Source organism: Neophocaena asiaeorientalis, unplaced genomic scaffold (assembly GCF_003031525.2).
Source record: "Neophocaena asiaeorientalis asiaeorientalis breed wild unplaced genomic scaffold, Neophocaena_asiaeorientalis_V1.1 scaffold116, whole genome shotgun sequence".
In the NCBI taxonomy this organism is placed as follows: Eukaryota; Metazoa; Chordata; class Mammalia; order Artiodactyla; family Phocoenidae; genus Neophocaena; species Neophocaena asiaeorientalis.
This window is the reverse complement of record NW_020174561.1, coordinates 1,864,846-1,936,934: the sequence shown is the minus strand read 5'-3', so window position 1 is coordinate 1,936,934 and position 72,089 is coordinate 1,864,846.

The window sequence follows — 72,089 nt, the reverse complement described above, 5'->3', positions numbered from 1 at the left end:
AAGCCTAATAGAAGTTAGAAAAAGGAAGTAAAACATTTTCTGGAATGAGTAACTTTATTGCTTTAATACATAATAATTTTTAGAAGAATTTATATGTTCTACTCTGGATGGAGAGTGCAAAGCTGTGACTCGTATTTTCTCTAACAAATCTCTGTCTCTAACAAATGGCTTTGTTTGTTTGTTTGATGACCTTTGCTGAGAGCCTTTGATAATAAGGTTGCAAATTAAGAAGTCACCAGACAGTGGTACACAGATGGGCTTCAGCTGATACTTTAGAAAAATAATATCTTCATCCCCCAGCTATTTCCCCATAAATCCAGCCACCTTACCATTTCAGGAAAAAAAACCTGCTTTTTAAAACTACTGCTACATTTTGCCATGATTAAAAATTGACCTACCATTTCTTTCCTCTGAGTAATTGTATAAATAAAAAGCATAAAGTAAAAGTAACCAAAATCTCATAAAAGGGCAGTACTTTTTCCACATCAAACATGCTCACTTTTTTGAGGGTCACTTCAAGTTTCTGCAGAGCTTCTTTACGCTGCACCATCACAGGTCAGAAAATGAATTAGTGGCTGCATTGAGTCACCTCAGGAAATTAAGTTTCTGTGATTGTGCAATCTCTGGGATTTGAGCAGTAGGTTTCATTTTAGTTAGAAGGAAACTGTAATACCAGAAATAAGGTTCTCCCTCTCATTTTTTTCCCAGAGCTATTTCAGGTGATAAAACATGACTAATAAACCAGGAAAGAATATACAACTACCACAATTGCTCAAGGCTGTAAAGAAATTAGGGGAATCTCAGAAAACTGGTTAGTGGGACTGAAAACAAATGTTTGAACCCTGTCCACTCTCAATTTTGTACATGTATGGATGTGTGTGTTTATGTGTGTGTGCGCACGCTATAAGGGAAGCAGTATGAATAGCCTTTATCATATATATAAATATGGTTTCCCCAAATGGCAGAATAAACAATGATCTTTATGATTTGAGTTTAGAAGTCCTAAGTAGGACCCTCCTGCCCTTTTCCAAATTTCCTCTACCTGCTTACATCCTGAGTTCTGACGCCTTTTTAACATGTGGCAAGGCTTTTAATTCTGCCCTTAAACTTCAAGATTAAAATGTAAAACCATATTGACTTAGGCTCAGGTAAGGGTATAAAATAGTCAATATTAAAAGGGAATCAAAGGGTAATGGAGTTTACATATGTTTAGTGACAACTATATGATGGACATGTTTTACATTCATTATCTCCCTTGAGATATAAAATACCTCTGTAAATTAGATAGTATTATCTTCATTTGCTCTGATGTTACTAAGATGAGAAGTTATATAACTTTTCTAAGATCATAGAGAGTCAGAATTGGTAGAACAGGAACTCAAAGCTGGCTCTATCTGACTACAGTGCCCTGGACTCTGGGCCTATTGCACTGTTGAGCATGGTTAGGAGATGTGGAGTAGCTATTGGAGGGGAAAGAGAAAAGATTGCCGAGTTAAAGGTAAGCTTGGTATGCTTCACAATTTTATTTATTTATTTATTTATTTTAATATCTTTATTAGAGTATAATTGCTTTACAATGGTGTGTCAGTTTCTGCTTTATAACAAAGTGAATCAGTTATACATGTACATATATCCCCATATCTCCTCCCTCTTGCGTCTTCTCCCACCCTCCCTATCCCACCCCTCCAGGTGGTCACAAAGCACCGAGCTGATCTCCCTGTGCTATGCGGCTGCTTCCCACTAGCTATCTATTTTACATTTGGTAGTGTATATATGTCCATGCCACTCTCTCACTTTGTCCCAGCTTCCCCTTCCCCTTCCCCATCTCCTCAGTGCTTCACAATTTTAAATAAATATTTAAAATCCCTGAAGTTATATTTATATACTCTAGGAAATGCGGGGGTATTTTAGAATTTCAAAAACTGTGGGTATGTATCTCATGGAGAGACAAAGTTTATAAATTGTTATTCAACCCTCAGATTTATTGTAACTTGTTACACAAGAGTTGTTTTCAAACATATTTGACTTTTTATTTCCAGAAGGGTTTAGTTCATGGTTTTGAATATTTTAAGTGCTCAGTAGTTCACTTAATTTTGGGGGGTACCATCTACCACCTTCACACACATACATTTGCATATATTATTTTCATAGTTTATTTAATAGTGTGTTTATATACATATATGTATATTTCTACTCTTTAAGCAATCAAAATAGAATTCTGTGACATATTTCTGTCATGTGTATCTCTGCTCTCACAGACTGAGTTATGCCCCTTTGTCCTTTGCTTCCATGCTCACTTGTATGTTCCCTATGTGACCATTATCACACTTGTCATTACGGGTTTTACATCTGCCCTCTCTGCAAAAATGTCATTTCCATGAAAGCAAGGCCATGACTATCTTGTTCACTGTCATATCATCAGCCCCTAACAAAATGAGTAGTATATAGGAAGAGCTTAAGAAGTATTCAATGAATTGAATTGAAATTGAAATTCAGTATTCTCTTTGTAAAAGGCACCTGTCCCTGAGACAAACAACACATTAAGCCACGTTAAACTAGAACTGTGTATTTCCAGGCAGGCAATATGTTAAAAGCCACTGTTGAACAAGAAAGTTATATATAAATGGGATAAAGATGCTTTAAAAAGTAATTTGCTGAAATCTCAGTTTTACTTAGGACTATCTCATATTTGTAATATTATTCATTCTCTTGGAAAATACTCTCTTAGAATGCTTGGTAGGCATTCTATTAGATGCTAAGGAGTAAAAGAGCAATAAGGTAGACTAGTTAAGGGAATTGACTCTTTAGAAGATCAGAAGGCCTTTATGAAAATGCGCATACTTAGACCAGTGGTCTTCAAATTTTTGCTTACATACTACCAAGGAGTATTTTGAAAATAAGTGTGGGCCCCTTTATACATTTGAAAATAAAAAATTTCATTATATATATATATTTTTATTGAGGTATAGTTAATTTACAATGTTGCGTTAGTTTCAGGTGTACACAAAGTGATTCAGTTATACATATATATTTTTTTTAAATATTCTTTTTCTTTAAAAAGTAGTATAATTTTTATTCATAAAATTATATAGATCTTATATTAAATTTCAATAGAATCTAAATATCATAGCACTTTAATATCTATAACCAGCTATTTAATAATTACATTAGCAAGCTTTTCTTTAATCATTAGAAGTTTTATATCATATCTTTTAATCTTTAACCTTATTTACATTTCATTTGCTCTGGAGAATTTTATACTAAAGTAATATATTTATAGACTCCTGTCTCTTACTAGTTAAGTGCTAAAGTACTCATACTTCTCTGTGAGCCAACTGTATTTATAAATTAAACATTTTTATTTTCCATGACTCAAAGATTCCAAATGTTAAAATTTTTCTCCTGGACCAGGTTATATGTATAATTAGAACACAATTGATCAAAGCAACAGAAATATATAAGACATTTGACAAGTAATTACTAAACATAAAGAAAAGTTTTTATTGTAAGTGCTCCTCTTAATGGAAAAAGGGACAATATTTTTCACATAGTTCGTATGTCCAAGAATGATTCTCTTATTGTTATAATAACACAGGGTTTAAAATCAATTCTACTTCTATTTTTTATTGACATTAATAGTGAGAAATATTTTCTACATACTGGGAATTTTATTATAGACATGTCACACATTTTCTTAAACTTCTAAATTTAAAACTAAAGATCATTGTGCTTTATCATTATTTTTGATGCTCTATCAGCTGTTGGTTCATTTATATCTTATATATTTGATGAAAGCAAAGACTAGAAGACCATCTGACTTTCAAATGACACCCTATTAGGTAGAATTATCCATTTCCTCTATTTCTGGAAAGTATATCAAAATACTTCACTAAAAATCATCAGCACTTTAATTAAATTATTAAAAAAATTTAATTAAAGTATAGTTGATTTACAACATTGTGTTAGTTTCTGGTATACAGCAAAGTGATTCAGTGATACATCTATACATATTCTTTTCCATTATGGTTTATTACAGGATATTGAATATAGTGCTATACAGTAGGAATTTGTTGTTTATCTGTTTTATATGTAGTAGTTTTAATTTGATGACCCCAAATTCCTAATTTATCCCTCCCCTACCCCCTTTTTTCCTTTGGTAACCATAAGTTTGTTTTTTGTGTCTGTAAGTCTCTGTTTTGCCAATAAGTTCATTTGTGTCATATTTTAGATTCCACATATAAGTGATATCATATGGTATTTGTCTTTCATTTTCTGACTTACTTCACTTAGTATGATGATCTCTAGGTACGTCCATGTTGCTGCAAATGGCATTATTTCATTATTTTTTATGGCTGAGTAATATTCCATTTTGTATATGTACCACATCTTCTTTATCCATTCATCTGTAAATGGACATCTAGGTTGCTTCCAAGTCTTGGATGTTGTAAATAGCGCTGCTGTAAACCCTGGGGATCAGCATGTTAATTTAAATTTGACTCCTGAACCTAGAGGCACCTTGTTTAAACCAGATGTACTCAAAAAAGTTGGAACTGCTGATTTAACTGATTCAATTTATGGGAAATATCCATCATAAATCCTAATGGGAAAACCAATCCTCATTGTCAAACTAATCAAACAAATTAGAATTATTTCTTAAAAGAAAATGTCTGACTTCATTATTCAGTAACTTCTGAATTCTAATTCTAATATGAATGGATAGATAAGACCCAAACTTTGTCTTGAGTAGGTTGTGCCCCAGAAGATATAAGCCTCCATTGCTCTTAATATTTCTTACCAATGCTCCATCATTTGTTTTTCATACACAGGGTTCTCTCTCAGGAGAAATGCATGTGAAAGGTTAGAAAGAAGTAATTGAATGACATCCTGATTTTAGTGTCTTCTCAGGCAGATCAGTTTTAGAACAAGATTTCATGAACTTGGCAATCTGAAGATTAATTATCCTAAAACTATTATAATATTTACTCCTTGGATATCTTTCATGTGATGTTGTTTGCACATTTCTAGGTTGTGTGACTTACATAAAGTCACGCAGTTTATAAGTGAATGAGTGAGATTAGAACCCAGGTCTAACCCAAAAGTTCAAGTACTTAACCGTTCTTTTATGTGTTATGTTTTGTGATATCATGGAAGGAAATGAATGGGTATCTGTAGAAAAATTTTGGATATAAGATTAGAAGATACTTCTCTCTCTCTCCTTTCTCTCTTTCTCCCTCCCTCTCTCTCTCTCTCTCTCTCTCCCTTCCTCCCTCCCTCCCTCCCTCCTTCCCTCTCTCTCCCCGTCGCCCTCCTTTCTCTCTCACCCTGTCCTCTTTCTACATTTTTTTTCTTTTTGTACAGTGTAGAAAGGACCATTATAAAAGAGGAGTTAAAAAGTAGAAATGGCATGAAACCTTACTTCAGGGTCTTCTTTAGACATATTAGGTTTAGGAAATATCAGAATTTGAATTACTTAAAATTTTCCATGGTGTGTACAAGTCTTCATGCATTTCCAGGGCTTTGAACGGCCTAGATTGAACATCATTGACCTAAGAGGAGAAATAATGCCTGAGACAAAGTAAGATGTTTGCTAAAGTCTTTCCTCTTTAGTCTATTAAGACAGAATTGGTTCTCAGATTAGCCTGTCATCACTTTGGAGAGACTAGTTCTGGGGCATGGTAAGTAAATTTTGATAGAAGGAGCAGAAGTAGTGGTTGAGAGGAAGGTAACTCATAATCAGGCTTTGATGATTGAAAATATCAGGAGCACAGTCTGAAAAAGAAGGGATTAAATGGAATCCATAGTGGGACCTTGGAAACCAATACAGCTGTACTGAACTAGGAAATTTTATGCGATAACCTACTATACAGTATTTGTGTAACACCAGGCTCCAAATTTTCCAGCCCATACAATGCCCAGTAAAGTCTCTCTTAGTTACATTTTAATTGTAACCTAAAGGTATTCTTGAAAATAAAAAAAGATGAAAGAAAATGCCGCTAAGGAAAAATAGAAATGCAAAACTTCATCTTTATTAATTTAAAATGTTTATTTTGATCAATTTTCTGCTCTTAAAAATGGACTGATTTCGCCTCCCTGCCTCATGCTCATAGCTTTATTTCCAGGGCTGATCAGTCTGCTGTAGTTATAAAGTATGTACACTGTGTTACGTGCAGGCTACTATGCTTAATACTGTTTTTCCTCTAACTTAAAGCATTGAAAAAAGAAAGAACACCTTCATAGTTCTCATTATGTAAGTGGACCAAGATGATCATCCTGCCTTCTAATTACATAAAACCTTAACTTCATCAGAAGCAACAAATGGAGATGCTATTCATATGCCACATCTTAGTCATAGCACATAACCTTTCCTCTCAGATAATTTCCCAAAGTGGACCCTTTTCTGGATCGCCTGTGAATGGAAAACAACTGGTAACAGAAATTTTGTTACTTTCATTTATATGCTTTAACATTGGTAGAGTTTTGATAACTGTCTAAATGAAAAGGTAGAAGAGGTTATCTTCACTCTGCTCAATATTCTTTAACAATCTAAATGGGAAAAGATTTGAAAAAGTATAGATACATGTATATGTCTTAACTGAATCACTTTGCCGTACACCTGAAACTAACACAGCATTGTTAATCAACTATATGCCAATATAAAATAAAAATTAAAAAAAATAAGGAAAAGCTCATACTTATGTCCATGGAACATGTGACTTGGCCTGGCGCTCTTATTTTGCTTACAGATGTCTGAGCAGAGTGGTACAAGAATATCTTCTATTTCAGGTCTTGCTATTTGGGCAGCTGGAAAAGTAGCTAACAAAACAATCTGTCAGAACATGACTCTCAGTCTCACTTATTCAGAATTAAAGGTAAGTTGGGCAGTGGATTAGGAAAACAGCCTACAATCAGATCAGTGACCCCAGTGAGACCCTATCATTAAAACTTTAGTGCTGAGTCTGCAAGCCTCTGTTCCTCTGGTTAGGCAATTTACTCTATTTCCACTCTTGTGTCTGCGAAAACATTCAGTTGCAAGATGCTTTCTAACTCTCTAGGCTCATAAAATGTTGTTCTGAGGAAAAGAAAAGGAGAATCGATTATCTTATTTAGTGATCCATCATGATACAATCAGAAAACATGAGGGGTTCATGGATAATATTAAAAAGAGACAAAAGCATCCAGATGGGCAGAAGGGCACAGACCCCTGCTGAGTCCTAAAAGCCCAAGGTAAATGCCTTTTTTCCTCAGTGTGTGTGGATCCCAGTAATTACTTATGTCAGGTAGCAACATGGTGGAGCGGACAAACTGGGGCTGCATTTTCACTAAGCTGATTACTTTGAAGGTCACAGAGTGACTCTGCAGTGCCTCAGTTTCCACATCTGTGTGGTATGGATACTAATTCTTTCCATTACCTTGCAAGTTTGTTTTGATGCAGTAATCGATTGGGAAGTGTTTTGAAAGTATTATATAAATCAAAGGATGTTATCTAACTCATAAATACTGACTTGATTTTTAATTCAGATCTAGCTGTGTTGGTGGGTTATTACTAAATATGGTAATCATGTTTTTATTGTACTTCTTGTTTAAGGCTGATACTGACTAACGAATTGCAGGGCAATACTTAAAGGGACCATTGAAGTATTTCTATTTATATGTTTTATGAAAATTCATAGAGACTTCATTCTGTTCCCATTAGAGATGATTGGAAACATCTAATCATCTTATTTTCTGAACCAATATGGGAAATCACAAAGAGAAACACCAAAATAGTATGTGCTATAGAATCTCAGGTGTGTTTTCTTCTCATCTGATCTAGATGAACTATAGCTAGGGTACTGACCAAAAACTTGCTCATAGTTTGAGCCCTAAGTGTAATAGATTTCCCAGTCATTTGTTTTAATAATGTAAGTAAAACCCACTAACATCATACTTGTTAACCTGATTAGGTGACAAACCTCAGCTCCTCAGAGATGTCCCACTGCCTGTAAAGAGTGAGTAATAGTAAATGAGATGGAGGTCAGCTTGTAGAACATACAAAACATAAATAATGAACAGGGGAGAAACACAGTTGAGAGAGATGAGAAAGGTATCACTGTGTGAAACATGTTTTCCTTTCCTCACACTAAGGGCATTCTGAACTGTTTCAAATAAGCCTTAACCTTTCCTGCAAGGGTGTCTGTAAAAATAAGTGTTTTTGTAACCCTCATTCATGATGATTCTATAAATCAAGAAAATATCTTCCACAATGGAAATGTCACATCTGCTTATGAACCATGTTTAATGGAGTTTGTTTCCCATGCTTTTTAAATCAAAGAATTTGCTTCTCTGTCACCTGGCTTTGGAGACTATGAACGTAACATTGCATTGTGAAATGTTAGGGAGATTATTAGTGGCTACTGTGTTATTTTTAGTAGTATAATGAAATATTTATGCAGCTAAGGAAATGCTTTGTGACTGTCTCCTTCAGGTGAAATTTTAACACAAAATAAAATGTGAGCATATACTGTATTTTAAAATGTATACTGTATTATAATGGACATTTTAAAACTGCAGTTTGTTTTAACAAAATCATAAATTGTCCTGCCTGCCAGTTGATTCACAAAAGCAATAAGGGACAGTGGGGATCAGAAGACACAGGTGTATCCTTAATAGTTTAACTGATGTGCTCTTAGATGTTGAGTAAAAATAGCATTTCTCTGCAGTGCCATATTTTCTGTCTTTAAGGGGGGAATACATTTGTATACTTTTTCTTCTGATGCATGATATATACTGTGGAATAAATGGTTAAGATGTGCATATAGATATCAAAGTGATGACTTACCTTTTTATTCCTGTTTACCTTTCTTCAATACTAATAACATTAACATAAACTCAGGTGTTGATGAGAAGAAAATTATGAAGGATGTTAAAAAAGAGTAAAAAATGAGATGGGCATGTTGACATGACAGCATTAAAATATATACAGATATACAGACAAAAGAGAAAACAGCATTTTGAATAAGTTATATCAACACTGGTATATATTTGACACCCACGCCCTCAAATTAAAAAAAAACAACAACACAGGACTAGGCTAACAAAAATTTAAAAACACATATTCAATAGCCACAAAAATTACGCTACAATCCCAAGAATCCAAAATATAAATATGTCAGCCAACACCAAGAGCAGTAAGTCACATTGGGTATTAATAGCTGTATGGGAGGAAGCAGAGGAAATGAAAGTGACTGCTGATGACCTTCATAGCAGGAAAACCTATGCACCTAATCAACAACTGAAAAGCAGGCCAGAATCCCAGTTAGCATGGGAAGTTCAGTGGGCCAAATTCAGGTATATAGCCTAAACAAATTTTCCATTCAGGAACAAATACATACAATAGAAAGACTACTGAAAGGTTAGTTATTATGGGTCATACTGGACAAATGAACTTTCAAACTAACCAACTGATGCTCTTTCCCAGTACCAAGGCCTATAATGTGAAAATACTGCTGAGACTGTAATCTGACCTGAGGATAGGAACAAAGGAAAGAAAAAGATGCGGCCATAGAGCAAAGGAGGCAGATCCCCAGAATACTCAAGATCATATTTTCTAATCTCTTACTGTGCCAATAGGAGAGTCCTAAATCATAGATATTGGAAAGCTATTCTCTCCCCGCTTCCTCTATTATTAGTGTAGGGAACCTATCTTGCTAAATATAAGCAGTATAAAAGGATTACAGTAAAATCACACCTAAAATTTTGCAGGATAACAATGATCAGAATAAAGATTTGTACAAATAATGACACAAGTAGTCTTTTAATATGAGTGAAAATAATTTAAGGCAATGAAATCTGTAAAAGAATAAATAAATCAGTCAGATTTAGATAAACAGATGAGATAAATGTTTGGAGAAAAGGAAGCTTTCTAAAGTAATTTGAAATAACTCATGAAAGAATTAAAAATAATATATAAAATCATTTGGAAATGAGGTCAAACTATAATTCAAAAAAGGATACATAAATACCTTAGACAATGCCTTAGGATAGATACAAAATGGAATATGAAAACATTTTAAAATAATTGGGAAAAAGGTATTAATGAGTATAAGTGTTGGATAAAGAAGATCAGAAGAGCAAAAGCATATGTATAAAATGATTCCTACTATATGAACCCAAGCAATAGGACAAAACTAATCCTAAAACTTAAAATTCAATTAAAAATATTGAATCACCTTCAGTTTCTTTGAAGTGTTTTATAGTTTTCAGAGTGTAGGTCTTTCACCTCCTTGGTTAAATTTATTCCCAGGTATTTTATTCTTTTCTGATGTGATTTTAAACAAGATTGGTTTTTTGCTTTCTTTTTCTAATAGTTCATTATTAGTGTATAGAAAAGCAACAGATTTTCATATATTAATCTTGTATCCTGCAACTTTATTGAATTCATTTATTAGTTCTAATAGTTTTTTTGGTGGAGCCTTTATGGTTTTCTACATGCAGTATCATGTCATTTGCAAATAGTGACAGTTTTACTTCTTTCCTTCCAGCTTGGATGCCTTTTATTTCTTTTTCTTGTCTGATTGCTTTCACTAGGACTTCCAATACTATGTTAAATAAAAGTGGTAAAAGTGGGCATCCTTGCCTTTTCCTGGTTTTAGAGGAAAAGCTTTCAGCTTTTCACCATTGAGTATGATGTTAGCTTTGGGTTTGCCATAAATGAACTTTATTATGCTGAGATACGTTCCCTGTATACCAGCTTTGCTAAGAGTTTTCCTTATCATGAATGGATGTTGAATTTTGTCAAATGCTTTTTCTATATCTATTGAGATGATCATGTGATTGTTAGCCTTCATTTTGTTAATGTGGTGTATCACATTGATTATCATTAGTAATTTCAAGCACTTCTTTTGGATATGCTTGAAGTGTCCAACAGTAAAATTATAAAAAAAGGAAAACACAGTGTCACTCTTTCCCCAAATCAGGCATGAATTTTAGTCTGTGAATCACTGAGAACCATCAAAGCAACATGGTGGCTGGTAATAGATTACATTATTGTATATTGCTATATAAGTGAACTGTCCAACAGATACTTGACTTTATTCACTGCATTACCTTGACTTCTAAGCACTAGCATATTTTTCATTTCATAGTTCTTTTGTTTATCATCCATAGAGATCTGATCTCAATTTTTAAAATATTTGTCTTTACTCATGCTGCTGTTTCAAAGATCACAAAGGTTTTCACAGATGCCAAACTTTATTACTTATTTGCAGTAATCAATCTAGTCGATTCTGAACATCCCTTTGTTTTTGAAAGAATCTCTTCTTCACTTTAGTAAGAAACTCTGTTCTGACTTAATAGCTTTGCCTTCTTGAACCTTGAGTTATAAGCATTATCTAAGCATTTACTCAGTCAATCTCATTGACTAGCCATTGCAAGACAATGGAAGCCAAATGAAGAAATGGTTTCCCTATGATTCAAAATGGATAGTTGTAAAAATTCAAGATGATAGAAATGCTATAATTGGTTATTTGTTTTTTTGGATAAGAAAGTGGATGGTTTGGGGAGTGCAGTGGGTTCTCATTACTGAGACCCAACAATTTTCAGACATTCAATAAATAATTATAGAATGAAAGAAAAATGCAGGCTAATTAATAGTACCATATGTTGAAGAGAGAGAATATATATAAATAGAGATATCCATTGGACTTTTATTTAGATGATCCTCAAGAGTCTCAATAAATGTATGTTGAAATGAACTGAACTAGTGAGATCACTGTGAGTAGATTGGTGGGAGTGGAGAGCTAATCACATTAGATTGAGGAATGATCAGGAGTTAAAAAGAGATATTCAGAATAAACTAAAATCATCTAATGGGTCAACTCATCCAAGAAGATATACTACAAAGATGTTTATTAAATTTATGTATAAATACCCAGCTCCAAGTCCATTTTCATTGTGAAACTTCTTTTTAACTCCCTCGGACAGAACATCCATTTTCTTTGATCCATCAAAGATAATTGCTTATTGCTATTTAGTCTTCTTCCATTCTGCCCTATAATATGCTATTTACTATCTTACCAAGTGGAGAATTAATTATTTTGTATGTGTAATATATTCAATTAACACTGTGCTAAATGTCTGAAGAAATTAATTAAATAAATTTCATATCTACTAACAGTTTTCCTAATTTTAAGGCCTCCAGAAAGAAAATCCTACACATTCCCTTAAAGTAAATGAAATATCTAATGCTTCTGATTATCCACTTATTTTGTTCACAAGGAAGCTCTATAACAATTGGTGACTGTTTAGTAAGAGGCTGTGAAAGAGGCTGCTAGTTGCCTGCTAACCATCCATTCTCTCCTTCCTCAGTAATAGAACCTCTAGTTTTGGGGATGGCAGTGTACCCAGTAAATAACAAATACACCTCTCAATTTCTCTTTCATAAGTAGGGTCTGCATGAGATATAAGTAAAAGACCGATGATTTACAGTTATAAGATAAATAAGTTTTAGTGATATAATGTACAGCTTGGTAACTGTAGTTAATATCATACTGTATATTTCAAAGTTACTAAAGAGAGTAAGTCTTAAAAGGTCTTCACAGGGCTTCCCTGGTGGCGCAGTGGTTGAGAATCTGCCTGCCAATGCAGGGGACACGGGTTCGTGCCCCGGTCAGGGAAGATCCCACATGCCGCGGAGCAACTAGCTCCGTGAGCCACAACTACTGAGCCTGCGCGTCTGGAGCCTGTGCTCTGCAACAAGAGAGGCCGCGATAGTGAGAGGCCCGCATACCGCGATGAGGAGTGGCCCCCACTTGCCGCAACTAGAGAAAGCCCGCGCACAGAAACGAAGACCCAACACAGCCAAAATAAATTTTTTAAAAAAAGGCAAAATTCCTTAAAAAAAAAAAGGTCTTAACACAAGAACGATAAAATTGTAACTATGTGAGGTGATGGATAATGCTTGCTAAACATTGTGCTAATCATTTCACAATGTATATATATGTCAAATCATTATGTTGTACACCTGAAATTAGTGCATTGTTGTATGATGGTTATATCTGAAGAAAGGTGGGAAAAAAGTCTCATGGGTCATCTAAGAAAGCTCGCTTTGTTCTTCCTCCTGCTTGGGCTGTGGATGTGATGGTTGAAGCTCCAAAAACCATCTTGTAACTACAAGGTAAATGAGGATAGAAGCCAACTACAAAGGATGGAGAAGTATTTTTTGCAAAAGAAAACTAAGCACCATCGTGTTTACCCCACTATATTGAGAGGTCTCTTTTACTATCAGTTGTATGTAATTTTTGGCTAATATACCCACCATATATTTAAAGATATTCTAAATCAATTGTATATTTCTTAGAATGAATGGTTCTAAGAATGATTCTTAGAATCTTAGAATGATTACTTTTAGTTCTTTAAATCTTAACTTTATCATAAATTTAGTGGCAACCAGCATTTCTAGGACTGTTCTCAGAACCTATCCAAATTTCTCATTTTGAGGACTGTTATATAGAAACATAAAAATATCAGGAGTCTCTAATATAGGGAAAAAATGAGTAAAACTATGTGATGAGAGTTTCTTTAATTATAATGGTATGAATAGGGATGTTATTTGCCGTCCAGAAATATAAGAAACATTGTGTAACCCCTAAAGACTGAAAGAAAAGCTAATACATTTTTTAAGGTGATGGCATCAAAAGTAACTATGCAATTTCACTAAACATATATTGTATCTCGGGGACTGGATGGAAGCAACATGAGTTTGGCTCATGGTTACAAATCTCTTGTTATTTCCTTTTAGTCAAAAGAGACCAGAATTGCAGCCAGATGTTCGTAAATACTTCTCCTCATAGAGCATTCAGAAAGACTTTTGCATGTGTAGATTTTGTTATTGTTGTAGTTTGAAGTTAAATAGGTTTTTATACTGAAAAATAATAAAACTGCACTCTGAAAATACGTAATTTTGTTTCAGTAAATCAAACTGGCCAGCTTATGGATTTGTTGGCATTTAAGAAATTTTATAAAATAGTCTATTAGACTTTACACAGAATGTGAGAGAGAAAATAAAACATAGAGGAGGGAGGTAGCAAAAGAAAAAAATTTCTGTGCACTTGAAATAATAAGTATACATTCAGAAAAGAGTCAATTTTATCAGTGGTAATGCCTGTTCAAAATTAGATTTGGGGCTTCCCTGGTGGCGCAGTGGTTGAGAGTCCGCCTGCCGATGCTGGGGACACGGATTCGTGCCCTGGTCCGGGAAGATCCCACATGCCGCGGAGCAGCTGGGCCCGTGAGCCTTGGCCGCCTGGCCTGCGCGTCCGGAGCCTGTGCTCCGCAGCAGGAGAGGCCGCGGCAGTGAGAGGCCCGCGTACCGCAGGAAAAAAAAAAAAATTAGATTTGGTTCATTAGGTTCAAACTGTTTTTATAAGATCATTGAGGAGTCAATGAAATCTGCTAATGATTTTCATGTTTTTAACAAGGATGACATGGTTCTATTAGTGGTCATGCATTTGGATTTGTATGTTAAACATATTTTAATATCCCATTTGATGTAGGTCGCTGAGGCTTCATTCTTTCAATTTGCAAGGCAGTTCTCAGGATAATCCTTCTGAACCTGCCTCAGCAAGCAATCTTCTGAGAACTTTTTTTGTTCTCTGGTGGGCAACATTGGTGATTTAAGCATTCCCATGGAAATGTCTTTTATTTTCCTGGAATTACAGGTTTAAAATCTTTGAAAGGAAGTAGAGTATACAAAATGAGAGCTGAGGTGGACAGCTGGGAAAGTCAGCAGGGTTCAAGGCTACCTGCAAGCTACAGGGAGGGGGTCCTCCTAAAGAACTAATATAGATAGACTTACGTTTTCTTTCAGCTTGCTTTTTGTTCCCAGTTTGCAAAGTGGGAAAAGTTTTGTGTTTTTCAGTTGCAAACAACTGGCCTATAAAGCTAAAGAATTATAGGTTAAAGTGCATGTTGTAGTGTTTAGTTTTATTCTGAGTGGTTTGCATTTTGTAACACAGTTTGTTTACTCCAAACTTGTTTAAGTTTCCTAAAGTATTGTGTCATGACTTGAACATTTACTACAAGGAAGGGCATGGAGCTGAAGCTGCCTTTCCGCAGCTTTCATGCAGTAATTTTTCAACAGCTGTTATCAGCAATGCAGCTTGTCAAATGCACATCTGAGTTTACAATTTGGGGACAAATCAGAAAGAATTCTGAGGTGTTTATCCTTAACATGATGGGTTAGTTATGTTTATATAGAGTCAAATTAACACTGAAAATAATCACTAAGCAAAAAATAGTCCTTTGAATTGACACAGTCCATCAAATAAACCCAAGTCATTTTTATCCATCTCTATATCAAATAGTGGGAGAGCAGTGAGAAACTCTAGATGGAGCTCTGGGTCCTGGATTCAAGTTCCAACTCTGCAACTTACCACCTCCGTAACCTTTGGAAAGCCATTTAAATCCTTTGTTGTTCATTTCTTCATCAGTAATCATTGTGAACGTACATCATTGAGCCGCAGGGAGAATAATTTGAATAATTTACTACATTGATTGAATTTTTAATGTGCCAGGCATTGTTATAACTACTTTACATGGAGTATCTCAATTTCTCAACAGTCCTTTGAAGTGGATACTGCAATAATTTCCACTGCAAGGGGAAAAAACTGTGACTAACAGAGTTCAGGTAACATTCCCAAGATCACAAAGGTCACAAGTCCTGGAGTTGGAGTTTGTCCTTGGGAATTTGTCCAGTCTGTCTCTAGAACTCAGGCTTTTAACTTATATGTTGCAAAGTAATTTGTAAAACTTTAAAGTCTACAGCAGTTTAAAGTGGTAGCGTTTTTATTATAAAAATTTGAACTGTGTAACTGTAAATAGGTTAGTGATTGAAACTGCTTGATAGAGGTGGGAAGACCTACAGTTGGGAGGCCTTTTTGCTGTTCAACCCAGTTTCTGTTTCTCACTTAGGAGGTCTGAGGCAAAAAGATTGGACTAGTGCCTGTTTGACCTATTGATGATTCCATCCTGAAACATGTTCTTATTCTTGAGAGTATCCAGTGGAATGTAAAAGATATTTTTAGTAAAGATGTTTGATCAAAGTATGTTAGGTACTGCTTTTCTCAGCATAATTCCATCTGAAAGGGAAAGATAGAATAATTAGGTCAATAGCACACTTTCTATATTCTCATTGTTGCAGTGATCACGAGTATTTTGTTTGTATATTGATATTAAGGGTATTAAGTTTTGTGTAATACTAACCTTAAAATTTCACATTGCTTTCTGAGTTACACCTTAAGCCTCGGCTGCAGACGCATTACCGTGATCTAGTATCTTTGTGCTGATTTTCTCTTTAATTAGTATGCTCTCGGCATCTGGCACCATATGCTGCAATGTTCCAAAAAAAATTACAATAGCATAACTTTATTATTGCAGATCATAACATTGGTGATGCATGATTTGCTAAGCACAGTCATATTTGACAGAAGCTTCAAACAATTATTACAGCATACTTAGGATGCATTTCATCTAGGCCTTATGAATAGTCTCAGAGATCGTAACCAATACAGTTTTACAAAAAGCACATTAAAGCCACAATAAATGTGATCAATAATTTCGGTGAACAGGTACTCTCCATGCGATTTTTTAAATGTTTGTATCAATGTTTTCATATAGTCTTGTCAAAATGATGCTCTCTGAAATACAAGATCACTCTCAGTCACACAAATAAATGACTTATACGTTTCTAAAAACATCTAGTTCCAATTTTGTACGTATCCTTCAGTTACTTAATATGTATTTAAACACATTTCTTAAAAACACATTTGGATATTAATTTCTTTTCCTCAAATACTTGTTAGACTTCTTCTAAACATATGTGTTTCCATATGCCTCAAGGAGACTGCCACCTTTTATCCTTGTTTTTCAGATGTGGATGTCTTCAGTTGAGATTGATTGGATGTGGTTTCTAGCTAGCAAGTTAAAAAGTTATGAAGAGGCAAGAGTGAATGATGGTACTATATCTCTAATCACCATCCACTGATACACTGTTTTGGTGTTTTGTTGTTTCCCTGACTTGAGCCTGTTCCCCATCCGGAAGCGCTTACCTCCTGAATGCCTGTATGTTGTAGCTTATCCACCTTTTGTTTTTATTGGAATGGGAGCATTCTTCCTTTGCGTGTTTCTGTATCCTAAGGAGAAGTGGAACTACCTATTCAGCAACTTCTAAACACAAAATCTTTAAAACAAAAAGTCCTTTTAAAAGAATATAATTTTTTTACAGAAGTAAATGGTCTTAGGAAATACAGAATTGACCTTGTTAATAGTATTGTTGAGAGAAATGAAATCCAGTGAGAGTCAATGAATTGCTGAGTTATACAACTCAGAATGACAAATTTGGGGATCTGGTGCATCTTATGGTGCTCTTTGGACTACGTCAAAGTTTCATTGTTCACTAAGGAAGGATGGGGAACAGATCAAGGTGATGGATATGAATATTTATTTTTTTACCAGAGAGTAAGGGAACCAGAGGGTCTGAGGTGATATCCCTTTTTAACACTTACTACCTGTCATTGGAACTTGTCCTTTGAATAAGGTATTGGAATAGCAATATATACTCCTTTAAACTTTCTGGCTCTTTTTTCAGTAAATTCAGATGTCATCATCTGGTTTGGTGGAAAAACATACAGGTTTAGTGTGATACCAACCAAAATTCTACTAGGTGTCCTTATGAAAATTTACACATTGACTAAATTTATATTAAAATTTTAAAAGAATAGCTAGAATCATCCTAAAATAGAACAGATTTGGATTTCAGTGTTTATTTTCAAGCTAAATGCTAAATTGGCACAATGAGAAAAAAATAGTTTAATAGAATAGAGTTGAGGGGTGGATAGACACAGGTACAATGACTCTTGCTTTATGATAAAGATGTAACTGTACAACAGTGAGGAAAGGGTGGTTTATCTCTGAATAGTGCTGGGCCAACCATATATACAAAAAAAGGGGGGAAATTCTCAATCACTATTTGACACAATAGACAAAATTCAGTTCCAGTTGGATTATATGTCTAAATATGAATGGTAAAATTATCCTATTATCCTTGAAGATAATAATAGAGATTTTTAATATTATAAAATATGATATAAACATCACTAAAAAACTATTTGTAATGTTTCATTAAAATTAAAAAATTCTGTTTATCAAAAGACACTATTTAGAGAGTGAAAAGTCAAGCCATTGAACAGGTGAATATATTTTCAACATAAATAATGGTCAAAAGTTTTTTTATCCAATGTATACGAAAATCTTCTACAAATAAATAAAAATGAGGGAGATAATCCAAAAGAAAAATTCATGAGAGGATTGAGTATGCTCCTCACAAAAGGAGATATCCAGATGTCCAATAAAAATACTAGAAGATGCTCAACCTCATTATTCATCAGGGAAATGCAACCTCAATATAATATCCTACACATTGTAATAATGGCTAAATATTAAAATAATGCTAATACCAAGATCTTACAATGATGTGGAGCAATCCCGTTTCTGATGGGACTATAAATTATCATTTTGGAAAAATACTTATCAGTGTCTTCTAAAGTTAACTTTGTATACACTATAACCTAAGAATTCCATTCCTGAGTGTGTTCTCAATAGAAATGTATATATATGTGCACCATAGGGCATGTGCAAAGCTATTCAGAGCAGTATTGTTTTTAATAGCCCCAAAGTGAAAATATCCCAAATGCCCATTAATAGTAAAATGGATAAAGTGTGGTATATTCACATCTTAAGATACTATATATAAATAAATATGAAATAATTACTGTTAAAGTAATAAGCATAGGTGAATTCCACAAACCTATGTTGAGTGAAAGAAACTAGCCAAAAAATACATATTTTATGCTTCAATTTATCTGAAGTTCAGAAACAAAAAAATTAATCAAGACTTTTAGAATTCAGAGTCGTGGTTATCTTTGGGGAGGAAGGAAGTGTAGCAATTGTAAAATGGTGTGAGGAGAACTTCTGGTGTGGTATCGATGGTATTTTTCTTGACTTTGGTGGTAATCATATTTGTATATTTTGTGATAACTCTTTGAAGTCAGCACATATGATCTGAATATAATTCTGTGTATATGCTACTTTTAGTTTTTAAAATTACTAAAAAATAAGGCTTATCAAGAAAAAAGGACTTGGGTACTATTTTCCTAGACTGCTCATAAACTTAGGTATAATACCTTCTCTTATGTTATACAACTTTCAACTCAAACCTTGATTTCTCTGTACCATTTTTATAAACACATCTTATATAAAATTAACCCTGTTGCTAATATTTATTACTGGCATCCAATTCTTGGCATCTATTTGTAGCACACAGAAGAAAGTAGATTTTCAAGAGTCCTTAGGAAAATTTTTGTTTAAATGCATTTTATGTTGTTTGGAGAAGAATTTCACCATTTCTATACTAAATCATCTGCATGAGATAATTGAGATCATAGAATGCAGTTAAACCAGCTTGCTAGTGTTTTTAGTCACAGGAATCCATTATACTTGGAGATGTGAAAGGGAGTTGAGAGCCTTATTTGTAGCCTTATTTCTAAAAGCTTTATTAATTATGAGGCTCATTCTTTGCAGAGATGGCTGACTAAGTTGGTATTGGGAAAGTAACTGAAGGAAATGGCTTTTATTTACTTCTGATCCATCTATCTCTGAAATGGAATTAAGATAATATTCTTTAGTGTATTTTATATTCTCCAGGCATCTGGAAATGATTTCTGTGAAGCAGCACCCAGGCAAAAATTAAATAACTGGTCTTTCTTTAATTTTCCATCTCAAATAAACGATCCAAATGCACAAAGTTTATTGAGGGAGCCTAAAGACAATATTTGTCATCAATTAATATACAGATAAATTTGAATACCTAAAGCAACTATTTCTAGGCAAAGTAAGATATATTGGTATACATTCCCCATGATATGGATAGAGATTTCTGATTTTACTTTGATGAATCCAGGGTAAGTGATACTTTTAAATTTCTTTCAACACTTCTCATTGACTTCTAAGCCTGAGGACAATTTTATATTTGCTATTTTGTGGCAAGTATCAGAAGTAATTATTAACTCAGTATTGTTTGTGTAGTCCCACTTGTTGCTGCTTTAAATTTCACCCTTTAGCTCACTCTACCTGCTAATGCGTACTTTATATTTTCCTTCACTTTCTGTGTTCTTTGCCACAAAAAGTGATATTTTTGAACAGGCAAATGCAGTGACACACAATGAAGCTAGTATATAGCAATCACATCTTTTGTAGAAGTGGGGAGCAATGTCCTGTTCTTAATTTAAAAAGTGAAAACTAGATATGTATACTTGTAAATAAATGTCTGTGTCTATCTGAGGATAAGGATTTGACAAATTCTTGAATATTCCATGTGGAGGTTTTATTAACTAACAAGTAAATGAGTATTGGTATGTGATACACATTGAAATAAAATATACATAAATTATTGTGGAAATGGTTTTTGATGAGGTCTTAGGAATGTAAATGCATTGAATGATGTTACATTTTACCACTTTCCTGAAATAATAGTTTGTTTTTTCTTTAGTCATTGATCTGACATACTGTCAAACTGTAAACTACGTGAAGGACAATGACTGAGGAAGAGTAAGATGTACATTACAGACAAATTCAATCAGGCTCTTCCTGTTGTAATATTATTAATAAAGTCTTAGCCCAGTGCTTGAATTTCTTAGCAAGAATCTGGATGGGTTCTGGGTCTTTAGCTTATTACTCTTATTACTTGGGGGGATTTTGATCATTGCGTAGATTAAAACATAACTTTAAAAAAGTGAAATCATGACTCTCAGGCAAATATAAAATAAACATATGTCAAAGATTTTATTTAACTCCGTTTCTGAAGGGGCCAGTAAGGTGTTATGACTGGTTCAAAGAGCACTTAAGAAGTTAAGATATTTGTAGGAAATTTATCAAAAAGACAGGACCTACTGTATAGCACAGGGAACTCTGCTCAATATTATATAACAATGTAAATGGGAAAAGAATTTGAAAAAGAATAGATGCATGTATATGTGTAACTGAATCATTTTGCTGTACACCTGAAACTAACATAACATTTTTTTAACATCTTTATTGGAGTATAATTGCTTTACAATGTTGTGTTAGTTTCTGCTTTATAACAAAGTGCATCAACTATACATATACATATATCCCCATATCTCTTCCCTCTTGCGTCGCCCTCCCACCCTCCCTATCTCACCCATCTAGGTGGTCACAAAGCACCTACCTGATCTCCCTGTGCTATGTGGCTGCTTCTCACTAGCTACCTATTTTACGCTTAGTAGTGTATATATGTCCATGCCACTCTCTCACTTTGTCCCATCTTACCCTTCCCCCTCCCCATGTCCTCTAGTCCATTCTCTACATCTGTATCTTTATTCCTGTCCTGCTCCTAGGTTCTTCAGAACCTTTTTTTTTTTTCTCTTAGATTCCATATATATGTGTAACATGACATTGTTAATCACCTATACTCCAATATAAAATAAGAAGTTCAAAACAAAACAAAAGAATGAATAATCATGTCAAAAAAAAGGACTCTAGGATAAGATTGCTGAGTTGGATATAATACTTTTTAATGTCCAATAGATCACAAATCTTTGGAGTTGTCTGTTCTAGCAGACAGAAATAACTGTCCTTTATCAAACAAAACCTACAAATTAGCAAGTAACTTCATTAAATCTGGGGCCTTTAATTCGTAATAAGTAATGAAATGAAGTAAGCACATTCTCTTAGACAATCCTTTGGTAGCTTTTGCCAAAGTATGATATTGAAAGGATGAATATCCCAAATTATTCACGTTATTTCCAAGTTTGAGGCAATCTTTCTGATACAAAATAGATATGCAACTTATCTTCAAATAATATAGAATTTGAAATTGGGAAATAAGATTTTCCCTACTTAAAACCATATTTCCAGAAGGGGTAAAATTATCCCTTAATTCAAGTTCCAGGCTATAGGTTATTAAATACCAAGAAGGACGAAATGTGCTTTCAAGAGGTGCAAAGAACTGTGAGTGTTTGTATTTCTAGTAATGGGATGAGATTGACTATAACTAATAGAGTGTGAAATAGTCTCCCGAGGAACATAATGAAGTCCTAAAGAAAATAGATTAAAACAGGAGTAGAAAGAGGTCTTGAAAATACAAACCAGGAAAATCACTGCTACATTGGAAGGTGATTTTTAAGTTGTTACAAAGTGTTACTGCCTCTAATTTTGTTCTTTTCATTCATGGCTGGCCACGCGTCAGTTTATGATTTATCTAATTTATATATACTCCAGAGAACAAAATGGAACCAGAGAATCCAATGCTTATTACTGTAAATATCAGTAAGGTACAGCAAATATTTGCTATGTAGATAGTGCTGTCTGGAGACATGGATCATGGGGAAAGTTGCTAAGCTGGTCTCAACACTGATTTTGTGCATCACTGATATTCTAACCGTGTGTCTTGTTAAACGTACTGAATGGAATAATGGTTTTGTGATGTGGGCAAGACCCTCCTGAGGGTCTTCCCTAAGAACCTAAACTACTTCAGGAACCAACAGTTAGAAATAAAGGAGTTTCTGTTGTAAACCAAATATGTTACATTGATGAAAATAAACAGTGCATTTTAGTAAATGCAGTGATAATAAATAGGAAGACATTCCCAGTGATTTAAATAGAAATGACAAATTTTATGTTTAGAGGTACACCTTTTGATACTTATTATCGGCACTTCACTAATATTTTCCTGAAATAGTGATTTTTCATACATAGTGTCTTTTAAAAAATAAGTGTTATCATCAGACCATTTCTTCATCCTAAAATCTAAGGACTCTTTTTCATGATACTGGTTTATCTCCCAAACATGGGTTTGAAGGATACTAGCTATAATTTTTCTTATACAGAACTATTTTAAACCTGAAAAGTTGAATGCAAACAAACATCATTAGTATCAATGTTTTTATGGTCAATAAATTTCCTCACATTGTCTACATTTGATTCTCTTTCACCACTGACATTGCAATTTCATAGTAATTGTAATTAAATTGTTTTTTATTGTTTAATCGTTTGATTTTCCAGGTTTGATTTAGTATGTATTAGGATTTAGTATGTATTTAGTATGTATTAGGATGATATTAATATAAATGTATAGTCATAATTTAAATGATATTTAAACCCACTCGTTTTTAAAGAGACTTTTTATCATATAAGGGAAACACTTTTGCTAGCACCCTTATCCTACATATTCCATTAATATTAACTAATCAAGGCATATGGAAGCGTTGTTTAGAATTTTTTTGCTATACAAGAAGAAGGATCCACCATAAAAATAATATTTGGCTCCTAAAAGTGATTGTCATTTAAACATAAAAACTAGAAAAATTACGTTTCTTGTAATTTTATTTTTATTTATTTATATTTTCTTTCTTGTAATTTTAAAATTTTGTGTTCAACAGTGATAAGCAGATACAGATTCTTGTATTTTATTTGTCTACACAAATAGACATTTTTAATTTTGTTTTATTTGTTAAGGTGTGAAATCCAATATTGTAAGAATGTGAGAAAAGTATTTTATTCATATTTACTAGTTTTTCCTATGTTCAACATATTTATAGCTTACTGTAGTTAATCACAAAAATATAGCTAAGCAATTTCCAAAGTTTGTAATTATCACTAGATGAAATACGACTAATTTGAGATGACTCACCAAAAAGATGAATAAATGGAGCCTGTCATGTTACATATCTATTAAAAGTGTTTCGAAAAATTGGCTGCATACACATTTTAACCAATCTTCAGTTATTAATAATAACCATAAAACTTTAAGAAAATCCCTAAATGCTTAAAGAATTTCATGTACATTATAAACTAATTGTGTGTCAAAGGTTAGCTTAAAAAAATGAAAGGAATGAAAGAAGTTTCTGAATTATAATACTTTAAGCCATTGGAATAACCAATTATTTTCATATCCATTTGCAAATTAAAAGTGATAGCACAATTAAAAACAAATCTATGGAATACTTATCAAACAGATTTTAAAAGTTGTGGAGAATCTTAAAACCAGGAAAAGATATAAAGCAAACATTCTTTCCTAGCAGCAATAACAGATCTGTAGTACACGATTGACTAAGTGAATTATGTGCTGTTTGAACATGTGTTTTACATAGGTTGGGAATGGTATTTTCATGTTTAATTTTTCTGAAACACATTCTGTATGTTTCATCATGAGTGAAATAGTCCAGGTTGATTAAGGATCTATTATCTATGAATAATTTTTAACGTAGGGTTTGGGGTTGGAACTTAGGCAACACAATCATTCCATAAGCGTTTACGCAGCACCTAGTGTGCACACTGTATAGCACTATGTACCATAAGAACTTTAAAAGATTACAAGTTCCTGTCAGTATATAAAATATATTTTGCATATATGTAAATGAAACAGCTGGAAGTTCTATAACAAATGCTAGAATAAGTAGATTCATGAATACCTTATCAGAATATAAAATGTGTGTAGTTTGAGAATAAGCAAAGCTAAATTTAAACATATTTACTTATCCATATTTTTAAAAGATTTAATCTTTAAAATATCTTGCTATTATTTCTAGAGCAGAACAGTCTATAGTATGCAAATACATATTTATATTAAAAAGTGGTGAAGCTGATATAATTTTTATTAGCCTAGAAGCCATATTGTTGCATTAAACCTCAGGATCCTAAAAAATTAATTCTGAGGATTAGTACCACCAGTGGATGTGCCTGAAAGCATTTATTTTTCCTTGACTTGAGAGAAATGCAGCATCTTTCAACTACCAAAAATTGTATATGCATCAACAGTAGGATTTATGATATAAGAAGAGAGGCAAAGATCTGTAATGAAGGGAGAGCAACTTAAAATTGCCTAAGACCTTTTTACTTCCTTTATCAGGTTGTATTGATTACCTTTCAGGTACATAATACCAAGCTAGATTATTTAGTTTTGCATCAAGTAATGTAGCAAGAAATCTCTGACCTTTAGAAGCTTTTGAATTACTTGCAGAACTAAGAAATAGGTGCAGAGTCTAATTTATTTGTAACCCACTTATGTGATTTACTCACAGGAAGCACTGTTTAACTTCAGGAAGTTGGAAAACTGTACCAAGATGAGATATAGAAACTGTGCCAATTACTCGGTGAACTAGTTTCTGATCATTGATCCTGGAAAAACTCTCTCTTGGATCCTGGTGTTTTTCTCTTGGGGATAATACGATTTCAGTGGCTTCCTCTGGACTATGGTTCGGCTGCACAGGTACCTTCTTTTCCTATCCCATAAGGTGGGGTTAGGGCAGAGGAGCAAGACTGGGCCTCAGGATAGAGTCCTAACAGGGAGAGATGTAATACCAGCTGCAGTCCCAAAGCTTATACCTGTCATACGGCCCTAATTTAGTGATGTGCCAGAACTGGCTCACACCAGCTCACATTGGCTCATGGAATGTTTGTTATATTTTCAGGAATTTTGTGATCTGGCTGTTAAATAAAGCCATTATTAAAATATAAATTAAATAAAGTTACAATTATATTAAAAGTAAAGGTATATATACTCAGATTTCACCACATCCTAATTATTTTTTTGCCATATTGTAGTATTATCTATGTGCTTGAGGTTATGTTTACTGTATCTGTGTAGTGGAAATACTACGTAATTGTGTGTTCCATATTCAGTGGTGTAATATTAATAACTGGAAATTGTCCGTAATGGGAGTATTTATACCACATAAATTAGCAAACATTAAGAATCAGTAGTAGTTTTATCATTTTGTTGATTGTCTGGACTTAAAGTGATGGAGAAAATGTTAATAATGGAGATTAAATTGAAATTGTGTTATGGTTGTAGCTCTTTGGGAATAGCACAAAAAATTGAGGAAATATTCTTCCATTACTTGAAAACTAATAAGCCGATTCATCAAGGAAGTGGCTCACATCATTGATGAATGGGTGAAGTTCTGACAGACGTTTGTGTTGTTTCACTTTCATTTTAATTGGGCACATAAATGAAAATATCAATCACCATTCATGTCAGAGCTATGCTTGTTCAACAACTGCAATCATGGACTGGTTACAGGTATAAGATTTCCTTAAAAAAATCAGTGTAAGAATTCTATTAGACTCAGTTGGCTCTCTAGAATTTATAATAAACAGTATTATATATTTTATTATTTGTAAATTGTTTGCCACACATCCTTTATGTCAGTGAAATTTATAGTGAATGTTTATGTGTCTGTGTGTGTATACTGTTGTTCTTTTTTTCCAGAGAGCTGCTTGTTAAACATTTATCATTATTACCATACCATTTTAGCCCTTACTCTTGCCAGCAAAGGCAAAGCAGAGTCTTAGTGTTCCTTCTCTGTACAGCTCTTACTTTGGTTAGGAGGGCTCATCTCTGCCTTTTTTTCCTATTAAGACTACCATTGTTCTCTGGTTACTTCCTCATTCATCTTCCTTCTTACTTTAGTTTCCATTCTCCACACAGCAGCCAGAGTGATCTTTCTAAGACATAAAGCATGTCATGTAACTTCTCTAGCTGAAATCTTTTAAGGGCTTCTCATTATATCAAGAATAAGACCAGAAGTATTTGCCATGGCCTTCCAAAGTCTGCATGATCTCTTCATACTCAGCTTTCTGTACCGTTTTCCCTCTTGTTCACTATGGTCCAGACACACTGGTGCTATTGTTTGTGGAATACAAACGACATTTCCATTCTCAGTGTCTTTCCTGCTCATTCTGCATCTACTGCTTTGTTTCCAGCTTTCTAGAATGGCTCCTTCTTATTCTTCCAACATCTTAAATATTATTTGTTCAAATAGGCCGTCCGCTATCACCCTAACCAAGGTTGAGCTTTACCACTTATTCTTTATCACCTCATTTCACTTATTTCTTTCACAGAATTTTTCATAACCCGTAATTCTATCACATATCTGTATTTCTTTACTTGCTATTGTCTATGTACCACAAGAGGATGTAAGTTTCATGAGTGCAGACATGCTGTCCTCTTTTTGTCTTGTTTTTTCTTGTGTGTTTGTTTGTTTTCCTATAATCCCATTCTACTAACTATGTAAGAGCGGGTGCTGTTTTTTTGTAAGAAAGGCAAGACAAGGAAAGGCAGGCCGGTAGGCAGGTAGGAAGGAAGGAAAGAAGGTAGGTGCAGGCAGAAGAAAATAACTGGTATTACTATTAGCTCTACTCTTCTCCTTACGGATCAAGTTCAGTAAATCAGATCATTCCTTTTATTGAATCAGGCCGAGCACTGTAACATATTTTTTATTTAGTGGTACATTTGGAGCCAAAATATCCCTCCATCCTAAATGTTAATATTAATATTCTGAACATTAATAAGTAATCTGCCTTTATTTATTTAGGGGCAAAAAATGATCTATAGGGAAAAAAAAATCTCAGAACAGAGAATGAACCTGCTTCACTTTTTAATGTGAAGCCACAAATTTAAATAATCACAAATAAAGCTTTGAGAAATACCTTTTAGAGACACATGCAATATATGACTATGAAAGTAAATATTAGAGGGTTAATAGAAGTGGAGGTTAACATTCCCAGAAAGAGTTAGGTATGCTTTGACGATGAAGCGGGGTACCAAGACACTTGGGAACTAGATAAGTAATGAATCCCAGAAAGTCAGTAACCATCATGCTCCGTAAAGAGACTGAACTAGATAAATTTGTTTTTTATTCTCTACTCTGCTAATCTGGCATAGTTATTTTTTAAATATGTAATATTGACAGCACCTTTTGGCAAGGAGAAATGTATGTTAGCTTGTTCCCCAATAGTACTTTTCCAACTAGTCTCTTTTCCTCTAAATATGGATATATGTCCATAGTTGAAGGCAGATGTATGCACCATCATCCATTTGTTTGCTATCTAAGGGCCTTTGCCTGGGCAGCAAAGTCCTTTCAGTTTCATTGTCACTAATAATTTAGAGAAGCTGGTATCCCAGGTCACATCCTTCTTCTATATAGAGTGACTTTTATGTGTGAGGGAGATCATAGCAGTGGCTATCCTTCCTGTGACATCTAAGGATCATTTTTATTTAAACCTCTTTGGAGAATTGCATACCTATGCATAGAAAATCAAACACACCTAATATGACTTGAATGAGAAGTAATTTTTGAAGAAAATTTTATCTAAATATCATGTGAATATTGGATTTTGGGAAACTAGTTTAGTGGGTCAAAATTATAAAGTTGTCATCTCTTCCTAGGCTTCTATATACATCTCTATATTACCCTGGTTGAATAGTGACTCAGTGAAAATCAGAAGTACTTCTCACCTTTATTGTATTAAGTATTGAAATGCTCAATACATCTTCTCCCCACATAGCAAACTTCTTAGGAAGATATTCAACATGTAGAAAAGATAGAAAACACAGAAGAGCAGTGGGTCTCTGCTTTTAAGAACTTTTCTCCTTTTTAAGAAATTTTGGTGCTATTTGAAGAAGTTTACCAGTAATACACACCTTCTGAGCTTCTAAAGCAAAGCCATCCATGGGAAGAATAATAGAAGTAATGTGATTTCATGATTGGAGTGCTTTTAATGTATCTAAGTACTAGCGTCATGTTCTTACTGCAGGAAACAGTGAATTATTTGGTGTGATTTGGCTGGCTAGTTGCCTAATAGTTTATCATTAAGAATGTAGCTCCATGTCACAATATTTTAATCAGTACTATGTTTCAACTTGTTGATAGCCAAAGAGTTAATTAATATTATTTTCAACCTGTTACATTGTCATAATTAGGTGAAGTTATCAGAGCACTGATTCAGGAATCAAAAGATCTCATGGTGACACAAATGGTGTTACTTTAAGCAAACCAAATCACCTTTCTGTGCCTCAGTTTTTTGATAGGCAGAATAAAGGAGTTGGGTATAATGACCTGTGAAGAGATTCGTTTTCATCTTAAATATGTAATATGTAATATTTCATTCAGCTCTTGCTACTCTCATGGAATAGTCTTTAACTCATGAGATAAATACTTTAGTATTTAGGGTAGGGTATCATGATGTTAACATTTAACTCTGAAATGATTTGGGAAAAATGTGTGTATGTGTGTGTGTGTCCATCCATCCAACCATCCATCCATGCATCTATCTATCTATAAACAAAAATAGAGACAAAAAGTGACAGAGAAAAGAGCAAAAACAAATGAGGCAAAATATTAACAATTGGTGAATGTAAGTGGAAAGTATGTGAATGTATTATATTCTTACAACTTTTTAAAAAAAGTTTACAACTTTTCAAGAGAGAAGGTATGAGAGAGAATAAACATTCCTGTTACAAACCCAAGAAGCAATAGCAGAAAGGTACAAAATGAAAGTATTTTGTTTGGGGATTAGTGCCAAATACGCCTCAATACATTATTCTGCTAAAACTTGGAAGGATGTGCATCTTTCTGCCTATGAGATTAAATCCACGTGATGAGTCTTACTACCCTCTGGCTAGTTATATGTGTGATAAGGTGGAAAGAGGACTAAGTATGATGACAGGGCCTAGTGGTGGCATGTCCTGCCTTGTCCTCTTGCCGCATGTTGACAGGAGGAGTAAATTGGCCCAGAACATATGCCCTTTACTTTTAAATAAAGAATGGCTTCAGTTGTAAGCACAGCCCAGTTAATGTACTATAATCGATTAGCATTATCACCTCTTGCGGAAGAGTGAGGAAGGAGATAGGAATAAGGAAGCAGAGACCACTTCCTCTCTACATGGAGTCAGCATGGGTGAATAATCTATTTATTATGTTAGTTCCATAGGAAGTATAATAGTCTCATGGATATGCAGTATATGTGAATATAATTAGAACAGTTGCTTAACTTAAAAACTTCTGGAACTTTCTGCTTTCTACTCCAGCCTGTTAGTTTATACTTTTCATATAAAGTCAACTTTAAGTTTATATTTTCACCTTGAGCTACTCTAACAAGTTCAATTCTCATAGTAGGTGTCCGTTTGTCTTTTATAATCACTTCTAGCTTCTTAATATATATATATATATATTTATTTATTTATTTTTGGCTGTGTTGGGTCTTCGTTTCTGCGCGAGGGCTTTCTCTAGTTGCAGCGAGTGGGGGCCACTCTTCATCGCGGTGCGCAGGCCTCTCACTATCGCGGCCTCTCTTGTTGCGGAGCACAGGCTCCAGACGTGCGCAGGCTCAGTAGTTGTGGCTCATGGGCCCAGTTGCTCCGCGGGCATGTGGGATCTTCCCAGACCAGGGCTCGAACCCGTGTCCCCTGCATTGGCAGGCAGATTCTCAACCACTGCGCCACCAGGGAAGCCCCTTAATATTTTTAATTAGAATTTGTTTCTGAAATACATTTCTCAGAGTTTTTGAAGGTTTCTGTTTTTCTGCCTTTGCAAACTTTTGGGGAAAGACTGTTTTACTCTGTGGCTTCTGTGTGAAAAAAAGTCATTGGAGACCACTTGAACTGCACATTTTTTTATGAAGCCTCTGAAATTATGTTGTTACTGTGATTGATAGACCAGTTTGGGATTAAAAATGCTTGATTGCGAAAGTTCTGTATTTCTAAAACTAAAGAATTTACAGATCAAATGTACAATATAACTACCTAAAACAAATTTTCAGAAGCAGTTTCTGATACTGTATTACAGTGAAATCATTAGCTTTTTGACTTCTAAGAGGAATCCTTCAAGAAGTATTTAGGTTGGCCCTATGGAGAGCTATCCATCCTAGGGTACAGGAAAGTGTGATATGGTCTGGGTATGGTTAACTGAGAGGTACTTAACATGTTGAGGTGTTTTGTTTTGTTTTTTAAAAATCTAAATAGGTGCCCTTAATTTAATATTGCAAAGACTGAGAGGAAATAAATTATATCATAACCAATACCAGGTCAGATATTCGTTCAAAAATCTGAATTTTCTGTACTTAGTGTGTTAAGAGGATTATTGTCAGCCAAATTCTAAAAAGGGCACTGGAGTAAAAAATGATGCCATGGTTCTTTTAAAGAGCTGGAGCAAAATTCTAACATTGGAAGATTCTACTTTAGGGAAAGAAGAATAAGTAGGGATAACCATTGAAATGTGTAGCTAAAAATAATCTATGTTGAGAGGCATGATTACAGAATCAAAAGACTAAGTTGCTTTGAATGTAACTTGGAATGACCAACCTCGATGCAGAATTTTACTAAGGTTGCCTATAGGCTCTGCAGAGGTGGCAGGGATGGGGAAGGACTGGAGCTGGCTTCCTTGGTTAGTCTTAGACTAAGGACCAATCTAGGATGTCTTTGAAATTTCGAAACATGGGAGGTCATAATAATGAAGGTAAACAGTGGTCCGGGTAGACAGTATCTTCTAGCACATCTTCTTGTTTGACCCTATACTCAACCAGTAACATTTGGGAACAAGTTTTATTAGTTCAACTTTACATACAAAGACTCAAAGATGTTAAGAGACTTGCAAATTTATACAGTAAGAGGGTGTCAGGCCTAAATTCAGACGTACAGCTTCTAAGTCCAAGTTCAGAGTTCTTTCTACTACATCAGGAGAGAGAATTACTACCCCCGGGGGTTTCCCGCATATGTGTTTCTGTTTTCAGTGAGCCAGAATAGGAAATTATTCAGAATGTTTCACTCTGTAATAATGTTGTTTAGTAATGATGTTTTTTCCTTTGTAACTGTTCAACTTTTGTTTGAAGGACATCTTATTAAGATATTATCTTTGAATATACTGAATGTTTAATAGTGTTATGTAAGTATCCTTCCAGGCCAGCCCTCTGAGGCACTGCTTACCATGTGTGAAGGAAAAAAGTCAAGAGTTGGTGGCAAAGTAATTCAGTTGTATTTAGGAAACAGTCCTGTAACCTCTCTTTCCCCCTTTCCCTCTCATTCCTATTCCCAGTACTTTAATTCTGGTCTGGTGTTTAATTTAAACCAATGTCTGAGAACCTCTTGTGCATCACTCTGCATCCTCTTGGATACGCCTCTTACTACAGGCACTGCCATAGTGCCCAGTTCCTTGAGGATGTTCCTCAGCCTCTCACAGGGGAAATTTGATCATGTTTCATTTTGAGCAAAGGCTTCCTCTAGCTGCCTATTCCACAGATTTTTGAGGACACAGCTTAGAATTCTAGGAAGCATCTTATAGATGCTCATGGATGGACAACTGGGGTTGGAGAGTCAATGTCCATGGGGCTGTCTTTGACAAGGGGCATAAGTTAATGGATAAATACTCTCCTCAGTTGTCCTGTGGGCTGCAACTACCTATATGCATTTCATAAACCTTTTCAGAATGTCCTGCAGTATCAAATACTGGCATCCCAGCCTGGTCAGTAATGAAATAATGCATCTTTTAATTTGCTTTCCTTGTTTTCCTGTTAAACACTCCTTGCTCCCAATTTCCTGAGATCACCTTAGTTGCCTTGCAGGTCTTCGTCTATGGCTCTGCCTTTGAGGGAACTCAGGCTAATGAAGCAAACATATAGAGGTGTAGTTCAGTTTTCTCCAAATCTAGTGCAGTATTTCAACTGTTCTACTGAATAGAAACCCAAAGAACCAGGAGACTGCAACTAGTAATGAACCTTTAATGAGCCCTGGCACTCATTAGACATGGAATTCCAAGAAGAGCTGGCTGAAGTTTCTGTCCAGTAGGATCACAAGTTGGCATATTTCCTGGCCCAACATTAAGCATCTAGTGGGGAATAAAATATGGATCAGAACTCTATTCCCTCCTGTCCCCCAGGCACCTGTTCCCTCCCTTGCCCCAAGCCTCCTAAGATTGAATTGTCTGACTCTGGATTTAATGGAAAACTCTGCCCTTGGAACCACATCTCAGAGCCAAAAGCACAGCTAGTAATGAGCCCCAGGTGGTATGTCCACTTGCTATTCTGCTTCACAAGTTAACTGTGGTCAGAGAACTTATCTTGTGCTTGCATAATGCACTTTTAAAGCATGAATTTACTCTACAACCAAATTCTAAATTTATTTTTCTTCCATTTTCCTGTGGTGTACTTAGATGTGAAATTACTTATTTTTCCTATGAAGAATCCTAACACCATTCAAAACTTCCATTCCAATGACCAGAATAATGTTCAGTTTCATTATAAGAAGCAACTACAGTACATGCAATAAGGGATTATGCTCAATTCATTTTGCAGACTCACTTTAATTTTTACCTTTAAGAAGTATAATTCCCTTTATCAGAGATAATGGTTGTTTCCAGTGTTCAGATTGCCAGTAAAATATCAAGTAGCAAATATTTAAAATAGTATCTTTTAAAGTTTCTTTTTTTTTCACATTTGTACTGTTAATGAGTGTAAATGTTTTTAAGAAAAAAAAAAGATTTTATACAGTTAACAGCAAATGGAGAAGTGCATTATAAAACTAGTGTCTAATGGACCGATGACATAGCTTAAAAAATATTTTTTAAAAATTTAATATTAAAGCCTTTTTCTTTCATTCAGATGGACCTGTGTGATATGTTAAGGCTTATTGCAGAGTAAAATTACTGATGAATCTATTTTTCATTTTTTCTAAGCACTAAAGCACGCTGCAAGTAGACTCTGATATACACACCATTTCTAGTTGAAAACTGTTTTGTAAGGTGGCCTTCAAAATAGAGAAGAGAAATTTGCTACTTAATTTACTGATAGCTGAATGACATTTTCAATGTCATAAGTTTTAAAAATGTGTTTCTCTGAAAATATAGGCATACTTAAATTGCATATGGATTTGTTTATTGTCAGTAAGGAAAAACAGTAAACTGAAATATTTTAATATCTAAGATTATATTGTAATTTTTTTACACACTACATTTTTATAATCTGTCCTTAGGCTAAGTCAATACTTTATTATCTTATTATTTGTTGGTTCACAGAGTCTCACTTAACCTAAATATTTTTGACTTTCAAAACAGAAATAGCCTTTGAATTTTATTCATGGATTTTCTTATAGTGCTTCTTCAGTGTTCATGTTCGCTCCTCTTTGATTGTTTTCTGTTAAGATTCATATACAAAAGATAGATTTTAAGCTTGAGGGCTACATAATATTAGACTACACAGTATTTATATTCCTATGCAAATTCCTCTCAAATTCTTTCTCTCAATTTTACTGAACACAACAGCCCTAGATTCCATACTTATTTCCCTAATATAATTTCAATGACAGTAAAGCATAATGCTTATGAAACTAATGTCACACGTTCAGTTGTTGGAGCTATCTCTCCACCCAGAGAAAAGCTCTAAACCACGGCTACCAACACCACCTGAAGGTATAAAAAACACTCCGTTGCTGATAAAGGATATTGCTGAGCAAGCAGAGATGGCATTATGTAATCTATTTAATTTACTGAGAAATCTAGTAAGTAGTACTGACAAGAGGCAGTATGCTCACCAACTACTGATTATTTCATTTGTTCCTTTACATCTCCTAGCCCCTGAAATTAGGCAGGACACTATCAGTGGTAGCGACCAATGGTCTCTGAACAGAAGTGAAGAGAGTCCTGTGCAATTCCGTATGGTACAACTCAAATGGTGGAACTTCTGCTAGCCTGAGTGGACTTCTAGTGGACAGTTTTACTGTAGAGTTGCTTGGAGAGACACCACATTTTGTGTGAGAGGGAAGTAAATTTTGTTGTTATAAGTCACTAACATTGGGGGCTGTTGGTGCAGAATAATCAAGGCTATCCTGACAAATAGTGTTATTAGAACCAAAGTTGTAGAACTTCTGGGTAACAATAACCTGAGATATGGGGCAGCGTGAAACATATCAAAGCCTAGAAAAGATGGTGATCTTTACAATAGTAGAGTATTTGGCAAAATGCACACCTTCAGGTTTAAGGAGGCAGATCATACACCTCAAAACGAAACAAAATAAAAACACCACCAGCCAGTAACAGTGACAAAAAATGTGTGGCTTTTAGGGAAAGAGAGGTTGAAAAATTTAGAATTTTGAGTAGTTGTAAATGGTCATGTTTGGCAAGATATTACACAGAGGTGATGATTTCAGATAAAAGTCGGCGGGTTTCTAAGCAAAAGTGAAGGGGAATAGGTAGGTATAATACACAAAATCTGGGCCTCTCGGGATTAAGAAAGTCCACTGTTTCTGGACTTCCACCAGTAAAAAATATGACAACCCAGCAAGATCTTTAAACTGATTTAATTGCCTCAGGGGAGAAAAAAATCAGACCAAGAATATGGAGCCAGTAAATACTTCCAACTGAATAAAATGACTTGAGGCAAAAATCTGATTGGAGTCTAGGAAAGCAAATAGCCTCTAAGCTCATAGAGAGGTATGGGGACAATAAAGCAAAAATTATAGTGAGTTTGAAACTTACGTTGGACGACTAAGATTGTACCTATGAACTAAGTGAAATCAATTATATAAGAAGCTTAGTTTTGGGGAGATGCTACATCTTAGAGCAAAAAATTTGAATCTAAGGCTCAAAATCACTTTCAGTCTCACAACAGCACTTTAGAATAAGGAAATAAGCTTGGATACGTCCTCAGCCATCAAGAGCACATAGTCCCCAGATGTCCACTTCAGACATGGACAAGGAGGATAAAGACAGACACAAGGTCCACAGAGAACACTGGTAGTTGGTACCAGTGGTACATTGGTGGTTGCTCCTCCCATAGATCATAGTCAAAGACCAATTCTGGAACATTTTCTACTCTTATGACATGGCATCCCTTACAGTGCCTTCCCAGTGGGGTTGCAGATATATATGTGGCAGACATCATTGCGTGTGGAAATTTAAAGGAACAAATGGCATAGTTAGTGGGCATTACTACCTCTCACAGTATTAGGTTATCGATTTCTCAATAAATCAAATAGAGTACATTACTGTGTGTCACCCATTCTTCCTTCTTCTAGAGGGTAGTGATTTTTTCAGTTATTCCATACAAGCTTTACTATTATATTGAGACGTGAAAAAGAGTTAAGTTGTATTTTTAGTTCAGAGGTATCTATACCAAGCAAAGCCATACCTTGACCTGATATAGACACTACTACTGCATATCACTCAAAGATAAACCTTTAACTGGATGCACTGATGGATGGAACTTTGTGTTATCTCCCTTGAGGAGAGATTCATGTGAGAGGGATATTTGGAAGACAGAAGGGCAGACTAAGGCAGCGATATAATGGCCACCCAATAAACCATTTCTTTCTCTCATTGCTCATCTTCTTTGCAGTCAAGCAGGGCCATAGGAATAATGTTATTACAATGAGCTGAGAGCAGAAGTGATCTATATTACTGAGAAACTGAACTCATAATTAGGTATGATCCTTTATTTTCTTCTCTCCTGACTGAAGAGCTATATGTTCAGATACTTCATCAACCAACATTGCTAAAATGGCCACATGGAAGGTAGTTGCTGCCCAGGTCCACAGAAGAGATAGGGAGACAAGAAATAAGAGGGAACTCTTTGTTACTGCAGCATTACCAGGCCTTTCCTGACTGAAACATGGATGATTGATTAGTCACCTTAAACTAATATAAGAATAGCAAGAAGAAAAGCTTTTTACTGCAGTGTAATTTTATCTAGTCCTTAGAAAGTTTTTTAAACAAATACAAGACCTTTATGAAGTACATTTTAAAGTATTAGAGTGCTCTTTGGAGATGCATTAATAGCTACATTTAGTTTACTTTAAATTACCTAATTCACATAAGCATTTTAAGTGGCTATGTGGTACACTAAGATCAAAACGTGAAAATGAATTCTTTTCAATGAACAAAAATTCTCCTCAATATAAAAACTGCAAGCATTTGTGCATTTAGTATATTATAGACATTTTCAAATCAAGTTTACGTGTAACTAACCTTCATAGCTCTGTAAGTAGATACTAAGAATCTTCATTTTACATGTGATACATTGAATGTACAGAGTGTAGATAATTTGCCCAAGCTCACAGAGCTAGTGAGGGGTGGACTTGGAACGTGAACCCAGGCAATTGTAGTCCAGAATCTCTGGACTATAGTGGTTTTAACCACTATGTACTGCTGCCTTAAATCAATATTGAGGCTCAGCTAATTGGAGTAGGTTCATAAAGCTCTTCAGTATAGGTTAGTGCCTCTTTAAAAACCAATTATTAATGAATACAATTTAACAGACAAACCAAGTGGTGATTTTTTCACATTACAAGTATGTTTTTTAAGAGAGATTCTCTTGTATCATTTAAAATGTGATCTCAGGGACTTTCCTGGTGGTCCACTGGTTAAGACTTTGCTTTCCAATGCAAGGGGTGCAGGTTGGATCCCTAGTCGGGGAGCTAAGATCCCACATGCCTTGGGGCCAAAAAACCAAAACATAACACAGAAGCAACATTGTAACAAATTCAACAAAGACTTAAAACAGGTCCATATCAAAAAACTCTTTTAAAAAATAAATTAATTAACTTAAAAAATGTGATTTCATTTTTAGAAAATCCATACCTGAGTTCAGAAATCCAGGTCTACCTGCATACCTGTATGGAACATAGGGATACTCTTTGTCATAGGGGATCAGTAGGCTGTGATCAATAGGAGCAAGGATGAAAAGTATTATCATTGGATATCTCATATCCCTTTTTATTAAGCCAGGAATAGAAGTGCATTAGGTATATTTATGTGCAAGGATGATAATTTGTCTGTAATGATTGGATTGCTTTTCATTTTCATCTATAAATTATTCAGCTGCTTTTGTGAATAACGGTTGTGTTTAAAAAATTGTGTTTTGAGGACATTAGTTAATCACATTAATTCATGTAGTTATTTATATTTCTCTAATACTCTGAATTCTTTTTTTTTTGCTATACGTGGGCCTCTCACTGTTGTGGCCTCTCCCGTTTCGGAGCACAGGCTCCGGACGCGCAGGCTCAGCGGCCATGGCTCACGGGCCCAGCCGCTCTGCGGCATGTGGGATCTTCCCAGACCGGGGCACGAACCCGTGACCCCTGCATCGGCAGGCGGACTCTCAACCACTGCGCCACCAGGGAAGCCCCTCTGAATTCTTTTTAAATGTTTTTGGCACATGCACCCAAGAAAAATTAGAGAAAATGTAGCTTGAGAAAACATTCTAAGAATGATTTAGATTAAAAATTCTTTAAAATAATAGTCCCCTGAATAAACTTTTTGTTTCAAACGCAAATGTTAATAAAGTGTTGAGCGTAATAGTCATTATTTAAAAAATATTGTCAAAGCAAAGATTGCCCCCAAGTTAAGCAAAGAAGACTTTTTTCCAGGCTGTTCCAATGAGTTAGAGAAGGCATAGCTCAGGGCAAACTCAGCTAGAGTTTTTAGGACTGGTGTTGTGGGGTGTACCCAGAGGCCATCTATGTGTGCTTGTTGGCCTCTGAGTTAGAGAATCATTTGTATTTCCAAGAACAGGCTCTGTATAGATCAGTGACTTAATGATTGTTGTCTTTTAAGAGATTCTTGTGGGGGAATGAAAGTATCATAGATGAGGTGTGGATGGGGAGAAAGAAAAGTAAGAAGCTTTAAGGCCCGTTACTATGTCATTAGTTAATTGTCTTTGTGGATGCTAACAAGTCTTAAAAATTTAACTGCATGAAAAGATAAGGTAACATAGGAGCTCAATCAGTCTAACAAATATTTACTTACATCATTCTGTGTGCAAAATGCTGAGCTAGTAATGTAAGATAAGAAAAATGCACAGCTGTTATTTCTGAGGGAATACTATTTAATCTGGGAAAACAGACCACACACTCATAAATAATGTGAAATCAGACTGTACTTGACAAGTGCCAAAAATACAATGACACTCTGACAGTTAAGTGTTAGATTACCAGAAGTAGAGATAGTTTATGAAATCTTCTGAGAAAGAGGTGAAGGTTTGAGCAAAACCTTGAAAGACATTTTTGAATATCAAAACTGAGGTCCAGAGGGTTAAATGACTCACCTAAAACTCTGTAATAAATGATACATCTGTATTTAGTACAAAGAAAAGTTTCTAAACTTCAAGTCTGGCATAGTCTTCTCTGATTTCCTACTGGCTGCAACTTTTGACCAGTAGTTTATTAACGCATATTCATGCACAATAAAACCCTCACCAACAGCATTTAGACACTGGCTGTTGAAATACTACATTTGATTTGAAAGGAGAGACATTACTGCTGGGAGTTTACACTAAGGGAAGATGAGCCGGTTAGAGTGGAAGGCAGAATCTCAGGTAAAATCATTCTGCCATACCTAATGCCAAGAAGAAACTATCTGGCATGGTTCCGAAGCTCCCTGCCTAGAGGCTGTTTCTTCCAGGAACTCTGTTTCTACTTTCCACAGGTAACTGAAATTCTGTAGTGACATAAACACCTCCTAAACACAGACCATGGCAGGAGCTGTAGGTGAGGGCTATCTGGTGACTGTGGGTAGGGGCACATCTCAACCCTGTCCATCATGTGGAAATGTACATTGGGAGACTACTGCAGTAGGCAGCAGAGGGTATGCAATAGTGAAGTAAGACTGGGCTAAAGAGACACTTGATGTTTCTTCATGGGAGTAAGATATTGTAAACATATAAATTAATTATTCCCACAAAATAATTTATGAGTTAAAGTCAATTGTAAATAAAACTTCTTTGGCTTTTTTTCTTAATTTGAGAAAAGATTCATAAAATTTCTATGGAAGAAAAAAATGAATGAAAATAACCACAAGCATTTGGAGAAAAGAAAACGAAGAGTTTCTTGCCTACCAGAGATTAAAATATACATTAACATAGTAATAGTCAAATCCGTGTAATGCTGCTCTCAAAATGAGAATAGCCCATAGCATATTGTTTGAATGAAAAAATAAATTACAAAGCATGCACGCACGTGTGTGTGTGTGTGTGTGTGTGTGTGTGTGTATGTAGCATAGAAGCAGATTTTAAAGGTTGATATCCAACGTGTTACTGCTGACAACCTCTAGGTACTTAGGCTTCAAGTGTTTTTTGTTTTTTCTTTCTTCTTTATACTTTTCTGTAGTTTGTGAAGTATTACAGTAAACATGTATTATTTTAAAATAAAATATAAATTTATTTTCGGTAAATCATAGAGAAACAAAAATATTAAAGGAAATATAAACAAATATATGTATAATGTAGTAGTGGAAAAAAGTCTTTCTTAGCATGACTATTATTCAAATGAGTGAAAATATAATAGGTATGACTACAGCATTAAATTTTTTTCATTATAAACCAAATTTTTCATTATAAACCAAATTAAAAACCAAATTAAATGACAAGCTAGGAAATATTTTAAACATATATAACAAAGGGTTAATATTAACACGCAAAGAACATTTTTATGTAATTTAAAATCAGAAACACCAGTAAAAACAGGTAGAAAACATGTACAAGAATTTCAAAGAAAGAAGAAATAGAAATGGCCAATAAAGATATAAAAGGTGTTTAACGTCGCTAAATTAAAAAATGCAAACAATGAAGCACTATCTTTTTGTCTATAATATCCATTTGGTTTAAAAGGAATGAAAATATCTATTAAGAAATGAAATGGATACTTTATTTCATTGCTTATGTGAGATAAATTAAAAATAATTTGGATCACAATTTGACAATAAATACCAAAACTTACAAATGTGCTTTTCCTTTAATTAATTCACTTCTAATATCATATCCAAAAGATATAATTGAATCTGTAAGCAAATATATATATATACAAAAATGAACACCACAGCATTTTTTGTGTTTTTAGACTTTAGGTCAACCTAATGAGCAACTACATGGGTTATCTAATACTCATCCACACAGAGAATATTATGCAGCAAATAAGAATGGTGCTATAAATTGGAGATATTTATTCTAGTTTCACTAAGAGGCCCTGGATGGGATTCAAAGGATTTGCTAATCCCATGATAGTTTATTTCAAGTTTGTGTGTATGTAAAAGTATATGTATGTGCATTTTGAGAGGGATAGGGTCACAGGGTTGGTAGCCTTTATTTGTTCTCACAGTTCTGTGGCCCATAGTTTAAGAAACACTGGATATAGCATTCATAATTTATTTTCAGTGAAAAGCAGTTTATCATTACATCACAGTTTTGTGTATGACATAAATGTATACACATATATACATTAAATCTTGGTGGATTATGATTTTCCATTTTGCTTATCTATATTGTCTAATTTCTCCACTAAATACTATAATGCAAACTTTCACAAAAAAATGAGCTTAGGTCTGAAAGATGACTAAGAGAACTGTTTTACCATGGAGATAGGTCCCTTCCCCCAAATATTTGCTTCCCTATTGTATTAACATACTAAGTTTAAAAAAAAATTTTAAACTTGCAAGTGGCACCTTAAGCAGTCATGGCTAGAATTTGGTGATATTAGAGAGGCTTGTAAGTGTCTTGTTCAAACAAATCTTTTGCCAGCTACCATTTGTAACTGAAATTCCACTAAAGCAATATTTTGGTTAATGAGTTATTTCAGAAATATCTTAATAAAATATACACTACTAGGGAGGAAAATAAGGGTTTTCACTGTAACATTTTCATGAATTAGAGCCTTTGAGAAGCTAGCAAACTGTAGGAAGTAGGAATTCCTCCAGTGCCTGCAATAGGTTAAAATATTCCTGGAGGTCAGAAGAACTTAGAAGTTGTCCAGAATATGCAGATGATTCATTATTAGGATAGATCCTAATGGGACTCTGCAGAGAGAGAAGGGACCAAAGAGCTGGACAAATCTGAAAGGAAAGGTACCCATTGACAACTAAGGCTCTAAAGTGACCTTGAACACATGGCTGTGGACAGGACCTTTGACCTATTGAAGGTCATTTTGGTCACATGATCCAGAGTTTAAGAAGACTCATTAAATTTTTAAAATTTTACTTATATTTTCTGAGGATATTAATACTTTCTTATTAAAACAACATATATCCTTGCTTTTAAATAACAAGTCTCAGACAAATTGCCCCTGAACAAAACTGTATCATTTTATATATTAAATCCCTATTTTGATTTCCATACGATTAATATACTTTGAACTTATATTAAGATTTATTGGTCTTATGCACCCAATTTTTCCAAGTGCTTTTTTAAAAAGTTATGTTATTATCTGAAATGGAAATTAATTTTACTATTTAGTCAAGTCCCTAGTTATCCATAAGAACAAAAATCTAATATGATGTTCTGGTTGCCAGAAAAGAAAGATTTTCACCTTTTTAATGTAGTTAGCAAAACTGGAATTTATTTAAAGTTGAATCTTGATCTTTTTTTCACTTTCCCTGTTTTCATTTGTTATTTTGTGTTGTTTTAAATACAGAATTATCATTTGGTACTGATATTTCTCTCTTTCATGATCTGGAAGAAAGGCCAGACTTGTAAAAGGTCTGCTCTGAGTTCTGAGATAAAACAAACAGCAATACTTCTGATCTACGTACTTTATATTATATTCTAAAAGACTTTCATGTTTTTAATATTATTAGAAATAAACTTTTTTATGAATTTTCAGGTTATTTTTACCTTAAGAGAACTCTATGCCCAACATCTATAAAAAAAAAAAAAAAGATAGCATGGTATATTAAAAATAAATAAATAACAGCAAACTAAAACCTACTACTAACAATATAGTAGAGGCTAGACACCTGGGTAGTAGTAATAATTTTGATATTAACTTCCATGGGCCTTAAGGACCTCAGCTATAGTATGAGACAGTAGATAACTCAGGGGTTTTAGCATTCCCCCTCCACCATTTTTTTTTCTTTTTTTCTTTTTTTTGACATAGACCTCTTTTAAGAAGCTGATGGAAGCTGTGGATCATTAAATACATAAAGAATTTCACCTGCAAATAACCAGGACTATGTTCACTTGCTTTACTGACCTACTGTCACTGTCTTGAAATTCATAATTCTGAAACAAGTGGCTTCACATTTTCGTTGTGTTACTGGATCTCACGAAGTATGTACACTTGTGCTTCCTGAAGCTCTTTAATAGATAATGAAGCTTTGGTCTAGATAGTTTCAAAAAGAAAAAAATAAATCTCTTTAAGGTTTTGCTCCACTTCTAATATACCGTAAATACTTATTGATGTTCATGGTTGCTCTTGAACTATGGAAAGAAGACACGTGAAAGTTCTTTAACTCTATCCTTTTAAAATCATGCCCTGTGTGTCAGAAAGCATTTGGTCTTCTGACTCAAAGAAAGGGCTTATGAAGAGTGCTGGCTTTATTTTAGACAATTCTAAACATTCGGTACTGATAACATTCTTTCAATTATCTTTATTGGTTTTGAATCAGAGAGAATTTCTCACTTAGATTGCTACACTTCATGATTATTTATTTAAATAGCTGGTATTAAAATTAAAGTGCAAAGTTACATTTTTTTTCAGAGCAGATTTAAATGATGAACTATGCCTAAAACCATGTCATTCTATTATCTCTAGCATCAAATGCCAAGAAAGTGTGTCTTAAAAAAAAACACTCTTGGGCTTTTAATGATTAAGTGAGCAATTTCCTTTTTTAATATTTTTTCTATTTATTTCCAACCACATACCTCAAGCACAGAAAACTTGAAAAGTTACAGAAGTGTGATATGAAAGCAACTCTTCTGATATTTACTCTGTGATTGCAAATGGGAGGTCAAAGCAAACTTACTTTAAATTCTACTTAAACAGGTATAAAAAAAGCATATGACTAATGTACCTATGGTTTGAGATGTTTTTCAATTTTAATTTTTTGAATAGTTATAAACCCCAGCTGAGTTAGTAATAAAATACAGAATTGCATACAAGAAAATGGATACCAGGAATCCATTTGATTATTAAAATCTTTTGGACAAAGCTGGGAAGAAGAGCACATGGTTGACAAGTTTAGGAAGAGATCAAAGGGATGTGCTTCCGTCCATCATTCTGTTGTATTAGGTGGGGCATTTAAATGAGCTTTAAGGAAAGATTATGCTCACAGCTTGATATCTAAACTGGAGTGATCATATTACCGGGGCTTGGTACTGTTGGTGTGGAAATTGGTGTGACTACTAATGTTTTAGGAATAAGGAAGATTTTGAGTTTTTGTCCGTCTTTCAGAAATTAGAGTTTCATTAAGCCTTTTAATGTCTTGGAGTCATTTTTATCATGATGACATGGGAATAAATAGAGGAGTTATCCAAACTCCACAGTCGTAATGTTTTATTTCACCCTTTTAAAATTTAACTTATATTCTATAGCCTTTCATATTTTCACTTTCCCAGTGAACATTCATTCTTGAATTAATGACTCTTGTGAAATGGAAAAGATGTTTGTAAAGGACAACTAGATAAACTTACTAAGTTATGTTTGTTGTCTAGTTAATTTATGTTAAGTCTAGTCCAGAACAAGTATTTGAACTGGTTTTCCAACTCACGTGAAAACATCAACGAAAACAACTATTTAACTGAAATGAAGGGTAATTCAAGTAAATTTGCTAGACAAAATGGTTATCATAGTAGCCTTCATGACTGTCTAAACTGCAGTGCATTGGCCTGCTAAGAAGTTGATTAACCATCCAATATTACTTCCTATGATCTTCATACTAGGAAAGGGATAAGCTTGAGTATACCCTTTAGTTATGTTCATATATTCACCTATGAATAGATACCGTTTCAATAGATGAGTTTTTATGGTTGACCATTGGTCATCATTCTGATACAAATTCAGATTTTACTATTAAAACATTTCTATGAACTCCTCTTCCCTGAGGCAGAATTAATAGACTTGCAGTATTGTAATTCATAAAGACTAATGCATACGATTTAGAGGGTTAGCTCATCTTATAATAGAAACCCATTATGGAAAGCACTTCTAACTACCTTCAATTGTCTCTTTTTTGTTTAAGCAGAAGGGTAAAAGTAAATGCAATATTTGAAAGTGTAAATATGCTGTGATTAGAGTACTTGTTCTCTATTTTCATAAAGTAAAAAGACAAAGAAAATATTCTCACTTTTTAAAACATTAGCTTTTTTCTAGTGTATATGTTTAGAGACACTGCAACTGTAATATATTTCTAATCCAGTTCTCAATTTAAAGAGCTGAAAAACTAGAAATAAAGTTTACATAGAAGCAAAAGTTGTTATATAGTCATACACGTCATTGGATTAGACATGGGGAATAAAAGGGAGATAAAATGAGAGTTTTAAATTTCTAAAGTATACCTGTTCTTTATTTAATAAACTGATAATTCAGGAACGCACAATGTTTATTTCTATCACCAAGTTACATTAATCTTCCAACTGATTATATCTAAATATCATATATATTATGAATATGCACTTCAAGTCCACATTGTGTGATTCTAAAAGAAATTGTGTTTAACAGCAATCACGTAGTGAATGGGGCCAATAAAAAAATCAGGCTGAAATCCACATTTCTTTCCAAAAATTTTTTTTTCTGCTGAAATTGAAGTTTTTTGAGAAAAGAAAATTTTCTGGAAGAATATTTTGAATAAGACATAAGGAAATAAGTTTCCGATGATCAGTAGCTGACAAAGGTACTCCTGCATGTGAAGTGATGCTAAAGAAGACTCATGGTCACATTGTTTGGTTAAAGGGGAGCTAGATGGATATGCTTTCAGGAAAATTATCAACACGATTTCATTACAGTCATGAATAAACCTGCTAAGAGACACAGTTTTCTCATTGTAACTGAAGAAAAACTGGTCTGAAAATACTCAGAATCAAAGTAAGTTTGTGTCTATTTATTATTGTTTTCTTCTTAGTCTGACTGTTCTCACTATTTTAGGAAGATAACAATTTGGCAATTAAAATCATATCTTTAAATATTACCGTTTGCATCCTCAATACCCCATGAAACAGTGGTGCCCATTCTTTTAGGTTTTTGGATATTGCTGTGATTTTCCATTGATGGTCTTACATTCACAGCTTTAAAAATTGTGTCCTTTCTCTAAGTTGATCATTTGGATATATTAACAGAGTGGATATATATTCTCACAAAGGGTCAACAGATCCCTGAGGGTTTGTGTTTGTATTCTTGAGGACCCCCAAATTCTCTATGATCATTTTTATATCTATGATTTGATTTTATAGATGAACTAAAAATACCCTACAAGTATTTTTTTTAACATCTTTATTGGAGTATAACTACTTTACAATGTTGTGTTAGTTTCTGCTGTATAAAAAGTGAATCAGCTATACATATACATATATCCCCATATCCCCTCCTCTGTGCCTCCCTCCCACTCTCCCTATCCCACCCCTCTAGGTGGACACAAAGCACCGAACTGATCTCCCTGTGCTATGCAGCTGTCCCATTAGCTATCTGTTTTACATTTGGCGGTGTATATATATCAATGCTACTCTCCCATTTTGTCCCAGCTTACCCTTCCCTCTCCCTGTGTCCTCAGGTCCATTCTCTACCTCTATGTCTTTATCCCTGTCCCTCCCCTAGGTTCATCAGAACCATTTTTTTTTAAGTTTCCGTATATATGTGTTAGTATACGGTATTTGTTTTTCTCTTTCTGACTTACTTCACTCTGTATGACAGTTTTTTTTTTTTTTTTTTTTTTTTTTTTTTGCAGTATGCGGGCCTCTCACTGTTGTGGCCTCTCCCGTTGCGGAGCACAGACGCGCAGGCCTGGCGGCCATGGCTCACGGGCCCAACCGCTCTGCGGCACGCGGGATCTTCCTGGACCGGGGCACGAACCCGTGTCCCCTGCATTGGCAGGCAGACTCCCAACCACTGCGCCACCAGGGAAGCCCCGCCATTGTAGTTTTGATTTGCATGTCTCTAATGATTAGTGATGTTGAGCATCCTTTCATGTGTTTGTTGGCAATCTGTGGTAGAGATGACATCTTTTAGGAGATCACTGTCCCCAGTGTCAGTGGCCACATTTGAAGATTTCATTTAAATCCTACTGATGTGATAGATACACATTAATTATCTCTGGCTGAGGAGAAACTAGTATGAAAAAGATATAAAAGATGAATTTTGGACAAGTGAAAACCAAATGGCTTGACAGAGACTAATGAATAAAAGTTTAACAAGAGTTCAGATAGAGATAAATTCTGGTAGCAAGAGTGGGGATGATTGAAAACAACAATCCCAAGAGAAACTCAAGAGAATATTAGATGAATAGCCACCAAACAGTGGCCAGTCATCATGTTTATTTGAAATTTAATAATATTATATTTTTATTTGTACTGAATTTGTAGGTCAGTTTTAGGTAGGTCAATTTCATATTGAATTTATATGCACTTCTATGTGTAAAATGCAATTGTAAAAATAATTTCCATCAATATTGGTATGTCTTTTATATTTTACTTTTTTTTTATTTCATTAAGGTCTGTAAATGACTAAAGTTTGAGAAGCATTGCATTCTCTTATAAGTGGAACTACTTTTCTTTTTTTTGGTCACTGGGACTCTCCTCTTTCTGTAGTCTGCAGCATGGATTCTGAATTCTCTGTAAATTCTGATTCTGAAGTGGAGAGTTTGAATAGAATCAAAAATAACGATGGTGGAAGGAAGACGTATTTAGGCTAATCTGAGTAGATAATGTTGAGAAATATTTTGACAAAAAACTAAGTATTGGGATTATATTTTTGTATAATTTCCAGAAAAATACATAATCTGGGATAAATTACTAGGAGAAAACCATTAGTTGGAGATAGAGCAAAATTATTTTCATGAATAAGTCAAAGTAAACAGTTAATATTATTTTTGTCAGGGCCTCAGAGCATTCTAGAAGCAGAGAACCATTAGATACAGTTGTGTAGATTGTGTACAATGCAACTCTAGCAGTCATCATTCATATAGCTTATGCTATAAATAGTTGTCTTTTTGTGCAGTAAATAATTTGGAAAACATGCATGAGGGTCTTGATTAAATATATGATTTCTTGTATCAGGTAGGAATACTTTCATTTAAAATTTTTCATGAATAATTTAATGTTATATTGGAGGCCTTTCCCTATAAAATTGGCTTATAGATAAAATGAACTTTTAGCTTCAAAAATTAAACCTATTAAGATAAGGTTTAAGACAGAGTCACTCTGTGCCTCTTCTGGTGTAGGCAGTACAAATAGAGCTCAATCGCAATTTTATATGACTTGATATCGAAGTTAAGGCATCAAGGCCTAGGCAATATTATGGAGAAAAGGACACTGGCTAGGTGGGATCCAACAGACAGAAGCTGGACTTGGACTCGGATGTGGGCAGAATCAAGAACACACTCTCACTGACCCAGCCAGGGCCAATCCACAGCAGAGGATTACTGACCGAGAAGGTGAAAACTGAAGGAGAGTATCCTAGAAAAGCCCTGAGGTACAGCTTTGAGGTAAACTGTTTACCAGATAAAGTTTCAAAATAAAATTGATTTGGAAGCTTTGGGGTTAAACACTTATCCTGTATTACACACTCTGCTGGTATTTTTCATAAATTATCTCATTTAATTGGAATCCACACAAAAATGGAATGATTGTCAGAGAATTTAACAGACTTGCCAAAGTTAGTTTAAATAGCAGATAAATCTAACCATAATGTATGTGATTTCCCTACTTTGACATATTGCCAAAGAAGACTAAGTCTTCCTGCTCTTAAAAAGCTCAAGATATAGTTCAAGGATGATTAACACATTCATGATTGGTCTGCAAACACTCATGAACCTCTGGAATCTGCATTAGCATGATGGAACTAACCTTTCAAAATTAATTTCTTTCCTCTTTGGGAATCCATACTGTCCACTGTAGATTAAACTTCTGGCAAAGTTTAGAACTTATTACTATATGTACATTTTTACCCAAAAAGGGTTAATGATGTAAAAAATGATACCCTGTCACTTATTTTCCAGAGGAAATATGGAGTGTTAAAATACAGCATATTTAGTCTCTTAAAGTCTGTGATATAATCAAAACCTTGTAAACTCAGACAACTGACATAAACTCAGTGGCTACCGTTCTCTCTGACCTTTGGGAAATTTCCAAAATTTGCTAATTTCACTCTGTTTAAAACAAAGTAGTCATTCACATATGATTCTGGCAAGTTTGATTACTAAGAAGAATTATTCTGTATCTCTTAAGATTGAATTATATTATATAAGCTTGCTAATAGTTGTATTCATCCAAATAAAATAGAATGAAAAAAATAAACATACTATAACTACAAATGACAGATGCTGGGAAGACTAATCAGAGAAGCAGCATATCTATTATTTTTATGGTATGTGGTTATTGCTAATACTGATATAATAGATTTATGAATATTTAGCTTACAGATATTAAAGATGTCAGGCCATTTTCTTCACATCTGAAGACCAGAGCAGCATTATTTTATTGTTACCCTTTGAAACATTTCATTTAGACATTCAACAAAAGGATGAGAGTCTTTAATGGTTTTGCAAGTGCTTTTCCTAGGCCAACAGACCTTGTTCATTCCTTAGTTATTCTGTTTATTTAACAAATATTTATCATGCACTTGTATAGGTCATTGGGCAGTAGGATGTGGAATACTCAAAACAACCTGATAGACTCAGAAAGATCAAAACAATTTTGAAGAACAAAGTTGGAAAACTCACATTTCCAGTTTTAAAACTTGCTGCAAAGCAACAGTAATTAAGACAGTGTGTAGGTACTGCCATAAGGATAGACATATATAATGGAATAGAAATATGATTCCAGAAATAAACCCATATGTCTTTGGTTAACTTATTTTCACCAAGAGTGCCAAGACCATTCATCAAGAAATGTTTTTCAACAAATGGTGCTAGGACAGTGGATAGTTACATGAAAAATGTAGTTAAGCCCCTACTTTGCACCATATAAAAAGATTAACTCAAAACGGATCATAGACATAAATTTTGAAATGAAAATAATAAAGCTCTTAGAAAAAAAACATAAAGTAAATCTTCATGATGTTGGGTGAGGCAGTGGTTTCTGATATATATCACCATGAGCACAAACAACAAAATAAAAAATTGGTAAGTTGGACTTCATCAAAATTAGACTCTTGTGCTTCAGAGGACACCATCAAGAGAGTGAAAAAGTCCACAGATGGGGAAAATTTTGCCATTCATATATCTAACAAGGTACTTTTATCCAGAATATATAACATACTCTTATAACTCAGCAATAAGAAGACAGATAACCCAATTAAAAATTGGACAAGGGATTTAGAGAAATATTTCTCCAAAGAAGATAACCAAGTGGCCAATAAACACATGAAAGGATACTCAACATCATTAGCCATTAGATAAATGTAAGTGAAAATCACAATAAGACACCACTTATTACTAGTTTCACTGTAATCAAAAAGACACACAATAACTAGTATTTACAAGGGTGTGGAGAAACTGAAACCCTCTACTTTGCTGTTCGAGAAGTAAAATGGTACAACTGCTTTGGAAAACAGTTGAGCAGTTCTTCAAAAAGTTAAACATACAGTTACAATATTGACCTAGAAATTTCACTTCTAGGTATACACCTAAGAGAAATGAAAACACATGTTCATACAAAAACTTATACACAAATGTTCATCACACCATTATTCACAGTAGTCAGAAGTAGAAAGAATACTAATATATATCCATTTACCATTGATGGGCATATACATATAAAATATATATGTGTGCATATATACACATAACATAGATACACTTTAAAAAGGTGACTCTTATGGTATGTGGATTTTATCTCAATAACTATGTTACATATGTATACACACAAACATGCATCTCAATGAAGATATGTGTGTCTGTGTGTGTGTGTGTGTGTGTGTGTTGTGTATGTGTACAATTTCCCTGGCAGAAGTTAGAGGAAAGAATAAAGAGGCTGAGGAAATAAGTGTTCTTGAATTGATACATTATGCTCAATCAGATGACCCAGTGACCCACAATAAGATTATGTTCCATGAGAGTTCCTAGAGGCCACATCATTTACTAAGATCATCAGAAATATGGTGGTGATAGAGGTACCAACATAATTAAGAAGTTCAGTGGTAGCTATCCTCCACAAACTGCCTGGGAAGGATGGCTGAATACATAGCTACAAACCTCATTTTATTTTCATCTGTGCTAATAATGGGGCTCTAAGTAACAGAGGCCAAGTGGTGGCTGCATCTTGCGTCCCACATTACAAAAAAGGAAGCACAGCACGTCGTCGGCCATTTTGGGTTCAGAAGGCAACGCATTCCACACCTAAGAATATTGCTCCAGCCCATTTATTGAGTGGCCTGGAAGACCACCAGCTTTGAGTGGTGACCAGAGCCAGAAAGTTTTCTGCATCAGATCCAGGTCAGGATGCAATCTGCCCTACCACTTGCGTCTCACCATCAGGCAGGCATTTGGTGTTGGAGGTGTCAGTGGTGGGAAAGGATGAAATTGAAGTATGTGGCAGGCTGCAGTAGAAGAATGACAATATAGCACTTTGGATTCTGTAGCAAAGCCTCACTATCTGCAATAGATAATTATGTACCCTTTCTGAAATAGCTTTTGGTGTGTTACTGGGTCCTGGTAGAGATGGAAAAATTGATCATGGGACATCAACTCATATGCCTATTATGAGATGGGATCTGTCAGACCTTTCAAGTCATAATATTATACAAACCTTGCAAGTGTCCATTTTAAGATGGTAATGGTGTATCCAGGAGCAAGCCCAAACAGAGCCAGAGGGATGAGTAAGCCTTTGAGCAGGTGGCTCAAACCTTCCTGTCTCTCCCAACTCTTACATTAGTCCCCTTCTATACCTGCACCTATATCTGTACAGGGAGGGTTCTGTAGGACCAGTTGAAAGAGGAGGGAAAAGCCTGAGCCTGTTTTATGGATGGATTGGTTCAGTGTGTAGGTGCAAGCCAAAAAATCGATGGCAGTTACATTGCTAACAGTTCCAGGATTGGCCCGGAAAGACAATTTAGAGGGAAATATGCCTTTTTGGGAATTGGCCAGTGGTCGATCTGTCTATTCAGGGACCTGGAAGAGAAAGGACTGTAAGATTGGAGACAAGTAATTCTGGGGTAGAGGCATGTGATGTGGATGGACATATAAGTGTAGGCCTAAATTAGGAAGAATTTGTATCACATATTAAGCCCATCAAAAAACATTCTCCATGGAAGAGGCACTGAACAACCAAGCAGACAAGATGACTCAGCGTTCATCATCAGTCATTTCAGACGTAGCACAATAGGCACATGAATGAAGTGGCTAGGGCCTCCATGATGGAGGTCATGTATGAGCCTGATAGCATGGTCTCCTGTGTACTAATGGAATCTAGCTACTTCTGCCTCTGAATATACAATTTATAGTAATGGAATCCAACACTAATCCCCCAATATGATATTATTTTTGGAGGGAGACTAACCAACCACTTGGTGGTAAGTTGGCTACATAATCTCCTTCCATACTTGAAGAACCAATGGTTCATCCTTTCAAGGATAGATACCTATTACTGTTATCAGTTCACCTTTCCTGCCACAGCACCACCGTTATCTAGAGACATATGGAATACCTGTTATGGAGACATGGAATAAAAACATAGTATCTGAGTAGGAGACCCAGCAAAGGAGGTGCTGGAATGAGCCTATTAGGCTTGTTAATAATTTCAAATACTTAAAACAATTCATTCAGGTAGGAATTCTTTTCCTCATTTTATAGATGACTGCAGAGTTTCTGAGGTCTTTTAAGTAGTTGAGTTGGATTTTAATCAAAGTCTATTTCATACCAAAGTTCATGATTTTTATGCAATACCATTTATGAAGTTCTCTCACAGTTATCACCAAACACACTCATGCTAATAAATTCTAATAGGAAAACATATTCTTAAGCAGGTTATAATATTCTGGAACTTCAAATTAAAAGATACATGAAAAAGTTGAAACTCAGATTGTCACTTGTCATTTCTCATTTTTAACAGGCACACTCGTAGTCCTACTTCCTCTGTTTATTGAGACATTTTGGTTGGTCTAATTTCCAAATAGCCTACAGAGTTTCCTCTGAAACAGTTTTTGGCTAGTTTTCCAAGTCTTGATGTGTTTTCTGGATGAAGAATAATTTGTAGCATGGCCTTTGAATAGTGAGTACCAAGCGAATGACATGTGTGGACAGTGAATAGTCCTAGCACATAGCACTCAAGCGATATGCAGGCTGAAACTAAGTCTTACAGGGCTCCACAGCTAGGAGAAAAACATACAGAACATTTGAGGTTGCATAGAGTTTTCTAGTACATGGTGGTTATTGAGTGTATATAAACAGTTATATAGCAGAAGTCTAATAAACAAGTCTTGATGGGTAGAAGCTGCCATAGGAGAGAATTTATCAAAATGAAGGTCACAGGCATTGCAAAAAATTTAAATGATTTAAAGTCTTTTATGTTTGTCTGTGGACAGTATCACTATAATTATACACAGTGAGGTCTGATGTTCTGGAATTCTCCTTAGGTACAGGTAGGACATTATTAGATATCTGAAGGTTACAGCCTGCTGATAGGTAATCAGAAAAATTTTGCTTGGCATGACAAATTAAATTTTATGGGCTATAAGCAGGGTGAATATTCTCCAATTTTCCACAGTTCTCACCAGCTGCTGTTGTATTAAGTGAGACATGTTTCATTCATTCATTAATATTATGTAGCTGGTTCAAGAATTCGTTTGACTTTGCTTTAGTTCAGTAAACTCTAGCATTTCAGTGTGATGTCATTTTAGTTTCTCTGATTTCTTTACTCTTCTGTAGAAACAAATGTATTCCATTAGACTAATGCATAATATAAGCAGAACTCCTCTCTCTCTGATTTGTAGTCTTTTCAGTTGACACATATTTGAACTGGGTAAGACAACTGCACTAACTGTTTAACATCCTCCCGGCATGGCTCTAAAGACTTTGGTACCTCTACTTAATGATATGTTTTTGAATTACATACATACGGAAAATTCATAGAAAATAATGTTAAGCAGAACAAAAAGCAGAATACAAAATTGAAGATATAATTCGTTTCTTTTCAGAAAATATAAACATAAAATTATTATTATTAAATATATTTAAATGTCAACAATGGTTACATTATTATTTCTACACTTTCTGATTATCTTTTGAGACCTTGTAGAGTTAATAAAGATCATTTTGCATAAACAAACACAAAAATATTTATTCCAGAAAAATACAGGGTGAAGGTAGTATCAACAGAAGAATTCTTTAAAATAATAAGCCAAAAAAATAAAACAGGTAGACTTCTGGTTAATTAAGCAGAGTAGGGATAAGCCATAACATGCATATTATTCCTATGGCTGTTGCACTTGGAAATAGTAAAGATTGTTTATGCCTATTCTGGGGAATAGATCAAGTACTGTGCTATAAGGATTTCTTACACAGAGCATGGCTTTGGAGAAAACCTACTCTTCAGTGGCACTGTTACCTCTGATGCTGCACCCTGCTTTATCAGGGGGATAGAATATAGACAAGTAGTTTCTCTGTGATCTGGCAAGGGAGGAAAAATAATTTCCCTCTCTCTTTCTAGATTCTTGGCTGAGACACCCCCTGTAATAAAAAGGCAGATTAACAGGAGAAAAATAGGAGAGACCCAGAGTAATAGAGTAACCTCCCCCAAATGGCCCAAGCCACTATCTTAAGTTCTAGTTCCAGTTAAAGACAAAAGAAGATGCTGAGGTGGCGGTGGGGTCAACCAGTTATGGGAGGTTATCAGGAAAAGCACGGTGAACAAATGGAGATACCCTTACAAATGGAGATTTCTTTTATAAATGTAATGTCCTTTACCAAAGGGTAACTTGGTTTTTAGAGGTTCTCCTGTGTCTGCTATTTCTTAAAAATAATCACCTCAAAATAAATCTTAGGCCAAAGAGGCATATTTTGGGGTGGCATATTCTCTCCTCTTCATTCTCATTCTGAAATTATTGGCATGCAAAACATTCTGCTGTGTTTTAATACTCCTCATTTGTGAGGGAGCATGTAATAAGAGTGATAGACAATGACTTATTAAGTCAAAAAGAAATTGGGATATTGTAATATCTCAGAAATGACACAACTATCAATATTTCCATTGAGTATATATAGGGTATGTTATAAAGCAAATAGAACCCTTATTTTTTTTGAGTTATTGAAATCTTTACATTTATTTCCTACTCTGAAATGCAAATAGAAGATAATTATTAATCTGATGACCAAAATAAATTACATCTGTTACCCCTTAATATATGAATGCTAATGAACCACATGAATATCCTTTGATGACACAATGTAGAAGACAAATGATATACTTCATCCAACAGAAATAAAATGTACCAAAAAATTCCTAATTAGATGTTTTCTCAGCCATTAGTGAAAATAATTAGTGAGGAGGGAAATACACCACTCTTTGGGCTGGCTTTCCCATTCCCATGAAAAGATCAGCCTCACAGTTTGAGAAGCTCTGCCCCAGTTAGTTTAGAAAATCAGATAATTACAAAAACAATTTGCAACCTCCAGGTGATTTAGAAAACAGAAGTGACTGTAAGCTATATTATTATGTAAAGTGACAAAATATAATTACTGCATAGGAGGTCTTTGTGTTTTGAAGCAGCAATCTTTAGAAACAGAAGGGTGAAGTGAATCACTCTCAGTTTGCTTCCTATCTCTGCTCCTATATCTGGATTTAGCCTGTGTGATCAGACTGAAGTTGAAAAATAATGTTCCATTTTATGATGTAAAACAGGAATCACATTAACAACAATAAAAAAAAGTCAAGACATTGTGGCAATAAATCTGTACACTAGCAGGAGCATCTTCTATGCTGCTGTTAACTTGGTGAAAAAACATGAGCGTAAATGTAAAGTGATCACAGGAATTTTTAAAAAATACTTTTTGGCTATTCAGTAACAAACCTGTCAATTATAACTTTCAGTATTCTAACTTGAAACTTTTTCAGGACTGGAGTCTTCCAGCTTAGCCTGTCCTGCACACTTGACTATTCCTCTCATGTAGCTTTGGTCCAAGTATTTATATATGGAAGAAGTTTGTATTATGTAAGGAACTGAGCAATGACCTCCAAGAGGAATCTAAGAGAACCTTAGATTGGTGTTTTATACTTCCTAGTTTATGTAATTATTATATTTTAATTTCAGTTTGTAGCCCCACCAGTGGCGTTTCTTTGCAGTGGTTCAAAATGGCATATATGACATGAAGGCTGTTGAACTACATTGTTTAGGATTTGGTATGGTAATATTTTATTCTTATTTAATTTATCTTCTTTTACCTTTGTTGGGGAGCAGAATTTGCCACCCTAAAGAAACATTTTTAAGAAACATTTACATTTGTAAGAGAAGTCTCCATTTGTAAGGAGGATGTCTCCCTCTCTATACCTAGAAGAGGAGGATGACCAAACTCTAGAAACTCTCATCGGTGGAGTAGGCAATGACTTAAATCTGTATCACAGTCTCCCTTGTTTACTGTGCTTTTCCTGGTTACTCTCTCCACCCTCAACATCCTCTTTTGTCTTTAGCTGGGGATGGTATTAAAGATGAGGGTTTCACTTTGGCCATTTTGGCAAGATACTCAGTTTTTTTTGGGTTTCTCCCAGGTACACATGTTACTAAACTTTTGTTTGGTTTTCTCTTGTTAATCTATCTCATGTCAGTTTATTCTTAGACCAGTCAGAGAAACCTAGAAGGTAGAGGAAAATTTCTTTTGCCTCAACATCTTCTCTAAGAGTCACAGTTTATTAAGAAAAACAACTCCATTATTTAAAATTTTTAATAATTTAAGGAAAATCAAATGCATTCTTTTAGAGTTAACCTACACATACTTTATGGTAAAATAATACTTTCAGTGGAATAAATGGTGAGTCCTTATTTCTTTGTCTTCAGTGTAACTGTTTACATGCAAATTTAACAAACAAGCATTCCAGTGAAACATAAACCCTCATCTTTAAATTGAGCAAGCTGACAAAATTTAGTGATAGGTATAATGGGATTGTGAAATAAAATGGAATCACAGAATTAACTAATTCAATTAAAGTTTTATACTACTAGGTAGTGTTAAGTAAGGAAAACAATAAAATAACTCTCACATTGTTTTTAATTTAATTTTTATTTTTCTCATTTATACATGTGTATAATTTAAAGAGTTAAAATGCCCCATAAGGTAGAATTAGATAGCAAGATGGCAGAGTAGGAGGGCGTGCTCTCAGTCCATCTTGCAAGAGGACCAGAATCACAACTAACTGCTGAACAACCATTGACAGGAAGACACTGGAACTCACCAAAAAAGATACCCCACATCCAAAGACAAAGGGGAACCCACAATGAGACGGTAGGAGGGTCGCAATCACAATAAAATCAAATCCCATAATTGCTGGGTGGGTGACTCACAAACTGGAGAACACTTACACCACAGAAGTCCACCAACTGGAGTGAAGGTTCTGAGCTGCATGTCAGGCTCCCCAACCTGGGGGTCTGGCAATGGGAGGAGGAATTCATAGAGAATCAGACTTTGAAGGCTAGTGGGATTTGATTGTAGGACTTCGACAGGACTAGGGGGAACAGAGACTCCACTCTTGGAGGGCACACACAAAGTAGTGTGCGCATCAGGACCCAGGGGAAGGAGTGGTGACCCCATAGGAGACTGAACCAGACCTACTTGCTGTTGTTGGAGGGTCTCCTGCAGAGGTGGGAGGTGGCTGTGGCTCACTGTGAGGACAAGGTCACTCACAGTGGAAGTTCTGGGAAGTACTCCTTGGCATGAGCCTTCCCAGAGATCGCCATTAGCCCCAGCAAAGAGCATGGGTAGACTCCAGTGTTGGCTCGCCTCAAGGCCAAACAACCAACAGGGAGGGAACCCAGCCCCATCCATCAGCAGACAAGTGGATTAAAGTTTTACTGAGCTCTGCCCACCACCAGTCCCTCCCATCAGGAAACATGCACAAGCCTCTTAGATAGCCTCATCCACCAGGGGGCAGATGGCAGAAGCAAGAAGAACTACAATCCTGCAGCCTGCAGAACAAAAACGACATTCACAGAAAGATAGACAAGATGAAAAGTCAGAGGACTATGTACCAGATGAAGGAACAAGATAAAACCCCAGAAAAACAACTAAATGAAGTGCAGAGGGGCAACCTTCCAGAAGGAATAGTTCAGAATAATGATAGTGAAGATGATCCAGAACCTCGGAAAAAGAATGGAGGCAAAGATCAAGAAGATGCAAGAAATGTTCAACAAAGACCTACAAGAATTAAAGAACAAACACCTAGAAGAATTAAAGAACAAACAAACAGAGATGAACAATACAATAACTGAAATGAAGAATACACTAGAAGGAATCAATAGCAGAACAACTGAGGCAGAAGAACGGATAAGTGACTTGGAAAACAAAATGGTGGAATTCACTGCCATGGAACAGAATAAAGAAAAAAAGAATGAAAAGAAATGAAGACAGCCTAAGAGACCTCTGAGACAACATTAAACGCACCAACATTCACATTATAGGGGTCCCAGAAGGAGAAGAGAGAGAGAAAGGACCAGAGAAAATATTTGAAGACATTATAGTCGAAAACTTCCTTGACATGGGAAAGGAAATAGCCACCCAAGTCCAGGAAGTGCAGAGAGTCCCAGGCAGGATAAACCCAAGGAGAAACACGCTGAGACACATAGTAATCAAAGTGACAAAAATTAAAGACAAGAAAAATTATTGAAAGCAACAAGGGAAAAACGACAGATAACATACAAGGGAACTTCGGTAAGGTTAACAGCTGATATCTCAGCAGAAACTCCGCAGGCCAGAAGGGAGTGGCATGACACATTTAAAGTGATGAAAGGGAAGAACCTACAACCAAGATTACTCTACCTGGCAAGGATCTCATTCAGATTTGATGGAGAAATCAAAAGCTTTACAGACAAGCAAAAACTAAGAGAATTCAGCACCACCAAACCAGCTCTACAACGAATGCTAAAGGAACTTCTCTAAGTGGGAAACGCAAGAGAAGGAAAGGACCTACAAAAGCAAACCCAAAACAATTAAGAAAATGGTAATAGGAACATACATATCTATAATTACCTTAAACGTGAATGGATTAAATGCTCCCACCAAAACACACGGGCTCGCTGAATGGATACAAAAACAAGGCCCATATATGTGCTGTCTACAAGAGACCCACTTCAGACCTAGGGACACATACAGACTGAAAAGTGAGGGTATGGAAAAAGATATTCCATGCAAATGGAAATCAAAAGAAAGCTGGAGTAGCAATACTCATATCAGATAAAATAGACTTTAAAATAAAGAATGTTACAAGAAACAGGGAAGGACACGACATAATGATCAAGGGATCAATCCAAGAAGAAGATATAATAATTATAAATTTATATGCACCCAACATGGGAGCACCTCAATACATAAGGCAACTGCTAACAGCTATAAAAGAGGAAATCAGCAGTAACACAGTAATAGTGGGTGACTTTTAACACCTCACTTACACCAATGGACAGATTATTCAAACAGAAAATTAATAAGGAAACACAAGCTTTAACTGACACAATAGACCAGATAGACCAGATTTAACTGATATTTATAGGACATTCCATCCAAAAACAGCAGATTACACTTTCTTCTCACGTGTGCATGGACCATTCTCCAGGATAGATCACATCTTGGGTCGCAAATCAAGCCTCAGTAAATTTAAGAAAATTGAAATCATATCAAGAATCTTTTCTGACCACAATGCTATGAGATTAGAAATGAATTACAGGGAAAAAATATAAAAAACAGAAACACATGGAGGCTAAACAATACGCTACTAAATAACCAAGAGATCACTGAAGAAATCAACAAATACCTAGAGACAAATGACAATGAAAACATGATGATCCAAAGCCTATGGGATGCAGCAAAAGCAGTTCTAAGAGGGAAGCTTATAGCAATACAAGCCTACCTCAAGGAAGAAGAAAAATCTCAAATAAGCAATTTAACCTTACACAAGAAAGAAGAACAAACAAAACCCAAAGTTAGCAGAAGGAAAGAAATCATAAAGATCGGAACAGAAATAAATGAAATAGAAACAAAGAAAACAATAGCAAAGATCAATAAAACTAAAAGCTGGTTCTTTGAGAAGATAAACAAAATATATAAACCATTAGCCAGACTCATCAAGAAAAAGAGGGAGAGGACTCAAATCAATAAAATTAGAAATGAAAAAGAAGTTACAACCGACACCGCAGAAATACAAAGCATCCTAAGAGACTGCTACAAGCAACTCGATGCCAATAAAATGGACAACCTGGAGGAAATGGACAAATTCTTAGAAAGGAATAACCTTCCAAGACTGAACCAGGAAGAAATAGAAAATGTGAACAGACCAGTCACAAGTAATGAAATTGGAACTGTGATTAAAAATCTTCCAACAAACAACAGTCCATGACCAGATGGCTTCACAGGTGAATTCTATCAAACATTTAGAGAAGAGCTAACACCCATCCTTCTCAAACTCTTCCAAAAAATTGCAGAGGAAGGAACACTCCCAACTCATTCATTCTATTACTCAGCCATAAAAAGGAACAAAATCGGGTCATTTGTAGAGATGTGGATGGACCTAGAGACTGTCATATAGAGTGAAGTAAGTCAGAAAGAGAAAAACAAATATCGTATATTAACGCATATATGTGGAACCTAGAAAAATGGTACAGATGATCCAGTTTGCAGGGCAGAAATAGAGACACAGATGTGGAGAACAAACATATGGACACTAGGGTGGGAATGTGGGCGTGGTGGTGGTGGTGGTGGGATGAATTGGGAGATTGGGATTGACATATATACACTAATATGTATAAAATGGATAACTAATAAGAGCCTGCTGTTTAAAAAAATAAAATAAAATTTAAAAATTCAAAAAATAAAATAAAATGTCCCACAAGCCTTAGAATCACAAAACTATATTCACCCTGCACCTCTCCTCACCCTAGATTTCTGCTCTGCAGAGCTTGGCATTTTCAACTCTTTAACTGTATCTTCTTGTTTTTACTTCTATATACATAAATAAAATACATATAATGGTATTTTTTGAGTTTTCAAATGTAGACAGTATACAGTTTTAGTTGGAAGGTGAGTACCTCTGTGTCTTATATCCCCACTTCCCCATACTCTTTCTCCCCCCTATGTCTCCCAACATAGTTATATTAAAATTATTTTTCAAAGTAGTGTTTCCTGCTTACGTTATTGTGACTTTGTACACACTGGTCACATAAATCCTGTGCTATACTCTGATTTTCTTTTCTTTCTTGTACAGTAAGTCCCCTACATCTGAACCTTCAAGTTGAGAACTTTCAAAGGTTCTAACGTATTATAAACCTATTATAGTACCATACTATATAGCCGATTGTGTTAGTTGGGTACCTAGGCTAACTTTGTTGGACTTACGAACAAATTGGACTTAATGAAATCACTCTCGGAACGGAAATTGTTCGTATGTAGGGGACTTACTGTCTAATTCTTTGCTTTTCTTAGTGTTAATAATGACTTTTTTCCCTTTGTCTATATGCCTATTTGTCCGTTAGAGGCTTTTCTCAGATATTTGGTGACATTTGCTGTCCATTCATATTTAAGCGTGCACTAACATGGTATTTGGAAACTTTGTACAGAACTTGGCCTTACTGATTTGCTGAGCCTTACTGTTAACAACCAGGTTTGTTTGCCTGCCCTGCAGCAAGCCAAATGCTGAGATGCCAAGGTTTGCAGCAGAGAAAGAGTTTATTTACAAGGCAGCCAAGAGAGGAGACTGCGAACAAGTCTCAGATCCATCTCTCCAAAGGTGAGGGGCTTGAGTTACTGACGGGATAAAGAAGTAGGATCATCTTAGGCATGGAGTGCCTAAGGTGATTGGAGGTGGGGAAAGGTGAGGTAGTTGGTGTTCTGCACAGGCGCATTTAGGTTACATCCTCCTTCATAGGATGCATGTTGAAAAATGGAGGTGCTTAGTGTCATCTGAAGGTGGAGTATTCGGCCCTCTGATGTTAAAAGTTCATTCATCAGTTTTGGGGTCGGTGGTCCCAACCAGTCTTAGCCAGCTTGAACTGAACAAGAGTTGACTCCAATCTCCTGAAAAACAATTTAAGCCCCCATTACTATTACTATAGTGACCCGTATATAGAGTTGTTATCTATAGGGGTGGTTAAAGAGTCTTGTGATATATTACCTAGGCTACATGAGGGTTGGAAGGTATGCATTTAAAGAAAGAAAAGAGTAATACCTAAAGTGAGCTTAATTGGTTAAGGCAGTGTACAAGTGGAGGGCTTTTAACAAGCTGTTCCCTTTTCTGTTGTTCTGTAAAACAGGCTCAAGAATTTCTGCTAGTCACTCTCTGTTAACCCTATGGGGCACAGTTTCATTATCATAAGTTCATCAGAGGTACACCCAGGTATTTGGTTGGGAATTTGTATTGGATAAAGCATAGCTAACTTCTGTAACAAATAGACCCTAAAATAAGGGCTGTATAAAGTCTCAAACACAATGGAAATTTTTTATTCACTTTTTTCTGGTGAATGGGTGATTTTGCTCTCTGTAGAGATTTAGAAATGTAGGCTGTCTTTATCTTGTGATCCTACTGTCACACGGTCTTATAGTACCCACATGACAGAAAGGGAAAATGGACTTTAGAGAGGACACATTGCTTTTTGAATCTGTGTCCTATAAGTGACACACATCACGTCTCCTCAAATTAGAGTGGTCAGAAGTAGTTCAATGCAAAGTGGGCTGGGAAATGTTGTCTCAGGCCAGGCTACTATTTTCCAATGACAACTCTGGGCTGTGGGAAAAGGAGTATTAATTTTGATGGCAGCTATCTCTGACTCTGAAAACATCCCTGAAAATCATCATCTGTAGATCTTTGCTGTGAGGCTTGCCTGGTGAATATAAACTGGATTGCCACATTCTTTTAATTAATACAATAGGTCATTGCTTCTTAAACTTTGATATGTCTATAAATACATAGTAGAGTACACTTTGTGATTCCATAGTTCTAGTGTAACATCTCAGTTCCTGAATTTCTAATGAGATCTCAGGTGATAAAATTTCTGCTACTCCATGGACCATACTTTGAATAGCAAAGACCCAAGTTGCAGCACTCTGCCTCCGTCTGTTCCGTTTATTTCTGAGTCCAGAGCCTTTTTGATTAAGCTTCTCCAGGGAATAAACATCCTCTCTAATGCTAGTGTGTGTGGGAGTAATTTCCTGGTGGAAAGGAATGGGGAGGATCCCTAGAAATCTCCTTGCTCTTTATGCAGCTCTTTATAGTGGATTTAACATCACTAAAAAGTAAAATGGGGGAGTTTTGAAGAGTCCTCGTGACTCAGGTATCAAATCCTTAGGGAATGGACTTGGGTTGTGACTTGGGTCATTTAGACGTAGGATCTTTAGAGAGGAAGAGAAGAGAACATGTTGGAAGTGGCAATTATACAAGAAGAATAGCTACCACACCTCCAGGTCCAGTGGTTAGAGGAGGTAAGGAGGCCAACACCAGTTGAATGAGCTGTGTGGAAGACTGGTTAGAACAATAAAGTGATGGGAATACTAGAGAATCTAGTGAGTTCCAGAGGCCAAAGCAGAAAAGTTTTAAGAGTTATGGAAGGGCGAAAGGTGGGTAGAAAAGGGGCTAGAGAGCATTCTGGGAATTGAAAGCTGGGGGATGAGGAATAACCGGGAGAGGCAAGCTTTCCGTGGTGATTGATATAAAAAGATGCATATTACAATTAGTTTAGTGCTAATGATTCGGAACAGATAGCAGAGAGTTCAGGAAAAGAGGGGATGGGGATAGAGGTCAGGGCATGTCAGGAGCAAGTTCTGGGTCTCCAGACTGACCCCCCATTGGTGGAGGTCTACAGAGGGAAGGTCTGACTCTGAGTGTGTCAAGGAGTTTTACCCAGGAAAATGAAATAAGGTACCTGGCAAAAGAAGGAGAATTTAGGTAGGTGTACAATGTAGAAACCCCTTGTATTATACTGCTGTTGTGTAAATTACACATTTTTGGGGTTTTGTTTGTTACATTTTCTGCCCATAGGTGAATATTATCACAACTTGGATATTTATTGCTATTTCCTAAATGTGTCTAATTGCTTCACATAACATTAGTGGATGACTGAAAATAATGTGACATTTCTAAGGGAGATGTAATACTGTATAAAATACTGTAATACTGTATAAAATATAGGCTGCAAATCTCTTGAAACTTAAATCAGAGCTGATCCATCAGTGTATGCTGTGTGAGTTGGTTATTAAACAATAAATAAATCATAAATTCTTTGAGCAAAGTTAAGAACAAATATAAAGGGTGTGGCAGACTAGCCTCTTTTCTTCTGATTAACTGAAAGAGATTCATTTAAAATTTATACTATCAAGCAAAAGGCAATTTCTGTATTATCCCCAGGTAGTTACACATTGGTTACAAACACAAGCATGTACAAAATTCTCTCCATTTTACACACTTACTTTCAAATTGTTAGTTCATTTCATCATCAATCATTTAGTCTTCATTCAGGAAACGTAAGCTAGCAGTGAAGTTCGTTTATGGAACACTATTTTCATACTTAGCAATGTATGAAACTGAATTCTTCACTTTGTTAAATTCAGCCTCATTTAGTGCAAGGGAATTGTAGACACGTGTAGAGACAGACACTAAAGTGCTGAACAGGCAGAGGGTAAACATAGAAATTGCTCTTTGGAATCTTCTCTAAACAAAAAGCTCTGAAATGATGGTTTTTAACTGTTAAGTCTTTTTGTTTTCTCCTAATGTAAAGGTGGCTAAGACCAGATTCCCTCAGCTTTTAAGATACTGAAGTTGAGATACTGCCCAAGTAGCAGTCTCTCCTTTCCTCTTTGTTATTTGTAACTACTTCTATATTCAATTTTGCAACAGGGATTTCCAAAGCACACAAATGAATAAAATGAATTTATGTAAATTCTGGAACACTTAATATCCTGGGCAAAGGTAGAATATTTTAATTATGTAAGTAGTTCCTATCACCTTGAGGCTCAACTGCTTCTAGGCAGCTTCTTTATCAAATGGCCCTAGCTTTTAAATCATTGCAAATAATTTGTATACTTGTGAACTTAATCACCAGTTTGACAGAATTTGAAAAGGAATATATTCAAGTCAAACTTGGATGTGTGGGGGGATGTTTCCAAAGAACCAACTGTGAAGGGATATTTTTTTCTTTTTAGCAGTTGCTTTGTATTGACGTTCTTGCCTGTATTGCATTTTCTTCTCTTTTGCACTGCTGATCTAATTGCCTGCTGACATATCCATTATCTTTTATAGTCATTTCAAGTAGCAAAAGGATTAGTTGCATATGATTTTTACCACTTGTCTTGGACTTGCAACCAGTTCTCCCTGATTGCTTCATTTTTAATAGCCTACACAATGCAGTTAAAAATCTTAACACCCCTTTGGGTATAAGATGGCTGTGAACCAATGGAGAAGGCAAGCTAAAGACTTTGACCATGACACTGTGTATGTAAGGAAAACTGCTTCCCTTGGTATAAAAAGACAGGAACAAACAAAACCACAACATCTAGAATATAGGAAGTCATTGTGGGAAGAAAAAAACACGATTTTTGTTTGTTTTTTTACAGAGACCTGTGCAGTTATTGTAAAACTTCCAAGTTCCTTTGTCAGACACTAGGTGAGACTGTGAAACATATTTTCAAGGACAGGAAGATGTTTTTATTGGACTGTCTTTCTATTTGAATAGAACATTGTATCAATAGTCACTCCTCCTGTGATTCTAAATTGTAGAGTCTAGAGATAGAGCTCAGGATAATAATCACATTTACATAATCCTACATCCCTTTTTAAAAAATAGAGCAACCTCAATGAAATATTTCTTCATGAAACTAAAACAGATGTTCTAATTTCTTCAAGACTGAGAAGAAATAAGGTTATTTGATGTTCAGATAGCAATAGATTGCTGTTGTTTTAATCTTTTCACTTCCCTCCCTCCCTTCCATCTTCCTTCTTTCCTTCCTTCCCTTTCATAAACATCTAGTTCACTCTTGGGGAATGAATGAAAGGAGTCCTTCACTTAGTGAGATGTTAAATCTTTTGGGACTTAGAGTGTCATATACATTTTCCTTATATGGCTTGGATAGTGTATGGGGCTCAAAAGAATACAAAAACTGTTTTATGCCCACTAGAAATCAAAGGCTGTATCAAATATTGAAATGTATGTGTAATGGTTAATTTTATGTGTCAACCTGACTGGGCCTTGGATTGCCCAAATTAAACATTATTTCTGAGTGTGTCTGTGAGGGTGTTTCTGGATGAGGTTATCGTTTGGATATGTGGACTCAGTAAAATAGATGGGTGGGCATGATCCAGTTCATTAAGAGGACCTGATTAGAATGAAATGGGGAAGAAGGGAGGATCTGCCCCATTTCTGCCTGCCTGCAAGACTGGGACATTGTCCTTTCCTATCTGTGGACTGGAATTTACACCACTGGCTCCCCTGATTCCTAAGACTTTGGACTCATACTGGCTATCACTGGCTTTCCTGGGTCTCCACCTTGCAGACAGCAGATCATGGGACTTAGCCCCCATGATCATATGTGCCAACTCAAAGATAGATAGATAGATAGATAGATAGATGATAGATAGATCTATTGGTTTTGCTTCTCTAAAGAACCATAATTAATACAGTAAATTTTTCATTTATGAATATTTTTAGTGAAAACACAAACTCCTCTATTTTATTACTGAAAATAAGAGGGCAAAATATTTGATGGGGTGATGTATACTTAAAGCAAGATTAGAAACTTCTCAGCCTTGATGGCCAGGGGAAACCCAAATATATATTTTGGGGAGGAAGAGAAAAGGGAATGAAAACAAAATCAAAGAAAGAGAGTAGGAGAATAGGGAAAGGAGAAAGAGTAAATGACTTTTCCAGTATCATAATGGGTGGTTGACAAGAAGCACCATGATGGGACATGGAAGAGACCCACGGACATCACCTCATGAATTTCTCTATGACAGCAGCTCATTCACCCACAAACATTTATGGTGGAACCAGTATATGGCAGACCTCTTTGCATAAATGGCAAGAGCTTGGTTTCTAGGTTTTTCAGCTACTGCATAGTAAAACAAATAACCATGTAAACAAACAACCAAAAGTCCAGAGGTAGGCAAGAACAGAGCTAAATAAAGGTAAAAATACAACTGACATCAGTGACTGCAAATCTGATTTAGGATAAGAGTTAATAAAGACACAACTAGGAGTTGTCAGAGTCAAAATCTGGAATGCAACCTGCAAAGATCAGAGAAGACTGACTCTGAAAAACCCAGGAAATGAATAGGAACTCTTTAAACTGTATGGCTTCTTTGAACAGAGCATGGTTAGCATAGGAAGTCTGTTTTCAGAGTTGAAATTCATCACTTATATTCCAGCAGCTACTAATTTTCATAAGAAATTAGAAATTAAATAAAGATATAATGATAGGAAAGTGAAGGATTCACTGGGTTCTCTGATAACATCCAATGACTTAATTAAGTAATCGGAAAAAGAGAACCTTCAGTTTTAAAACTGATAAACAATGAATTACCTGATATGTTTAAGGGGAAAAAAAGGAAAATCTCTTCTAATCCCATTTAAGAAACTCTTTTTAATTCAAAGATCATTTTTAAGTTACTGTTAAGAATTTTTAATATGGCAGTATAGTACAAATTACCAGGAAGCAAAGCTTAGAAACAAGCTAAATCAATTTTTTGATCCAATATTTATTAAATATCTACTATATAATCAACTCTTTCTTTGGAATTATAAAAATAATAGGACTATTTTCCTAAATTCGAGAAAGTAATAAGGGATACATAGTTTTGTGTACTGTAAAAGTGAGTCGGATATTCTGAGAGCTTATCTTTGAAGGAATCTCTTTCAGTTAAATTTTATATCTCAAAGCTCAAAATGTAACTCTTAAAAATTAATAAATGTTTATAAATTTTAAAATCTTCATATTGAAGAACTGATTCATATTGAATCATTTCAGAGAAATATTATCATAGTTAAAGCCCTTACTATATTTGTAATTTTATTGTGTGACACAAAGTTCTAAAAATCTGAGACAGATATTAGTAAGAAATGAAAGTCCCCTATGTATCTTTAAAAAATGTGTTGTATACAGTGAACAGTGTGATAATGCTCTCATTTAATGACAGTATCAATTTTAGAGACCATACATTTAGGCAGTTGTCCTCTTGGAAGAATTTGAGAATGGCTCTATCCTACACTCAAAGTATCTTCCCTACACAATTACACATAATCCATAATTTACCAGGTAAAAGAGCATGGTGTTTAAATATGCATGGTGTTTAAATATGCAGGCTGTGCTGTAATCATATGAGGTGGAATCCTAGATTTGCTCTTTTTTATCCTCCCTTTTGCCTCATTTATGGAATTCGAATCACAGTATAACTTTCCCCATAGGCTTACTAGGATGACTAAACGATTAAAGCTTATAGTTTGAATGTGTGAACCAAGAAAGTTCTCAATAAACACTTAAATAATACTATGTGAAGTGGGAATGCCATCCTATGAGGTTAAAGGGAATTTTTCCCAAAATTTTCATCTCTCTACTATATTACCACTTACAAATTCTCTGTAACATGAAATTTAAGAGTTTTGGGCCTTCTCTGATTATCCGTCTTGAAATACTGAGACTTCTGGTGTAGACGCCTTTTAATCTTAAGTTACCCCTGTGGCTGCAGGTTCTCCTTCCATTGCCATCTAAGGTCTGAAGAATTAGCTTGTCATTTCCTACCCTTCTTTCTTGTTAATTTTGTAATCCTGAGACAACAACATGGTCACTCGAGGGTAATTTAAATTTCAGGCCACTCAATCCCATGAGAATAAACATTTTTATCATCTTTATCTCCTAATTGTTAACAAATGTTCTTGAGAAAACACAATGTCACATTTGAATAATTTGCGTATATTGAGAAGGTGCCAGGTTCTTTTAAAAAGTCATTAGTTTGAGCAAAAACATGATTGTCATGAGTCTTAGTCTTATCATCTACACAAATCCTTAACAAATCTGTTAAGTTTTGTTAGTGATTCTGTTCATGCCTATGTTCAAAAGTTACAGCAACTTATCAAACCACTTCTCTATTTCCACTCACAAACAATAACTTTATAGCATCTTGTTTGGAAAGACCAAAATTAATTCACAATACCTCATAAATCAGCCAGGATCCTTATCTGTCCATTAAAAGTTGATATGTACCCTTTATCTGATATTTGTAACTTTGTTTTTGGAAAGGGACAGTGAAGAAAAGCAGATTCAGTACTAAACACAACAAAACTCAAAAAAGCAGCTTGTAAAGGAAAAATACTCTTTTTTAATAGACATGCTTTGCTATGTATTGACTAATACTTTTGATAAGGATCACCTATAATGAGAAATCTCTACATAGTCTGAAATTTACTTGCTGTTCCATTGCAGCTGTCACCTAAGTTGCCTATGATACGTTCTGAAAGAGTGTCACTTACCTTCTACTAATATGAAGCAAACTTAGATTGGGGGTGGGTGATTTTTTAGCACAGAAAGTGACCCTGGAAATCTATTTTCTGATTTACATATAATTAATTTGCACCTCAATGATGAGTAACACAGCATGGCATCTGCTGTTTTCAGCAGTATATTGGATTAGTCTCATGACCATCATTAAATGTTTAATAATGTTATACATCTCTGCATATAAAATTTAATCCTGATTCTTTTTACTTTGCGAAGTGGCTGCTCACAATACTTCTGTTCTCTAAATTTCTCTAATCTAATCAGCCAACTTACCTAAAAGATTCAGTTAAGCAGCTGAGGGTAGGGGAAAGAAAGGGCAGAGGTTGTCCTTTTCTAGTAATTTGAAGACTTAAGACAGTGTTTGTCAAAATGTATTGAGCAGACTAATCAGTGGGAAAGCTTGACCTTGCCATATTCTCAAAGTGGGTCTTAGGAGTCTACATATAAACACACACATGTTTTGATGCAGGAGGTTCCTAGGTAACACTGAAAACATGACGATATCAAGGGTGATTTGAGCTGGGGAGGTACAGGTGGTTTGTATGGTATACTGTCAATCAAGAGCAGAAAATAGCTTTAGAGACCTGAGACCAAGAGGAGACCTAAACTGTCTGAATTGAAGACGATGAGAAGAGCCAGGAAATACTGAACTAAAAGGTGGAAACCAAGAGTAGTAGCTGCGACCAACAGAAGGTAAGGTAGGAACATATTCCAAAAGAAGAGGGTAGGTAGAAGTAGCTTCTAGCAAGGCAGGGTTTAAGAGTGATAGGACAGTAGGAGCCAGCATTCTAGCATTGTTTTTCAGTTCCTAGAGTAGCTGATAATCTTAGACAACTAGTGTCCATTGCTCCCTCCCTTCAAAAGTAATATTCTTTGTAAAATTGTATAGTTGATTTATCTATACATCCTAACTGAATAAGGCTATGGATTACACATTAATTATTCTAACTCAAAACCAGGACTTGTCTTTACCTTCATTTTTTCCTCCTTTCCTTTTACTTTTTCCCCCACTGGATGATCTTTTTTAGTATCCTTTCCAAATGAGCCCCTGTTAGAACAGCCTTCAGCCACCTCCTTCATCAGTCAAATTTAAAGGAATCGTCTTTCGCTCAGTCTTCTGCCCAGCTCCCCTCACACTAGAGACCACTTTGTATACCACGTGGCTTCAGACTATCAGAGAAGGACAGAGCCCCTCCCCGCACGGCTGTGATGTTTGAGCCGTCTGTCCTCAAGGAGCACGAGCCTCTTGCTGGCTCTCGCTAGAGCACCAAGTTAGTTCTTTTTCCTTGTTCATGGAGTGATGTCGGCCCAGGCTAGTTCACTGGCAAGTACAATATCACCACAGACATAGTGTACCTGAAACCATACCTGAACAAGTTAAAATGACGTTGCCTCCAGAAGCACATTACTTTCACATCAGTAATTTATTCTTTAGACTAGTCTTTACAACAGTCCCTGAAATAACAGTTACCAAATGAGTTATTTCCCTCTGAGTTCTTCTGAAAGGTCCCATTAAGATATCTGAATGCAATGAAATCATGTTTTAAAATTTATTCTAGAGTGGAATTCAGAGTAAGTCAGATTGATCTAGGTACTCACAAAACGAATTTAATTGCTGAAACATCAAAATAATTCTCATTATGTGTTTCTTCCATGTTGCTGTCCCCAGAACAGATTACTCATAGTATTGTAATATCAGACTGTCCACTCTTCTGCTGAAGTACAAGTTTGCTGATTACACTGGTGATAAGAGAGCCCCAAATTATCTGTGTCTGTGATTTATGTGAATTGATATGAATCCAGAATATAAGCAAAGTGAGACTCAAAGCTGTAATGAGGTCAAAAAGAAAAGCAGTTGTTCTCGGTTTGAGTTAGAGGTTTTTTTTTAATCGTTGTTGAATAAAATAATTGGGTCATATTATGAAGGATTAAGAGTGAAAATCCTGGGCTTCCCTGGTGACGCAGTGGTTGAGAGTCCGCCTGCCGATGCAGGGGACACGGGTCCGTGCCCCGGTCCGGGAAGATCCCACATGCCACGGAGCGGCTGGGCCCGTGAGCCATGGCCGCTGAGCCTGCGCATCCGGAGCCTGTGCTCCGCAACGGGAGAGCCCACAACAGTGAGAGGCCTGTGTACCGCAAAAAAAAAAAAAAAAAAAAAAAAGAGTGAAAATCCTTAACTGAACTACATACATTACAAATTGATTTAGACGAACCAGGTCTAGCTCTAATATCCAGCACGCATGATGTGCTAAAATTGTGTAATGACCCATGCACAGATGCAGCAGAGGAGGAATTTAACAAAATTGGCATTGGCTTTTACTCGATCTCAACTGGTCAGATAGCATTTATCTGATATGAAGAATGGACCCAGTGAATTATCAAACAAACAGATGCTTTTTCTTTGGATGTGGTAAGTCTCTTTGTATTTATAATAGCTCATCGAAGAACATAGCAACCTATAAAATTTTGCTGCAAGGTGAGAAAATACCAAGCAGGGACAAGTTATTAGAAAGAGAATACATCACTTTGAACTCTATGCCTCATACAGCAACAAATAATATGACAGATGTATATGATTTATAAAACATTTTCTCGTTTAGAAAAACAAAGTGATAAAATTGAGTTGATGGATAT